This window comes from Muscardinus avellanarius (assembly GCF_963383645.1).
Source record: "Muscardinus avellanarius genome assembly, chromosome: 10".
Lineage (NCBI taxonomy): Eukaryota > Metazoa > Chordata > Mammalia > Rodentia > Gliridae > Muscardinus > Muscardinus avellanarius.
In genome coordinates, this window is record NC_137796.1 from 77,263,874 (window position 1) to 77,315,802 (window position 51,929).

Below are 51,929 nucleotides of genomic sequence, written 5' to 3' on the forward strand. Positions count from 1 at the left end.
TTTTTGCCAAGGCTATTTGAAGAAGCCTGCAGGAGCGGCAAGATGAGGGACCCCTCCACATCTCAGTGCCAGGAGGGGTCGCCTCATGGAAATCTTAGCTAAAGTTCATCAGCAGGGACCGTGGGGCTTGTGTGGACAAGTCCAATCCTCCCAGCTGCCCCTCAGGGCAAGAGCTGCGTCTGGTGTAAATGGAAACAGGAAATGGTGACCTGGGATGGTGTTGGGAGTCTAGGCGACCAGCGCTTAGTGGGGGAGGACAGGGGCAAAGTAACCTCGAAGACATTTGGCCACGTCCTGCAGGAGGAACTCGAGGCGTGGAGGGTGGGGGGAGGGAGGGGTCGTTCTAGGCCGAAAGAACACGGGTCAGGGCTCCAAGACTCGGGCGGATGAGGGTGTGGCCACCCGAGGGCGTGAAGCCCCCACCCCGGGCCGGCTTTGGTGAGCCAGCTTCCAGAGCGCAGCCTTCATCCCGCCACATCTCCATCGATGAGGCCCAGGTCCGGACTGAAAGACGTCTGGGGACCACCCGGACCCCACCTGGGCTGCGAGGCCACCCCCTGGAAGGACCCGGGGAGACTGGAGGAGCCGAAGGGCAGGACGTCCCGGGCGGGGGTCGGGAGAGAGAGTTGGTCAGTGACTTCTCTGCCCGGAGCCTTCACCCCAGGTTTATAGCGAGGGCTCAGAGGATGAGGAGGGCGGGGCCGGGCCGCACCCGTGCCGTCTACACCCGCGGGGCCTGCAGATTCGCTGAGTTGCGCGGTCACCTCGAGTGGGAGCCGGGCCCGCGGTGGACGCGCCGGGCACTCGCCTGGCGGGGGCCCCCGCTGCTCAGGCCGCGCTGCCTGCCTCAGTTTCCCCTCCTAGGAAGCAGGACACGGCCGGGCGCGTCTGGGGCCCACGCGAGGCGGGTCCTGCAGCCGGAGCCCGGGGTGGGCGGCTCGGCCACGCCCCCGGCCACGCCCCGGCCACGCCCACGAGGAAGTGTCCGCGGAGCCCGCGGGGCGCAGAGCCGGCGAGGCGCGTCGACTGCCCAGAGTCCGCGGCCCGGAGGTGAGGGGCGCTGGGGCCCGGGGTGGGGGGCGGCCCCGCGGGCGGGGGCGCGGGGTCCCTCCCGGCGGCCGACCTGGGGCCCCGGCCGCCCGCAGCCCCGGGCGGCGCCCCGGCCGCTTCCCCTCCATCCTCCCGCCTTTGGGCGCGGCCGGGAGCTGAGCTGGCGCCGCCGCCGTCCGGGTCGGGCCGGGGTCTGAGCCCGCGGGGGTCGCGGCGAGCCGACCGGCGCCCCCCCCCTCCGGCCTCGGCCCGGGACCGGCGCCCGCCCCGCGGCGGTGCAGCCCCGAGGCGAGCATCCGGGCTGGGGCCCACGGCCAGCTCTATCCTTCGCTGCCTGGCGAGCCGCCTGACCTCTGTGGGCCTCAACTTTCCTTATCCGGAAAATGGGAACTTTTCAGATTTTGAGGCTTAAATGCGAGAAAGTGTGACCCTTGGCCGTGCGCCAAGTGCCAGCAGGCCGCCCAGGTGGACCTGACCTTGGGATTTGGCGTGGGGAGCTCACGCGGTGCCACTGAGGCGCTGGGTGACTTGGAGGGGAGCAGTGCTGTTGTCTGAGCCTCTTTCCTCCTGTACAAAATGAAGAAGGGAAAAAAAACTATTCTCAGGCTGGCTTCAGGGCTGAAAGAGAAGGTGTGTGTGCAAGTCCTGGGCAAACTAAAGGCTCTCTCTGACCACGCCAGTGAAGTTAGTTTCTTACCCACGGCTTTGGACAGAGTCCATTGATGGGTTTTTTCCTAATTGCTAAATAGCATCCCACCGTGGGTTGTTTTTTCCCCTTGTTTTGGTTTTGTCTTTTGTGGTGCTGGGGAAGAAACCCAGGTCTTCCCACAGGCTAGACAAGTGCTCCCCTGAGCTACACTCCCAGCCCCCAACAAGCCAATATCACAATTCACTCTTTTTATCTTTGTAGTCTCACCCTGACACTGATGTAAAGAGGGTTTTAAATGGATATCTTGCTTTAAAAGAAAAAGTCGGTGGCTGTTTTCTTAGTACCAAAATGGATGTACGTGGCCAAGATTGTCAACAGTTTTTCAGTTCCTGTGAATGTTACTCTGCTCTGTTTGTTCTTGACACATTGAGAGTTATCACACTGCTCTTTAGAAAGACCCAACCAATTAACAAGGAATAAGAGGATTTCTCTACAGTCCTGCCAGCACTGAGTTTTATGTGTTTTGGGGTTTTGTTTTGATTATTTTAATTGGTGCTTTGGGGTGCCTTGTGATTGTTTTAATCTGTGTTTCTTGACTTTGCCTGTTTGTAAGACTTCAAGAGCTGAGGCCCGGAGGAGGGATTGGGGGTAGCAAGGGCTGCTCACCACCCAGGCTCCTACCCACAACAGGAAGTTGAGTAACCGCTTTGCACCCTTGCAAAATGGCTTGCTGGCAGTTCCCTCCAAGTGCCTGAGCTGGGCGGGGACTTCCTGGATTGCCTCTAGAGCCAAGGTCCTTGCTGCAGGCAACTCCTGCTTACTTTAGCCTCAAATACGGCCAAACCAATGGATTTCGGGAAGCCCACCAAAGCCAGGCAAGAAAGGACCTACAAGCCTGCACCCCATCTGGCCTCAGCCTTTTCTGGATAATAAAGATAATGGAAGAAACTTGGCTGAGGACACTCCACCAGGATGGAGAAACCAGAATTTAAATCCAGCACTTCAGGAAAGGAGCACTGAGACTAGACCTGGAAGAGTACCCCCCCACACACACACACACATAGTCTTACCTTGCAAGGGAAGCTGCATCCTTCCCTCCTGTATCCACGGAAAGGGCCCTCCAAGGTGGAAGTTTCTAAGCGTTTCCAACAATTAACACCATTAGGAGAAAAATTAGAACATATATTCCACCCTCTGCTTGGTGTGAACCCAGTGATGTTTTACCTCAGAACTGTACATCCAGTCCTGTTATATATATATTTATAACTGGATATATTTATAACTGTTATATATATATTTATAACTGTTTTTTTTATATATATATATTTATATTTATGCTGGAGATGGAACCCAGGCGTCTTCTACCTCTGGGCTATACTCCCAGACCTATTTCATATTTCATTTGGAAACAGGGTCTCACTAAGTTGCTGAGAGCCTCACTAAGTAGCTGAGGCTGGCTTCGAACCTGTGCGATCCTCCTGTCTCAGCCTCCCAAGTACTGGGTTTGCAAGTGCGCGCCACCACGCCCGGCTTTATTTCATATTTCATATTTCATATTTCATTTGGAAACAGGGTCTCGCTAAGTTGCTGAGAGTCCCACTAAATTACTGAGGCTGTCCTCTAACTTGAGATCCTCCTGTCTCAACCTCCAAAGTACCGGGATTACGGGTGTGTGCCACCATACCCAGCCTCAGAGCCTAGGCTGTAAATTCTTAAGGATCACGTATGTGCATGTGTAGCTGAAGTAATACAGCATAGTCCTTATCCCCGAAGACAGACATCAGGAAAAGGATCTGATCGATTCATTCAGCTACATTTAAGAATTATTTATAGTCGGGCATGGTGACGCACGCTTGTAATCTCCGTGCTCGGGAGGCAGACAGGAGGATCGCGCAGGTTCGAAGCCAGCCGCGTGCTCTGGCTTAGGAGACCCTGTTTCCAAATAAAAATGTAAAAAATAGGTCTGGGAGTGTAGCCCGGAGCTGGAAGGGCTTCCAGGAACCCCAGTACCACCAAAAAAAAAAAAAAAAAGAATTATTTATGGAGCTCCTACCATGTGCAGGCAGACACCCTAATCAGTGCTCAGGAAACATGTATGAACAGATGAAGACCACTGCCCTCCCAGAGCTTTTCTGTTCAGCTACAGAATATAATAAGAAAAAGGTTTTTTCACTGCGTACCTGTAAGTCCCAGTACTTCAGAGGCTGAGGAGGGAGGATCTAGCCCAGAAATTTGAGTGCTGCCTGTGCAACAGAGTGCCCAGTATAAGCACTGGTGTATTTTATTTTATTTTATTTTGTGCTATTTTGAAACAGGGTCTCTCTAGGTTGATGGGAGTCTCTCTATGTACTGAGGCTGTCCTCAAACTTGTGGTCCTCCTGTCTCAGCCTCCCAAGTACTGGATTACAGGCATGCCCCATTACGGTTGGCCTTTGTCTTTTAGGCAGTATTTTTGTTTGCTTGTTTTACAATGCTGGGGATGGATGGAACCCAAGACCTGTCTTTTTTTTTTTTTTTTTTTTTTTGTACTAGGATTGAACCCAGGGGCATTCTACCTCTGAGCTATAACCTATCCTTTTATTTTATTTTTAAAATTTTGAAATGGGTCTCGCTAAATTCCTGAGGGTGTCCCTAAATTGCTGAGGCTGGCCTTGAACCTGTAATCATACATTCTCAGCCTCCCACATACAGAGATTACAGGGGTGCGCCACCACACTTGGCTGAGACCACTTGTCTTTGCTGGTACAGGGCACTTGTGGGGTAAGTACTCCTGGAAGTAGGGCTTTCCAGCCTGGCTGGCAGGTGGACTGTGGAAGGGGTTTGACCCACGCTCCCCCGCCCTGCCTCACCCACTTGCAGGGTGCATGCAGTCCCAGTGTCCTTCACCTCCAGGGGCCCTTCTCTTACTCCTCAGTGGACAGAGAGGCTTGAGTCAGGCGGGTTCACAGGGCCACAGGTCAGGTGGATGGGAGGAGCTGAATTCCGCCCCCAGCACAGGGAAGTGGATAGTAGTCTCCCCTCCCCCATGCCTTTCCTCCACCGGGAACCAGGGAACCAGAGCAGAGGCCTGATGTCAGCACACTAGGCGAAGCTGCCCCAGCCATACTTTCCTCCTGAGCTCTGCAGCAGGGGGGTTGGCAAGCAGTGGGCAGGCACCGCACACACCCACTTTGGTAGGATGGAGGTTTTCCTGGGAATGATAAGGCCAAAATTCCTGAAGCACGAGGGGGGGTAGGCTGTGACGCTGCTTCCTGGGTCTGACCGTGGGCCAGCCCCATGGGCCCCAAGCAGAGAGGCCCAGAGCCCTAAGGACTCGCCCTTCTTGGGCCTCTGCTTCCTCATTTGGAAGATGAAGGGGTTGGGGAGTCACTGCCTGGGCCCTGCTGGTTTCAGTTGCTTTGCAGAAGTAACAAAAAGGGGGAAGTGAGTCTTCTCTCCCACCCCCTTCACCCCTCTCCCCTGCCCCTCTAAGGTGTTAGTTCTGTCTGAATTCATGCTAAAGTGTAATTGGCTGGTAGTGTGGTCAGAACCTTCCTCCTCGCTCAGCCCTGGGCCACCCTGGGAGCACTCAGGCCTGCTGACCTGGCTCAGGGCTCCGGTGTTGCCTTCAGGGCCTGTGCCTTACACAAATAGGACTGAGAGTCCATGACCATGCCTGTAATTCCAGGACTTGGGAGGCTGAGACAGTAGGATTGCAGGTTCACGACCAGCTTCGGCAACTCAGTAATTTAGTGAGATCCTGTTTCAAAATAAAAAATAAAATAGGGCTGGTGATATAGCTCAGAGGTAGAATAACCCTGAGTTCAAAGCCCAGTACCACAGAAGAAAAAAGAAGAAGCCACAGAAGGGGAGGGAGGCTGGGGAGGCAGCTGTGGTGGCAGCAGGGTGCGCGCTCTGTGTGAGGTGGAACGCGCATGCCAAGGGTGCTGCGGGCACAGTGTCCCTGCATGTGTGCAAACAGTGCTTGCATATGTGGGAAGCAGAGTGCATGTGTGACCTGAGCCGTGTGTGTATGCACACGTGTGTGCGCTCCCTTGTCCTCTTTCTCAGCCTGTGTTCACCACGAATCCACTTGAGGCTTTATTCTAGGCATGGGGGAAATGGGTACAGTCCCCCAACACACACACGCACACAAACTTACAACTTTTGCACTTGCATGTGTGTGTGTGTGTGTGTGTGTGTTATTCTACCCCAGGAACCTTCCAGAGTGCCCTGCTGTACATAGAAGCAGATGCCTTGCACCTGGGCGGGCAGGCGGTAAGCCGAGGCAGGGGCGCTTTGTGCCACGTATCTCAGACGAATGGCAGCAGTGAGGGCAAGAGCGGGGAACGTGGGCATCTGTGGGGAGCACATCTGCAGGCCCAGGAATTGCTAGTGCCGGCGCTGAGGTAGCAGGGTGCCCACAGGCCCCGGGATCAGCCTCTGGCCTGGTTTGGGATTGACTCTTAAATGGAAAAAGCCAGGCGAGGTAGTGCACACCTATTATTTTGGGAGACTGAGACAGGAGGATGGTGGGTTTGAGGCTAGCCTCCACAATTTAGCAAGACCCTCAACAACTTATACCCTATTTCAAAATAAAAACATAAAATGGTCTGGGGGTGTAGCTGAGAGGTAGAATGTCCCTGGGTTCTATCCATAGCACACAAAAAAAGTAAAATTGGATAAACCGAGGCTGGATGCCATCATATCTATTACTGAGCAAGAGTGGCCATTTCTTGAACACCCATGAAGTGCCAGGTGTGGCATATCATCTTACTTTATTTTTATTTACCCTCTCAACATCTAGGGGCGGAGGCAGGATTCTTTTTTTTTCTTTTTTTTTGCGGTACTGGGGATAGAACCCAGGGGCATTCTACCTCCAAGCTACACTTTCAGCCCGATTTTTTATTCTTTATTTTGAAACAGGGTCTCACTGAACTGCAAAGGGCCTCACTAAGTAGCCGAGCTGTCCAAGAACCGCGATCCTCCTGTCTCAGCCTCCCAAACACTGGGATTACAAGCGTGGCTGCCACGCCCGTCAGGAAGCATGTTCTGAGAAGCGAGTGATGCTGGCCAGCAGTGCCGCAGGGCTCCTTCACGCCCAGGCCCCCACTACTATGGGAGGCTGAGTCCAGGAGGCCGGCAGAGCATCATGCCTTTGGGGAAGTGACGTTCTCCTTGGGTCTTTCTGGGTGGATATGTCTTTGCAAAATAGGACAGGAGTGGGCTTTGGCCAGCAGAGCAAGGCTAGCCGGCAGGTGTGGATGGGACCGACCTGGAAGACATTCTGGCTAGAAGAGAGAGCCACGTGGGCAAAAGCGGGAGGTGGGGAAGAGCAATGGGGGGACCCATAACTGCAGGGCAGCAGGGAGATGGTGGCATGCCCCCACCCTTCAAGCCAGGAGGGCTCTGCTGGAGCTCCTTGGCAGGGAGGCTGGGGACAGCTGGCGGGAGCTGGCTGCCCTCTGCCAGGCTGTACTGACCTGGCCATGCAGGAGCTGATCTCAAGGGCTGTGCTTGCCCCCTCCCTCCTCCAGGCACCCCGCTGTCTCCAGTACCCCTTTCCTCTCCATGGCCAGACCACCCAGGAGCCTGCGCCTCCTCCCAGAGCAGGTGCAGGGCGTGTCTGCCTCTGCCCTGCCCTGCCACCCTCGCAGTGGGAGTAGACCAGAGCCCCAGGTGTGGAGGGCCAGCCTGCTGTGCTGGCTGGTTACAGGATGGCTACGTTTCGTCTTGACCCCTTCCTTGTCAGTGGAGGTGGGGAGCCAATCTATGAGGAAACTGAGGCCAGCTGACAAGTGACGGGCCTGCCTCTCGCAGGGTTAAGACCCTGCTCGGGGGCGCATCTTCATCTGCAGCCCATCTCCCTCCCCCACCCATCCCACCCTTTGCTCCCTGGGGCCACAGAGCCATCCTGTAATGCCTGCTGTCGTATGAGGAGAGAAACAGGCTCCAGGAGGGAAAGCCGCGTGCCAGGCCTATCCGGAGGCCAGGGTAGCCCTGCCGCCCTTCCCTGCAAACTGCTGCCCCTCTGAACCCAGGGGCCCTTCCTGGTGCGGAGCCCAGGGGGTCAGCTGAGGACTGCTCTTTGGGCCGTGGCAGGACCCACTTGGATTCTCTTCTCTTCTCTTGGGTGCAGGAGCTAAGTGGCCATGGCCTACCACAGCTTCCTGGTGGAGCCCATCAGTTGCCATGCCTGGAACAAGGACCGCACCCGTGAGTGCCTGCTGCCTGGACAGCCTCGCGTTGGTGGGGGGTAGGCCCCGGACTCCTGGAGCCCACAGCCTGGGTGCTCCTGGAGGAAGGAGCAAGCCGGGTGTCAGGCAGGCCGGCCGAAGGCGGGGCAGGTGGAGAGGCGGTGCAGACTGGCCCCTGCTCTGGGTTCTGCTGTAAGGGGGCTGGGGGCACTCAGGAAGTGCAGGTGGCAGGCTGCGGTGGTGGGTGGTAGAGGAAGCCATCAAGAATAACAGAAGCTGAGGGGAAGGCCATGGAGGCAGAGGGACTGTTTTAAAAAAGATGTCCAAAAGGACCTTTCGGAAGAGGTGACATTTGCAGAGACCCAAAGAGGGTGAGGGAAGCAGCCAGATGGAAGCCCAGGGAGGGGCAGGCATGGGCGCCTGGGAGCAGCCGGAGACCCTGGCTGGACCTGAGGGGGAAGAGGGGTGAGAGCAGAGCAGTGGCCGGGGAGCGGCCCCAGGTCATGACGCTGCTGTGGACCGTGGGGGCAGGTGCTGGGTGTGGTTGGGGCCCAGCAGGACCTGGGGCTTCAGAGGAGAGCCTGAAGGGTGTTCCTGGTGAGGGGTCATGGACACCGGTGCGGGGCAGATGTCCTCCTCCCCTTCCCTGAAGCCCTTTCATCTCCCCTGCAGAGATTGCCATCTGCCCCAACAACCACGAGGTGCACATCTATGAGAAGAGTGGGGCCAAGTGGACCAAGGTCCACGAGCTCAAGGAGCACAACGGGCAGGTGACAGGTGGGCCAGGCCTGCTGGGACCGTGGTCCTGGAAGGAGGCAGGGGAGCAGGGCGGGGCGGCTGGGGCCATCCCTTCATTCACTGTATTAGGTAGGAGAGTCCGGGTTGCTAACAACAGGACTATGATTGAAACTGGCTTAAATTATAAAGGAGCTGTGGGCTTCAGAAGAGCCTTGATCAGCAGCTCAGCATTACCAAGCAGTTTTTCTCTGTCTTGCCTTTGCCCTCAAGCTTGGGAGCGCTGCCACCCGCTCTAATACACTCCAGTAGAGACCCCGGTCCTCCAAACAGCATTGAATCTGGGCAAAAAGCATGCCTGCCAGGCAGAGGTGGCCTCCTTCCGAATTGTGGCTTTACTGCAGAGCTATACCCTCTTCATGGTCCCTCCATCCCACCCGCCACAGGCATCGACTGGGCCCCTGAGAGTAACCGCATCGTGACGTGTGGCACGGACCGCAACGCCTACGTGTGGACACTGAAGGGCCGCACGTGGAAGCCCACGCTCGTCATTCTGCGCATCAACCGCGCCGCCCGCTGCGTGCGCTGGGCACCCAACGAGAACAAGTTCGCTGTGGGCAGTGGCTCCCGAGTCATCTCCATCTGCTATTTTGAACAGGAGAATGACTGGTGCGTGCCTGGGGAGGGCCAGCGGGGCTGGGAGGGATGAGCCTGCAGACCTAGGGGCAGTACTGAAGTGTCCCAGAAAGCACGGGTTCACATGTCGGGACCCCTGCTCACGTTGTGGCCCCAGGAAGTCTGTCTCTCTGGGAGTCATCGATGAGGCAGGGGGATGCTGCAGAGTCCCCAGGGGGTCCCACCACTTCAACCTGATAAGGAGGACATAGACCATGCCAGGGCACTCCGGGGACCACGCTAATCCCTGCTCCCACTCGGGCACTGACTTCCTGTGGACTGGGTCTGTCATCCACCCCACTTACAGATGAGCAGAGTAAGACCCTGTGGCAGTCACTTGCCCTGGAGGCCTAGCCTATCAGACTGCAGGGGCCAGGAGGGAGTACGGCCTGAGTCTGGGACAGATGACTCTGGGAGGCTTAAAGGAGACAAGGTGCCGGGCATGGTGGCACATGCTTGTAATCCCAGTACTTGGGAGGCTGAGACAGGAGGATCGCAGGTTGGCAGTCAGCTGCAGCTACATAGTGAGGCCCTCCGCAACTTAGACCCTGTTTCAAAATAAAAAATAAAACAGGGCTGGGGGTGTAGCTTGAAATTAGAATTCCTCTGGGTTCAATCTCCAGTACCACAAAATCAATAAAGGAGGCAAGGCATAGAGCTCCCACCCCAGGGGGGCCCAGCACAGCTCCCTTCAGTCCCCAGGGGACAGCTCTGAGTGCCCCTCTGCCTGACCCCCTCGCCCCTCTGGCCACATGTCCAGGTGGGTGTGCAAGCACATCAAGAAGCCCATCCGCTCCACCGTCCTCAGCCTGGACTGGCACCCCAACAATGTGCTCCTGGCCGCCGGCTCCTGCGACTTCAAGTGCAGGTGAGGTGGGCAGCCACGAGGGGAGGCTGGTGGGGAGCACTCCTGGACCAGCTCCAGGGCTGTGTGTTCCCAGTGGGTGACCTCAGTGGGACAGCTGTGAGGGCTCGCTATGGGGGAGAATCACCGTGTCCTGTCTATACCCACCCCAAGTGTCAGCAGTCTTCTGAAGCCCTCCTCTTCCGCCTCCACCCTGATAACGCCCTGCCTTCTGTCTCAAGGGGAGTGAGTGGGTGTGCTTATTCATACTGAGGCAGGAATGACTGAGAAGCTGGAGCAGTCCTGGCTTCGTTATCTTAAGGTCTGGAATGTAAGAGTCTCCAGTCGCCATTGTTTCTCACTTGAGCACCTGGATCTCCCTGGGCCACTCAGCCCCAGTTCCTTGCAGCCCCAGGCAGACAGCTTCCCCCATGTCTGAGTCCCCAGTTGGGAAACAGCAGGCACCAGGAGCCACTTCTGAGGCCCTGGGCAGAGGGGCCTGGAGCTGCAGGTGGATCTAGAGGTTAATGTTAGGGGAGTAAAGTGGTGGGAGGGTGGGGCCAGCATGGTTGGATTAAGGCCCAAAGCAGGAGAGGAGGGGAGAGGCATCCCAGGGCTGGCCGTGGAGTGCCCAGCATGATGGGGACCAGCTGCTCTTGGGGCCATGCCAGTCGCAGATGGTCGGCTCTCAAGTTAGGTCTTCTGGGGCTCTGGGAATTCATGGGGTGCTCAGCGGGGGGACGCTTGGCCCCACCTTATTGCACAGAGGGGTCACTGAGACCGAGACCTGTTATACACGAGGACCAGGCCTTGCAGAGCAAGGTCTAGAACTTACGGGCTCCTAACTTGGTGCTCTGGTGGTGGGGGAAGCTGCTTTATTGGCCTGGTGTGGAAGACACACACACACACACACACACACCCCTCACTCTCCCTCCCTCTCCTCTCCTCTGCTCTCCTCTGTGCTTGTCCTGGCAGGATCTTCTCCGCCTACATCAAGGAGGTGGAGGAGCGGCCAGCCCCCACACCGTGGGGTTCCAAGATGCCCTTTGGTGAGCTGATGTTTGAGTCCAGCAGTAGCTGTGGCTGGGTGCATGGTGTCTGCTTCTCAGCTAGTGGGAGCCGTGTGGCCTGGGTCAGCCACGACAGCACCGTGTGCCTGGCTGATGCTGACAAGAAGATGGCGTGAGTACCCCGGCTGGGCTGGGCTAGGCTGGGGAGCAGCCAAGGCACAGCAGGAGAGGGCGGTGTGGCCAACCTCTTTCCCTTCCTCAGTGTTGCAACCCTGGCCTCAGAAACGCTGCCGCTGCTGGCGGTCACCTTCATCACTGAGAACAGTTTGGTGGCAGCGGTAAGCACTCTGGCTGGGGTGGCGGGGGCTAGTAGCAGCAACTCTCCACTCTTTACCCCTTCCTACCTCTCTCTCCCTTGCCCCACTTCTTCCTTTCCCTCCTTTCTTTCCTTACATCTTTTCATCCACATATCTACATTGGGCAGAATAGGTGGGGTTATGCTGCCGTTAACAAAACTAATTTGCCGTAGTTTAATACAGCAAACATTTATTTTTGCTTAAATTTTATATCCAGTGTAAGTGGGCCCTGATGGAGGCTTGGTCTCCAGTATGCTTCCCAGCTGCCTTAAGGATGAGAGGGAAGTATAGAATCATACCCTGGATCCTAACATTTCTACTTACATTTTACTACCCAATTCCAATGACAGAGCCACTCTTAACTCAAAGGGTGTATGTGTAGAGGTGGGGAGGGCAGGTTTACCAGGTGTCCAGAAAGGGCACTGCTCTCTTGGTCCCCTTTCACCCTTCTGCAAACATAATGTGGGGGTGCCAGAGGCAGATCAGGCCTACTTTCTTTTCTAGAGGAGCATCCAGCTACAGGGCCTCCCCCAGAGAATATTATCTCCCTGAAGAGTCCCAGACAAGCCTCAGCTAGATACTGGCCTTGCTGGGGGAGGGAGGGGACAGCCCTCACCCCATATCCATCCCCAGTTGATATACCTGGGATTGAGGCTGCATCCTCATCCCTGAGCTGGGGCATGGATCTCCTGGTAGCAGTAGCTCCATCAAAGCCACTAACTGGCCTTGGGGCCACTAGATGCCCCCCAGTGTGGCACCTCCCCTCTGGTCTCAGCTCCTAGTGCAGAGAATGGGAGTGCAGTCTGGCCTAGCAGGCATTCCAGTGGCACCCCTGCCCTTCTGCAGGGCCACGACTGCTTCCCGGTACTGTTTACCTACGACAGTGCTTCAGGGACTCTGAGCTTCGGCGGGCGGCTGGATGTGCCGAAGCAGAGCTCGCAGCGTGGCTTGACAGCCCGTGAGCGATTCCAGAACCTGGACAAGAAGGCGAGCTCCGAGGGCAGCGTGGGCACGGGCGCCGGGCTGGACTCGCTGCACAAGAACAGCGTCAGGTGAGGGCCGGCCTGCTGTGGGAAGGGCATCTGACAGCTGGCCCCGGTTGCATTTTTACACAGCTGGGTGGTGTCTCTGGAGTGGCCAGGCAGTGACCCTGTAGAATCCTTGTGGCCAGTCCTATCTCTAGAACCTGAGGGTCCTGCTACAGCTCCCTAAGAGCTAGGAAGGGAAAGACCTCTAAAACCCCAAAGCTGCCAATCCCAGGGGTCCACCCCACCGGCAGGGAGGAGTCAACTTTCTGACAGAGCCCCTCAGCTAGCTGGGGCCCGTGGCTGCCTTAGGCGGAACACTGTCACAACACGATGGAGGTTCTTTAGAACCAGCCCACGTCTTCCCAACCCCATTTCTTTTTCCCTGTCCCAGCTGCTGCTAGCACTTCGTGCATTCCCCAGACCTCGAGTGACTGGCTCCACTTGCTTGGACTACCCCAAACTCTTCTTCCCAGGCCATGTCCCCCTCCCAGCCTGCCTTGCTGGGCACATTCCATCTTTGTACGTCTTACAGGAGCTCCTGATGGGCAGACTGTGACCCTAAACTCCCTGTCCTCCTTACAGTCAGATCTCCGTGCTCAGTGGGGGCAAGGCCAAGTGCTCACAGTTCTGCACGACAGGCATGGATGGCGGCATGAGCATCTGGGATGTGAAGGTGAGGCTCGCTGCACCCCAGCTTCCTGCCAGCCCCCTGGGGTTGACCTTCCCCTCTGTTCTCTCTTGCCCTGAAGGACCCACCCTTCACTCCCACATGAGGGTGCTGCATGGGTACTGGGGTGGGAGCAGCTCCTTGACCTCGGGGCCTGCAAGCCCCTTGGCTGGGGTTCAAGCCCAGGTCTGCCATCCTCCAAAGACCAGGTTCTGGTCTCTGTGCTGGGGCTGAGATGGGTGTGAAGGCATGGGATGTCTGCAGAACAGCTAAGAACCAGTCCATCCCACCTTCTTGTAGAGCTTGGAGTCAGCCTTGAAGGATCTCAAGATCAAATGACCTGTGAGGAATGCTGTACCCATCCCAGCGGCTGGGAAAAGGGGCAGTGAGGGGCCGAGGGAGGCTTTGCTGAATGCTTCTAGGGTACCAGTATGGGCCCCATAGGAGCTGCTCCCTCAGAAGGGAGGGCGTGGGTGGGGAGCTTTTCTTACCTATTCAAGGAACATGTGCCTTTTCTTAAAGAAATGCTTTCATTTACTGTAAAAAAAATACCACCAAAGCACAATGCTGGTCATGAACTGCTTCAGAATGTTGAGATAATAAAACTATAGTTGTGGACATGTTTGCCTGTGTGTTTGGAGGGAGAAATTGGATTTTGTAAGGGCATAAACTGCTTGCCAGTAAAATTGATCTTTACACCAAAGAGGACCATTCCCAAACTTTGCCCCTACAGTCTAGCCAGAATCAAGCAACTTTCATGTCACTCACTCAGTAATCAGATTCATAGACAAAGGGGTTGCATATTCCAAGCTGGCTCTGGGCCTTAATGAAATTTGATTTCTCCATTATGAGATAGGCAGTTGATTTTTGATAAATGCTTTTTTTTTTTTTTTTGGCGGGTTTGGGGATGGAACCCAGGGGCATTTGACCTCTGAGCTACATCCCCTGCCCTATTTTTTATTCTTTATTTTGAAACATGGTCCCACTAAGTTGCAGAGGGCCTAAGTAGCTGAGGCTGTCCACGAACCATGATCCCCCAGTCTCAGCCTCCCGAAGGCTGGGACTACAAGGGTGTGCCACTACGCCCGGCTTAAATGATTTTTTTTTTTTTTTTTTTGGTGGTATTGGGGTTCCTGGAAACCCTTCTACCTCCAGGTTACACTCCCAGACCTATTTTATATATATATATTTTTAAATTTGAAAACAGGGTCTCTTAAGCCAGCCTCGCTGGCTTCGAACCTGCGCGATCCTCCTGTCTCCGGCCTCCCAAGCACAGGGATTACAAGTGTGCGCCACCAAAACTGGCTTTAAATGCTTATTTTTTAAGACCTCTCCCCAACCATCAGTCCAGCCCACACTGAAGGGCAGAGAGGCATTTACATACCTTTGGTGGCTTTGCTCAGATATGTAGATGTGGGACCCAGCAATATCCAATGTTCTTCCTTCTCTCCAGTCCTAAGCAGCATGCTTCTCCCCTACTATAAAAGTATCAAGAAGCACTCTTGTTTGATTTCAGGCCTCTGCAGGACTCTGCTGGCCATTCTCAGACATGCAGCCTCAGAGGGGCATGTGTTGGCTTAACAATGACAGGTTTGAGCTGGGTGTGGTGGCAAATGCTTGTAATCTCGGTATTTGGGAAACTGAGGCAGGAGGATCACAGATTCAAAGCCAGCCTCAGCAACCTAGTGAGACCCTGTTTCCAAATAAGAAAACCAGGCTGGGGGCTCAGCTTGGAGGTAGAATGCCCCTGGGTTCAAACCTCAGTACCACAAAAAAAGGAAAAATAGAGCTAGGGATGTAGATCAGAGGTAGAATGACCCTGGGCTCAATCCCCAGAACACACACACACACACACACACACACACACACACACACACACACACACGGAGGGGGGGGGAGTGTTGCATGGTGATGCATGCCTGTAATCCCAGTAATTTGGGAGGCTAAGACAAGAGAATCACAGATTTGAGGCCAGCTACAGCACTTAAACTCTGTTTTCAAGAAAAAAAAAAATTTAAAGGGCTGGGAGCATAACTCAGAGGTAGAGTGCCTTGGGTCCAATCCCCAGTACAAAAAAAAAAAAAAAAAAAAAAAAAAGAGCCCGACAACAGGGACACCTGCTGAAGTGGAAGCCACAAGACAAATGCTTCCACAGGAATTCTCGTCCACATGCACCCATGTATGCAGACACCGTGGAAGTCCTTGTCTCTGGCTTCCCACAAGGCATTCTGACCAGGGGAAACCTGTAACACACAGCCTCTCCAGGCTAGCCATGCACACAGACCTCCTCCAGATTCCTGGAGGGTTCCCACTTCATCACCACCACGCCTCCAGGGCCCACAATGGACCAGTACACCTTACCAGTCAGCTCATCCATCTTGCTGGAAGGCCTTGAATGTGGGCAGCTGCTACATGGCCTCAGGGAAGGGGGAGGAGCACTGGCAAGATCTCTGAGGTAATTCTTGTTCCTCAGGGGCCAGGGCTTGTGGGAAGCTAGGGCAAGCTGTGGATCTCCCCAGGGGCTCTCAACTGACCTCCAACATGGCCAGGCCCAGGGGCACATGGTAGAAGTGCTGGGAGTTAGAGGCTCAGTGCTATCTCTGTTAAATCATTCTGCCTGACCTCAGGCAGATCACAAGCCACTTGGCACCCATCACATCAAAAGACCCACCAGCTCTTGGGACCATGCAGAGGATGCAATTGTTCTTAAACAGATGGGGCAGGGGCAGGACAGGTAGGGTGTGGGGTTACCCTTCACCAAATCTACAGGCAGCTCACTTGCCAGCGCTTAAGCCCCAGTTTCCCCACTGCCAGATCCCACACACAATGACAAGGGTAAAGAAGGGGTAACTTTGCGTGAGTGGTAGCCATCAGCTTTTGGGAGGCTTCTTCCACATCATGCTGTCACCACCAGGGGGCAGCAGAGGGAGGCTTGGTTCTGCTTCAGCCTACGGTGGTGAGAGCTCTCTCTCTGCTGACCTGGGGTCCAGTCCCTGCACCCTGCTTGCACAGCCTCAGGGTGTGTTTTCTGTGTGCCCTGAACAATGTCGGTGCACCTGCCTGAGAGTAATGCCATGTGTAAAATGGCTCTGGCAGAGGAGCTTAAAGACAAATTGCAAAACAAGATTACGATAATGTCAAGTTTAATCTGCCAAATATACAAGTTGAATTTGTGGAGCATGTTTTGCCTGGGTGCTGCACAATAAACAGAGGTTTCTTGAAATGATCAATGGGAAGGGCTAAAAATGGCCACTAACCCTGGCCAGGTGGGCAGGGATGAGGCAGGGAAGAGTAGAGAGGAGGCATCAGTTGGAGGGGACTGGCCAGGGACAAGCCATGACCCTCAGGGATCCAGGGTCACAGCCTCCCAGGTGACAGCCTCTCTCTGAGTGAGCACCCAAGCAACCCAGACTGAGGCTGGTTGTCCCAAACTTGTCAGCAGCTGCCCCCGGGCATGACCAACCACCCACTTTACGTGCAATCTACCAGACAAACAGAAGCTCTTCTTACCCTTCCCCCCAGGTACCCTCCTCCCCCAACCAGGGTTCTGAATCCTAAAAACAGCAAAAACATTCAAATGGTTACATATGAAATGCTGTCCTGCATCTTTCTGTCTCAAAGATAGCAGCTGCCCCCTCCCCCAGCCCCCCCACATCACCCCAAACGATTTCTGTGCCAAGATGAAGAGGAGGTCCCAGGCTGTGGGGACTCCTGGCCGTGAGGGGCTGCTGCAGCGGCGCCAGGGCACAGGGTAGGCGAGACACAGCAGAGGTCCTGGCAGCATAGCCCAGTTCCCTGGCATCTCTTCCCACAGGCCGAGCTTACTTATTCAGGGAGAGCGACTGCATTCGTTTTCCTGACAAAGTCGCATCATCTTTTGCTAAAAGGTTGAGAGGGAAAGAAAGGAATCAGAACAAAATAATACCACCCCACCCACCCCACCCCCCAGAATCACAGAACGTTAGGTCTGAGAGGCCTCAGAAAAAGCATTTAGTCCAACTGGCTCAGCCAGGGCCCAGGCTGACACCCCCTACGAGAGGATTTCTGCTAAGACAAGACCAGGTGCCCAGACATTCCATGTTTGCAGCCAGCACTTTATCAAAAGCTGCTCCTTCTACCAAGACCCACGAACAGGCAGCCAGTGGCCAACTGGAGACTTCTCCCCACATCCCCCGCAAAACCCTCTAATTCCAACCTCTCTCATGGTTCTGAAGTCTAAAATCTCAAATCAGCAACATTTACACAGTTACACATGAAGTCCTTTCCTTTTGGGGTTTGTGAAGCAAGTGGAGTCAGCAGTCAGGACAACTGGATCTCCAAAGTGGGTGACAACATCCCTGGACAACTGATCACCCACTTAGGCCTCAGCTTCCTTTTTTTATTTACTTGTCTATTTTGAGGTACTAGGGATAGAACCCAGAAGCATTCTATCTCCAAACTATACCCCCAGGCCTTTATATTTTGAAACAGGGTTTCCCTAAATTGCTGAGGCTGGCCTTGAAACCTGTGATCCTTGTGTCTCAGACTCCCAAGGACTGAGGTTCCTAGGGTATGCTACCACACCTGGCCTCTCATCCCCCACCCTACCCCCTGGAAATGAAAGGTTACAAGTAAAATACTCCTATGAACCAGACTGACCCCCACAGCAACCTGTGCCTATAGGAGCCCTGACCACCTCTGGCCACCTGGAAGGAGAGCACATGAGGAGGAACACCTGAATCTGTTGCGTGACTACCCCCCCCCCAAGCCCCTCAGATGGGCAGTGGTGACTACAGGCAACTCTTTTGGCTTCACAAAGCACCAGAGACTTTAGTGGGACCTTCTAACTCAAAGGCCTGTCCCACCGCTCTGAGGCCTCCTGCTCTTGGGGGCAGTGACAGCTCTATCCTGGGCAGTGCTCTACAGAGTCCATCCCACATTTGACTCAATGCAGCTGGGCCCTCCAGCACCTTAGGGGATGGGCAGGTGCATCCCTCTCCATCTGCTCACGTTGAGTGCACCTCCTCTGAATGACCTGATCAAGTGGCCATCCCTCCTCACCCCCTCCCCACCTCACTGACAAGGGCACAAGTGCAAGGTTTGATGGCTTGCCCAGAACCAGGGTCCGCAGCCAGCCTGGCACCAACAGTCCATGACTTACCTTTTCTCTCCTCTTCTTTCTTCCTTGCTGCCTCTTCTCGCTGTTTCCGGATGATCGCCAGCCGAGCAAGGTCAGCCTTGGCCTGCTCTGTCTTCCCAGCTAAATGCATTTTCATGTAGCGCTCCTTTGCTTTCTGCTTCTCAATTTCTTCTCTGTTTGAATAAAATAGTGTTACAAGGGACATGTTCCCTGCTACCGATAGCTAAGACATAGGAGCCAGAATAAAGGCTGTGTATTCAGTGTTAGGGCCCGGGTAGAAGAGGGCACTCCAGCTGAGGGAGGGGCCCTGGCTCCACTGCCCTGTCTTCGACACTTAGCAAACAAGCAAACAGAAGGAACGGGCTCAGATGGCAAACACCTGTGAGAAAGTCTTGACATAAGAGGGGACAAAGTCTGGCTGCAGAGACACAGGAGAATGCCCGACAGCGTCATGACTAGAGTCTGGTGGCCAGTGAGAACAAGGAACCCATACCAAGTCAACTGTGTGTTGTAAAAATGAAAGATACTGAAAACCATGTTCTAGAAGGAACAGAGAAATAAGCAGACCAAGGAGCACAAGGTAGGGAGTAGGGGCCACAGGAAGAGAGACACATCCAATCTCAGGCCACCATGACAACACCCCAAAGCTCTGCAGGGCCCCTCGGTGAAGGCCAAGTGCCAGGCAGCGTGCTGGCCTTTACGGTTCTCACCTCTGCAACCCTACAGGCAGGGCGGCAAGGGCAGAATGCCCTGTGTACTGGTGAGACCACGGCCCACCAAGGTTGTGGTGGTTCAGCAGTGAAGTGACAGAACCTGGCAGCTTCTGTGTTTCTAAGGAGTCAATCACAAGAAGAAAGCTACCAGAGGGGTAGGGAGACAGGGAGAGTCCTCTGCAGCCTCCAATCACACCCAAGCTTATGAGCCTTCCTGCAGTTTCCAGACATGCTTCTCAGCCATCCTGGATCTGCACAGGAGTGAGATTCTAGCAGCAAGAAGCCAGGGCTACTTTCTCCAGCAGTTTTCAACCTCTTTAAAGGCCCCCAAAGTCATCTGGTGGCCCCCAAAAGTCAGGACACTCAGGCGGGGAACACAGATCAATGGCAGAGCACCTGCTTAGCATACATGACATCCTGGCTTTGCCCCCCCCCCCTTGCACCAGAGGAAAAAGAGAAAAAAGAGGAAAGGAGGGACAGCCAGCCAGTTAAGTCAGGACACTTCTCATCAAGGATTGACCATATGCCAGGAACCTCAGTACTTATTCACCCAACTCTTTTTTTTTTTTTTTTTTTTTGCAGCACTGAGGATGAAACCAAGGGGCATTTTACCTCCAAGCTACACCCCCAGCCTGACTTTTTATTCTTTATTTTGAAACAGGGTCTCATTGTGTTGCAAAGGGCCTAAGTAGTAGATGAGGCTGTCCTCAAACTGTGATCCTCCTGTCTCAGCCTCCCAAATGCTGGGATTACAAGCATGAGCCACCATGCCCAGCTCACACAATCTCTGGGCTACACTCCCAGACCTATTTTATATTTTTTATTTGGAAACAGGGTCTTTTAAGCCAGCGGAGGCTGGCTTCAAACCTGTGCAATCCTCCTGTCTCTGCCTCCCAAGCGCAGGGAATACAAGCATGCGCCACCACACCCGGCCACTCGACTCTTAAGGAAGGTATTAGCAGCTCCATTTCCATATGGGATCCAGGTCAGGGCAGCTGCTGAGCTGAGTAGTACCTCTCTGCACGGGGCTGAGCTGACATCTAGGAAGCAGCTCCCAATCTCAAAGGCTACAGCAACATAGATGGATGAAGGCTAGGAATGATGAGATGAAGCCAGAGAAGGAAATTCTCTCCAGGGCAGAGTACTCCGGAGGAAGAAACTGAAGGGTAGCCTGGTACCCCTGGGCTGTTACTTCAAGTGCCATGTACAGGTCTGAATCTGGTATTGTTTTCCCTGGTACTATGTATTTTTAGTGAAAAAGTGCTTATTATTCATTAATTTATTGATACTGGGAATTGAACCCAGGTAGATGCTACCTCCAAGATATACCCCCAGCCCTATTCTTTATTTTGAAACAGTCTTCTTAGGTTGATGAGAGTCTCACTACTTGCTGAGGCTGTCCTTGAACCTGCAATCCTTCTGTCTCAACCTCCCAAGTACTGTGATTACAGGAGTGTGCCACCATTCCCGGCTTTATTATTTTATTTTTTGAGAATTTGGGGTGGGGTTCCAGGCGTGGTGACACACATTTGTAATCCCAGCATTTGAGAGGTTGAAATAGGAGAATCGCAGTTTGCGGCTAGCCTCAGCTACTTAGTGAAGCCTTTGCAACTCAGTGAGACCTGTTACAAAATAAAGAAAAGAAGAAAAAAAAAAAGAAATAGGGCTGGGGGTGTAGCTCAAAAGTAGAATGCCCCTGGGTACCATCCCCAATACCACAAAAAAAGAAAAAACACACACACAAAAAAAGAATTGGGGGGTGGGGAGATATGGGATGAAACAGTATAAAGAAAATAAAGCACCTCTCTGCCCTACTATGGGCATCTTAGCAACCCTCAGGCCATCCCCTGACCTTGTGTGCTCAGGTCACAAGACCTGCCCAGGAGACATTACACAAGACCTGCCCAGGAGACATTACCGTTCTCTCCTCGAAAGCTCTTTTGGCCCATCCAGATCCAGTTGTGTGACCTTTTTGGTTGTCTGTGCTACCCGGTTGGGGTTCTCAATGTCGATGAGCCCTTCCACACCTTTGCGTTTTTGCTAGGACAAGACAAGAAGCTGGCTGTTGAAGAAGTTTAGATCCTGCAGAGCCCCTGAAAGCCAACTCCCACCATCTCTCCAGAGCCCCTCTTGATGGGGACAAATTCTTGCTCCACCTCCAGCCTATGGGATACTTGGCCCAAGTCTCAGAGTGAAGAAAGCATTCCAGAGTACCTTCACCAGACTGGTAGGGGCAAGGAAAATGAGTGTGCGCAACAAGAGCCCACACCATGCCAAGCCCCCCTGCAAAGGGGAACTATTATCCCAGTTTCAGAGGCAAAAGAATGGCAGATCAAGGTTCAATAACTTGTTCAAGGTCAACCAGGTGTAAACAGTAGATGAAAAGATAGCCTTGGCCCAACTCACAAGCTCCCAACATGGAACACTACTCCTTGCTTCAAGCTCAGCCTACAGAAGCTGTTTTCCATGGAATTCCATGTCTGCTTCTTTTTTCTTGCAAGATTGAACCCAGGGGTGAGATACACCCCAGCCCTAATTTTTATTTTATTTTATTTTTTTGGCAGTACTGAGGATGAAACCCAGGGGCATTCTACCTTCGGGCCACACCCCCAACCCTATTTTTTATTCTTTATTTTGAAACAGGGTCTCACTGAGTTACAAAGGGCCTCACTAAGTAGCTGAGGCTGGCTGTGAACCACAACCCTCCTGTCTCAGCCTCCCAAGTACTGGGATTACAAGTGTGCATCACCACATACGGCCCATGCCTAATTTTTCCTGCAACAAGCACATGCTGGAAATCATGTGTATTCTGGTCATGTGTATTTTCATAGCTAATTCCAATCCCTACCAATTTTGGCTGATGAATGGGAAATACAATTTGAAAATAAATGTGATCACTGGATCAGAGACTATAGATTTTAGAAGCCTGCCCAAAATCCCAAAGCCTGAACCTCCCATCTCCCTGGAGAAGTTCAGGAAGAAATGAGAACACAAGTTTGCCAGCAGGTTTGATCACAGTTTCAAGTTCTGCCAATCCTACCTTTTCTCACACTATATACATATGTGAATGTGCCACAATGAAACCTACAATTATATATAATCAATATACACCAATTAAAAAAAAACATGGCCGGTCATGGTGGTGCATGCTTGTAATCCCCGCGCTTGGGAGGCAGAGACAGGAGGATCGCGCAGGTTCAAAGCCTGCCACTCTGGCTTAAGAGACCCTGTTTCCAAATTTAAAAAGTATAAAATAGGTCTGGGAGTGTAGTCTGGAGGTAGAAGGGTTTCCAGGAACCCCAGTACCACCAAAAAAAAAAAAAAAAAAATTCTACCTTCTCTCACCAAGTGAGCAAGGAGACAGGTTCTAAATCCTAACTAATCTGGACCATTCCAGAACTCCACATGCCTACCCAATCCATCTTTCTATTTACACCTCCACTCAGATGCCAGGCAGTGCAAATAATAGGTCTAAGTCAGAAATTGAGATTTACCCCTCATCCAACCTGCTCCTTCTCTTAATTCTACACACAGCCTTGATTTCTCATTCCCTCAACACCCCCGAATATGGACTGAATCTGTCCACTCTTCTCCACTCCTGCTGCCACCACCCTAGCAAAAGACACAATTTCTTGTCTGAACAATGCTGCCATCTCTCTGCTTCCACCCTTAACATCATACAATTCATTCTCTACAGAAAAGCCAAAATCATCTATTAAAAGTAAATCTAAGCCGGGCGTGGTGGCGCATGCTTGTAATCCCAGCATTCAGGATCCAATGTAGAGTGCCACTGGGTTCAATTCCCAGTACCAAAAAATAAAAGCAAACCTAGTCACCTCTCTCCCACCTCAAGGCCTCTACCAGCTGGTCACTCCATACTGAAATGAAACTTGACTCTCTTGATTAGCTACATAGACGTCGTCCTTGCCAACCTCTCTTCTCCATCCACTCCTTCCTCTAAGTCACAGTGCCACAGGCTCCTTTCTGTTCCTTGAACTTACCAAGCATATTCCTACCCCAGGGCTTTTGCCCTTGTTAATCTTGTTGCCTCATTTGTTCTGCACACCAATTTTCATATCTCAGGTCCTACATCACCACAATACTATTCTAAGTACTTTGCATTATAGTCTGTTTTATTCACAATACTTAATACTACTTGAATTTATACTATTCACTTATTACTTTTTATCATCTATATTTCCCCTTTAGAATGTAAACCCTTATGAGAAAGGAATTTGTGTGCATCTACAGTCGGAGCTGGTAATGAATGGCACTCAATAAATGTCTGCTGAATGAATGAGTTCAGGTCTCAACCCCTGTCAGACTCAGTACCTGGTAGTCATCATCTTCATCATCACTCTCATCTGAATCTAGAGATTTCTTCTCCTTTTTCGGGTCACCTGCAGCCCCATCTCCACCTTCTTCTTGTTCCTCTTCTTCCTATTTCAGAAAGGGACAACCTGCACAATCAAATATGCAAAACAAATCCCCAAGACCATAACCCCACCACCATCCTCAAACTGTGAACCTTGGCATGAAGCCTCTGGAAGGCCAGGACCAAGGATGACAAGAGTCCTATTGTGCATCTCTGGCCCCCAAGTTGAGGGACTGGGCCAGAGTCGGCACCTTGGCCTGGAAGCCAGTCTCACAGTCCAGCAAGCCCCCTGCATAGTCGCAAAAGGCCCTGCTCCCCTTTGTAGCCACTGTGGGCAGCCTAGTAGAATGAATCGCCCATGGTCAAAAGGAGCCAGCAGTGTGGCTGAAAACCATGGTCCAGCTCAGCTGCCTCACCTATAGCATGCAGTTGCCAAATCCTAGTGGCTTTCCTGGGTAGGTTCCTTGGTTTTATCCTATCTGCACACTGCCCCACTGTACCAGCTTCCCAAGACTACAGCCTGGCAGGCAGCCTGCTTCTATGTTTCTTGCTTTCCCACCAAAAATTACTCTGATAAAATCTTCCAGGCCCTCCCAGAACCCCTGCTAGAAGTGGCCTCTTCCTTCTTGGAGTTCCTGATGCCTGACTGTGTTTGCTCCCTTGGGTCTTTAATGCAGACATGAATCTACAGTGTGGCAGGGAACCTAGACACCAGCAATGGGCTGAACAAAGTACTGAAGGACCACAGGAGTGGAACCTACTATGTCGGCTTGGACTGGAGAGCAGATGGGCAGCCCCAGCAAGAGCCACAGAGGAGGTAATGCTGAACAAAGCCAGGAGCCAGGTATGGGAAGATCTGGCAAGCAGTCCTACATGGCTATCATAGACTAGTGGGTACCGCTGTGAACTAAAGCTGCAGATAGAGGCTGCTGGAGGGAGAGCCCCCAGAAGGAGAACAAAGACCCACTAAGGCAACTGTTACAAATGAACAAAGTCACAGGATGGCCCCCTCTAACTGTGGTTCGTTGTTCCAGGACTCTGACTACTCTCCCCACCAACACACTGGCTTCTCCTTGAGAATGGTAGTCCTTACCTGGCCTCTCTGGGAGCCAAAGAGGCAAGGCAGCACCCCAAAGCCACTGGGTGGCTGGACAGGAAAGTACTCACCCTGGCCTTTTGCTTTTCAGCCTGGAGCTGGGCGTCGATTTCCTCAGGGCTTGTATACTGCCTTGCCCGGCCTTTGTGGCCTCCCTTTCTCCCTGCACAAAGATCAGCAGTTTAGGAAAGAGAGAGCAGCTGCCTTAATTACCCTGATGCCCAAAGGCTTGGGACACTATCATCAGAGGCTGCAGACCTGACCATAACTAAGCACCACCCAAACCCTACCCCATGTGTTCAAGAGGACACAAAGCAACTCAGGACCACAGGATGCACTGAACTGTGTGCTGGATCCAAGTTGCCACTAAAAAAGACTTGTGGAGAGGAAATAAGGGACAGTGCACAGAACAGAGTGACTGGCTAAATCTCCTGATTCCCCCAAATCTAAACACAGTGGACTCAGATGCAAGCAAAACAAAATAAACAAACATGTAACATCAATGCCCCTACTGCCACAAGACTTTAACACACAATGCTGTTACAGCCATGGGCTCATTTGACTCAGAACAAACTAATGGCACAAAGGGCATTGTTGGTCTTTTATAGACAGAGTCTTAAGATCACAGCAAAATAGTGAAAAGTAAGAATTTTGGAATCTAACCCCTGAGTTCAAGTCTCAGCTCTACCACTTCCCAGATGACTCTGGCCAGGTACTTAACCTCTCAGAGTCTGAGTTTTCTCATCTGTGTCCCTACCTTATAGGGCTGTCATAAAGATAGAGTAACATATGGAAAGCTTTTGAAATGGTACTTGGCACAACATAAGCACTACAAAAATATTTGAGATTGTTACTTTTTTAATTATAGTACTTGGTGGGAAAGCAAAGACAGAAACACCACTGGCCACATTAGTGATTTACTGCAAATGTCAGGAGAAAAATGATAAAATACTTCATGTTCATCTTAGCGGTATGATGGAAAGAAAATACTTAAGGGGACAAAACCCAAACTATGTCAGCAAAAACTATGCTTGAAATTAAAATGGCACACAAAGTTAAAGTTCAGAAGAAGCCTGACTAGAGTCTGAGTTAAAAATGTGAACAGCAATGAAAGTTCATCTGAGAGTATGATTCTATATTCAAGCCTCTTGAACCAGAACACTGGCCTGACCCCTGCTAAAGCCATCTGCCAGTTTTATAGCAGGATGGTATCCTTTTTGCTGGTATCAGAGCATGCAGGGGCGGGGGGGGGGGGGGTGGAGGGCTCCATCCCAGAGGACCTTCTAGAAGCTGAGGCCCATCCAGAAGGACCCTCATTGAGAGCAGAGAATCTGTAACTAGACAGCCAGAGTTGCTCCAGACTCCAGAGACAGTAGAAAAGATACTGGCCTCCTCTGATTTCCTAGACAGCAGCTGCAGAGCCATAATTGGGCTGCTACAGTCCACACCACCCATTTTTAATGACTACCTGGGTTCCCAGGAGTATCTAAGTCTATACTTATGAAAGGCCTATTGTTGAGAGAACAAGCCTGCCATTAAAAAAAAAAAAAATCAACACCCTTTCTAGTCCTCTTAATATTCATTAGTGAGAAAGGTGGTTACTACAGCTCTCATCCCCTATACTTGGTCAGTACTGACTAACCTTAGCTTGGTCTACTGTTAGCTTTTATCAGACTCGAAAACTTTAAAATGTTTTACAAAATAATAAATTAAAGGGTTGGTGCTTTGCTTTCGGAGAATTTTATACCTTTAACACCTTCACATTTTCTTGTGCTTTTTGAGCAAATTAACCCAAACAAGAAAACCTTATTTGCCTGCAAAGGTTTGTTTTTCATATGCTAAAAAAAAAAGTGACTTAGTCATGAATTCATATTAAAATTTTTTTCTAATTGTAACTTCCAACCTTGGAGCCAAAATTCTGGAGCTGAAAAGGCTCATACAGCAACCTCCCCCCTTGCCTTTTACAGATGAAGAGACTAGGGAACACAAGAGATGTGGCTCGCCCAGCCTCAGAATAAATATGCAAAGAGCTACAATTAAAGAGATTCAGCTTTGTGCCGCCTGGATGTAGACTCAGGAAGTAACTGAGGTTTGAAAAAGCTCCAGGCAGATGTTCCTGTAGGCTCAATGTATTAACCAGCACAACATGTGAGATACCAATATTAACTGAACAGCTGTTCCGTGCCCAGAGCTAGCCAGACACTTTGAGTGCTCCCACATGTTATGATTCCTATCCCCAACTCTCCAAGGTAAGACTATTACCCCAGTATTCCAAATGAAGACAAAAAGATAGAAGAGGTTTTAAGTAACTTGTTCGTGGCCACAGAGGCAGGCAGTGATAGAGCTGGAATTCAAAGGAGGCAGGTATGGAGTCTAAAAGAAGCCTAGAAGACGGGCTACAATGTACTGGGGAGCCATATAAACCTTGTTCAAGAGATGGCAAAACCCAACAAACAGTAACTGATGCTTACTGGGCACCATACGATTGCCTGGCACTGTGTTGAGCACTCTACATGGATTTAAGTCTCATCGGTACTATGAGGTAGACACAATCATTGTTCCCATTTGCAAATGGCAGATCTGAGACACAGGTTATGCGACAGGCTCAAAGGTGCACACTGTGCGGCTACCGAACAGGTCCTCCAGGCTGCAGCGCATCACGCTAAGTTTTATTAGGCCGGCCCGGCTGAGCTGGAGTCCGAGAGGGCCCACATTTTACGCGCGAGCCCGGCAGGCCCGGCTCACACGCGGGACGCGGTGACTCAGTCCCTGGCCAGCCGGAATGAGGGATGAAACTCCAGGACCCCCAAGCCTGGAGAAGCGCGCCCAGGCCTGCTTTCCGCGCCGGCCAGGACCCTGAGCTTCTGGGTCGCCTCAGAACCCCGAAGAAGTCGCTCTACATTCCAGACCGCCACAGACCTCAGTTTTCCCATCGGGACAACTGAGCGTCGAGGCCCAGGCCTGGCTCTCAACCGGCGCGGAAGGCCTCCGTCTGCGCCGAGCTCCGAGGCGCCGGGGGCCGAGGGAGGAGCGGGAGCCCGCCCCAGGCCGCCCCGCCAGGCCCGCGGGCCACGCGCGCCCGCCCCTCACCTTTAGGCATCGCGGCTCCGGCGACTGCGGCGGCGGCGCCTCGAACTGACACCGGAACCGGAACTGCCTTGAGCTCGACTTCTTCCGCCCGGCCCAGCCCTCCTCGCGCGCCGCCGCCGCCGCCGCCGCCGCCGCAGTCGCTGCGAGAACCGGGACCTCCCCGAGGCCGGCGTCCGAAGGCGGACTGTCCTACGAGTCGCCTGACTTCAGGCCCGCCCGCGCGCTGCCAGGCAACCGCGTCTACAGTTTCCCCGTCTGAGGAGATGCGTATCTCTGGCGGCCACTTCCCGGGAAGTGAGGCCAAAGGGTCACAGTGGCGCCGGAATTCCACACAGGCAGCGCTGCGGACACCTAAGATGACGCAATACGCGCGCGGCGCGGGGCGGGGCTCCGCAGGGCCTCTTCGTGAAAGGACCCCCGAGGGACGGAAGCCGTCAACAGAGGAGCGGCGGCCTCGGCTCTGCGTCTTCCGGTGAGTGTTTATCCTCTTTTTTCGAGTATTAGACCTTGGTAACTGCTCGGGCCGGCGCCGAAGGCCTGAGAACCATCTGAGCATCTGCACGGATAGGCCAGAGCTGGCGCCTTTTTGGTTTTGCCGAGGGCATGGTAGATTTGAGGTCTTTTTTGCTTCGTGGCTTCTTTTCATACCGTTTTCTCTGCTGAGGTTGTTTTCTGTCCAGATACTGCTGTCCTTATTTCTTTCCCCCCCTCTGCTAGCCCTAGTTCAGATGCCTTCCTCTTTGTGAGCTATACCTACGATCCTTCCCCACCCCCTTCGCCTCTTTCCCCCAGCTCCCCTGCCTCTGCATCGCCCAACACCTCTTTCCTCTTCATTTGTTACTTCCTTCGAGAGCCCTCGTGTGAATCCTAAGTCAGACCAGGGCCCTCGAATTGACCTGCTCGAGAGGAAGGTGACTCTCTTGTCACAGGCAGTACGCCCATCCATCTTTAGCCTCAGCGCCGAGGGGACCAGTGCAAAACCCACAAATTTTGGAGCCAGAAACACTTAGAGTCAGGCTCTGCCAATTCCCAGCTGTGCGATTTACTCCACTTCTTAGGGTTTGGTTCTTCATCTATAGAGCTGTTATGGAGAATTTATGAAGAGAAACTGGGGGAGGGGCTTTGTAAATGTCGGTCACCTTACTGTAGGAGGGACTGAATGAATTTGGGAGAGATGAATCTGCTATACTTAAACGTGGGGGGTAACCTGAAGTGTCTTTGTCATCTAGGGAATGCTGCACTGAAAATGCTTTGTTGTTTAGATTTGGACTGGCAAATAGGCTTTACCTGACTTTATAGAATATGTTCTCTGGATCTAAAAGAGACTGGCAATTGGGTAATCTACTCCTCACTTTACAGATGAGGCTGAGGACCAAAGACGGAAAGTGATCTCTCCAAAGTCACAGGATAGTTGGTTGAGCTGGGCAAAAGGCCAAGCCTGAAACTGCAGAGACCAGAGATCTTCTGTTTCACTCTTGAGAGTTCCTAAGGTACTGTGGTTTTACAGCCACATCCTCCTTTGTGTGTGTAGAACTGGGCATTGAACTCAGAGGCACTTTACCTCCAAGCTACACCCCAGCCTTTTTTTTTTTTTTTTTTTTTTTTAAAAACAGGGTCTCTTAAGCCAGCAATGCTGGCTTCAAACCTGCACCATCCTTCTGTCTCCGCCTCTCAAGCACAGGGCATGCACCACCACGCCCGGCTCACCCCAGCCCTTTTTTGATACAGGGTCTCTCTAGGTCTTCCTTGAACCTTCAGTCCTCCTGTTTCAGCCTCTCAAGTATTGGGATTACAATCATACATAGCCTCGCCCAGCCACCCCTTCCCTTTTAAACATTCATGCCCTTGGCTCCGTCAACTGTAGTCTTTCTCACAGTCTACTGTAATTGCCTTACAACTGTTTCTCTTTACTAAAATATCACCCTGTTCGGGAGCAGAGGCTGTGTTTTAAATCCTTTTCTGTGTTCCCAACATATAGTATAGAAACAGAATTTTATCGATGTTAATAATAAGACCAAAATTCCATTGAGCACACACTTTATCCCAGGCATGATACATGGTGACATTAATTATAATTCTTCACAATGGCTCTATAAGGTAGGTTCTATTATCCCCATTTTACTGATGAGGAAACCAAGATTCAAGGAGTTTAAGTAGCTTTTGAAATATCACAATAGGAAGCTGGACATGGTAGTACAGCCATGTATGTAATCCCAGTACTTGGGAGGCTGAGACAGGAGGATCGCTGTGAAAATAAAAGCTGGGCCTGGTGGTGCATGCCTGTAATCCCAGTACTTGGGAGGCTGAGACAGAAGGATCACAGGTTCACAGTCAGTCTTAGCAACTTAGTGAGGCCTTTAACAACTAAATGAAACTTTATTTCAAGATAAAAAATAACATAGGGCTGGGGGTATAGTTGAGAGGTAAAACACCCTTGGGTTCAGTCCCCAAAACAAATAAACAAATCACAATGGGTAAATAGCAGAATCAGAATTTGAATCCAGGCACTTTGGATTCAAAGTTCTTTCCTATACACTCAAGTTTATGATGCTTTAAGGAAGTGAATATGGACTCAAATAGTGGCTGGCTGGCAAAGGCCTTTGGTAATCTGAGACTCAGAAACCAATTCATTTAATTTTTTCCCCCCAGGTCTTCGCACATTATCTTGTAGGGAAATGCCTAAAGTCAAAAGAAGCCGGAAAGCTCCCCCAGATGGCTGGGAATTGATTGAGCCAACACTGGATGAATTGGATCAAAAGATGAGGGAAGGTGAGTAGAGTTCTCCTCTCTTGGGCTGCTGGAGGGTAATGGGCTTAGGTCTTCCAGGTCTAGGCAAGTTCAATGTAAGGAGCTAGCACTGGTATACTTTGTTTTGCATTAACTCAGAGTACTGCAAGTACTGGAGAGTAAAATAACATTGAAGAAAAGGTCTTCAAAAAAGTGTTTTTGTTTTTTCTGCAGTACTTGGAATCAATCCCAGGAGTACTCTACTATATCCCCAACCCTTTTTATTTTTTATTTTGAGATAGTCTTGCTAAGATGTTCAAGGTGACCTTGAATCTGCAATCCTCCTGCCTCAGACTCCCAAGCAGCTGGGATTACAAGCCTTTGGTAATCTGAGACTCAGAAACCAATTCATTTAATTTTTTACCACTGCTCCAAAAAAAGTTCTTTTGACCAACTTGAATACAAAACCTATAGGGAGATCTGGGCATGGTGATGCATGTTTGTAATATCAGTACCTGGGAGGTTGAGATGAAGATTGCAGGTTTGCGGCCAGCTTCAGCAATTTATTAAGACCTCCTGCAACTTAGACCCTGTTTCAATATAGGTCAAATAGTTTATCCATAATTATTTACTATGTTGTGTAGATTTGTATTTAATTTGTGTGTGTGTGTGGTACTAGGGTAGAACCCAGAGGCTTTCTACCTCCGGGCTATACTCCCAGACCTGTTTTATATTATTAGAAACAGGGTCTCACTAAGTTGCTGAAAGCCTTACTAAGTAGCTGAGGCTGGCTTCGAACCTGTGCAATCCTCCTGTCTCAGCCTCCCAAGCGCGGGGATTACAAGCGTGCACCACCACGCCCGGCTCTAGATGTGTATTTAAAATCATAAAAAATATAGGTACTTGGAAGTACTCTGGTTTTTTTGGTTTTTGTTTTTTGCGGTACTGGGGGTGGAACCTAGGGGCATTCTACCGCTGAGCTACAGCCCCAGCCCTTTTTTAATTTAATTTAATTTTTTATTCTTTAATTTGTAGTATTGGAGGTTGAATTCAGGGATATTCTACCTCCAAGCTAACCCCCAGTCTTAATTATTTATTTTGGTGGTACTAGGGATAGAACCCAGGAGCATTCTACCTATAAGCTACAGCCCCAGCCCTACTTTTTTATTCTTTTTATTTTGAAACAGGGTCTTACTGAGTTGCAAAGAGCCTCACTAAGTAGCTGAGGCTGTCCGCAAACCATTTTCAAACAAGGTCTTACTAAGTTTCTGAGATCCTTTCTAAGTTGCTGGGGCTGATCTTAAACCTGCGATTCTCCTATCTTAGCCTCCCCAATACTAGGATTACAGATGTGTACTACCATGTCTGGCCTGAGTGATTTTTTTTTAAATCTGTATTTTCTCATTTATCTAATTAAAAAGGCATTTTGCTTATTTATTTTGGTACTGGGGATTGAGCCCAGAGACATTCTACTTCCAAGTTATACCCCCAGCTCGATATTATTTATTTGGAACCAGGCTCACTAAATTGTGGAGGACGTAAGTTGCCAAGTCTGGCTTTGAACCTGCAATCCTCCTGTGTCAGACTCCTAAGTACTAGCATTACAAGAAGCTGGCTTTCAAGTGCAATTCTCCTTTGTCAGCCTCCCAAGTATCAGATTACAAGCATACTACCGTGCCTGGCTTAAAAAGGCATTTTAAATATAAAACAAAAGCTGGACATGGTGGCACACGCCTATTATCCCAGTACTCTGGAGGCTGAAGCAGGAGGATCACAGTTCAAGGCCAGTCTGGGAAACTTAGCAAGACCCTGTCTCTACGCTGGGGATGTAGCTCAGGGGTAGACACCCTGGGTCCAGTCTTCATGTCACCCCCCAAAAAATAAAATTTTAGTTCAAATCATTTACCTTCTTTTTCTTAAATATCTACTTCATTGAGATATAAGTCACATCCAGTAAAATTTGTCCTTCTAAAGCATCCAATTAAGAGGGTTTTGTTTTTTGTGGTGAGGGTGGAACCCAGGGGCTTTTTTTTTTTTTTTTTACCTCCAGGCTATACTCCCAGACCTATTTTATACTTAACTTGGAAACAGGGTCTCACTAAGTTGCTGAGAGCCTCACTAAGTAGCTGAGGCTGCCTTGGAACCTCTGTGATCCTCCTGTCTCAGCCTCCTAAGTGCTGGGATTACAAGAGTACTCCACCATGCCTGGCTCTTTTTTTTTTTTTTTTTTTTTTTTTTTTTTTTTTTTTTAATGTGGTACTGGAAATGGAACCAGGGGCATTCTACCTTCAAGCTATATTTTTATTTTTTATTTTGAAACAGTCTTAAGTTGCGGAGGGCCTCGCTGAGTAGTGGAGGCTGGCCAGGATCCTCCTGTCTCAGTCTCCTAAGTACTAGGATTACAAGCATGTACCACCATGCCTGACTTTCTTAATACATTCATAGAACTCTGCAGCCATCACCACAATCAGTTTTCAGGACATTTCAGGATTCATTCACATTGTAGCTTCTATTAGTATTTAATTTCTTCTATTGCTAGTGTGGTCTAGCCAAGGTTGTTGCTACTTTTTTGGCTTCTATAAACATGCACCTACAAGTTTGCATGTGTTCTCAGTTCTCTTTGGTATATATACTTAGGAGTGGAATTCCTGGGTCATTTGGTAACTCTGCATTTAAATTCTTAAGGAATAGCCAAATTATTTCCCACAGTGGCCACGCCATTTAACATTGCCACCAGCAGTGTATGAGGATTCCAGTTTCTCTATATTCTCTCCAACACCTGTTGTCATCCATTTTTATAGCTGTCTTAGTAGGTGTAAGGTGGTATTTAGCCATTATATCTGTAGTTACTGGGGGAAAAAAACAAGACATTCCATCCTGGAGACCATTTTCCCAAACACACTTTTTTCTTCCCAGCTGAAACAGAACCTCACGAGGGAAAGAGGAAAGTGGAATCTCTATGGCCCATATTCAGGATCCACCACCAGAAAACCCGTTACATCTTTGACCTCTTTTACAAGCGGAAGGCCATAAGCAGAGGTAATTGGCTAAATTCTTTCTTGGTCCTTTGAATTTGAGTAGCTTTCAGAATTATTGTTTGTGTGTGGCACTGGGGTTTGAGACCAGGGGCATTCTACCTCCCAACTATACCACCAAGCCCTATTTTATTTTTATTTGGAAATAAGGTCTCACTAGGTTGATGCAATTGCTGAGGTTGTCCTCGAACCTGCAACCCTTGTCTCAGCCTCCCAAATGCTGGGATTCCAAGTGTGCGCCACCACACCCATTTTTCACAGTTGTTCGTGATTCTTATCCTTAGAGCCTCAGCAAGCATCATGAGTTTTCTTACCACGAAAACTGGGGAAATCTTTCATTTTAATCAAGGGTGGAGACAGGGTTGTTACACCATGGTCTGATGTTTTTTCCCATCTTTTTGACAGAACTTTATGAATATTGTATTAAAGAAGGCTATGCAGACAAAAATTTGATTGCAAAGTGGAAAAAGCAGGGGTATGAGAACTTATGCTGTCTGCGATGCATTCAGACTCGGGATACCAATTTTGGAACGAACTGCATTTGCCGGGTTCCAAAAAGCAAGCTGGAAGTGGTAATGGCTGATTGAGTTTGATGTTATTTTCAGTTCAAAACTCTACCCTAGTCTACTCTAAGTGGGGTTTGGCTGGAATGCAGTTTTGTCCCTGGGGTCCTGCTGGCCAGCCTTCCTAGGAGTGAGTCCTATTCAGGGATCTATGCTAGGTCAGGTTCAGCAGTAATCTGGTTATGTCTCAGCTCTACCTTTGGAAAGTAACTGAGCCCCTTTCCTTACTTGGGCAGGACCTACCCATGAGGTGGCAGAAGGCTGACCAGGGAGGGGCAGCCGGTCAGCAGGGGATCCCGTCCCTTTCCCTGGTCTTTATTGTCATCACTCAGTTTCTGTCAGAACTTTCTGTTGCAAAGCTAAGCCAAGTACCACAGGAGTGGTGGTGTGTGATGGCTGAGCACAGGCAGCTTGAGCCCATGTGAAACGGACTGCAGAAGGCAGGGAGGCCTAAGTTAGGGGCATGTTCCCTGGGTTGTGTCATGCTGCCCCCAGCAAATGGCCGGCCCATCTCCCAGCTTGGCCTTTTCCCCTTGACGTCCCACATGTGCCTCACTTCATATCCCTTGGCACCTTTTATGCTGAGCTTCAGCCAGTGCTGAGGGCATTAACTCAGAAGGCAGCTCCATCTTCCTACACCAGCTGGAAGCGTGAGCATGGCCATGTTCTGAGCAGTGGAGAGTGAGAGCCCCTCCAGAGGGAAGGCTCTGGGTGTTAGTGCTCTGATGAGGCAGGAGGGGTGGAGAGCGGCCCAAGCCCACTCCTGGGAGACCACTGGGGTGTTGCCTCAGCCTACTAGAAGCTGCCCTAGACTTAGCTGTGTTTCACTAGAGGGTCTTATTTGCTTAGACCAAGGTCTTGTTCATCTAAAAAAGAATTTGGATAAAGAAACTACTGTTCCAGGGCCTATGGGGCAAGCTTTTGCTGACCCTAGGAACTCCAGTGCACGCCCTTCTGCTCCCATGTTCCTATCATCAGTTGTCCCAGCAGAGGGGCACTGAGACCCCTACTGAGCCCTCTGGGCCATAACACACCTCAGTGAACTAATAGAGTAACTAAACTCATCCATACAGATTTTTTTCTTTTTGGCAAATGTGTATGTTGATTTTTGTCTGTGTGTGTGTGTGTGTGGTGCTGAATATCGAGCCCAGGGACATTTTACCTCTGAGCTATGTTCCCAGCCCTATTTTGTTTCTTTATAAACAGGGTCTCACTAACTTATGGAGGCTGGCCACAAACCTGTGATCCTCTTATTTCAGCCTTATAAGTACTAGAATTACAAGCATGCACCACCATGCCTGGCTGCTGTGTGTGTTGAATTTGCATAAATTAATGCACACAGAGATGAACTTCAGTGTTGATAGCAGGTGTTTACATTTTCATGAAGGAACTGAAAGCCCCCTGTTGAACCATCAAGGAAGGGTTTCTGAGGGATGTCCTGCAGGGAATGTCCTGTTGGCACCTTCTCCAAAAGAGTGTTGTTGTGTATGGGTGCGCAGGGCTGTGATGTCTCAGTGCCACATCTCTGCTGTTCTCTTTTGCAGGGCCGCATCATCGAATGCACACATTGTGGCTGTCGGGGCTGCTCTGGCTGAGGCCCTCAGACTCTGACCCTCCATCCTGGACTTTAGACTGTGCAGGTTCCTGCCTGTTATGCCACCCCCTTTCTGGGAGTAGCTCTTCTCAGAACAGTGCCTCAGGCCTGAGTTGGGCATGTCTTCTCTACAGGTGAAGCCTTCGATGTTCATCAGCTGTGATTTGTAGAAATAAAATCTTGAAACCTCTTAGGCCCTGTGTCCATTCTTTCAGAGCAGCAGGTAGGGAGGCCTGGCTCTACCTCACAGGTACTGTGTGACCCTGAACAAGTGTACTTTATTCATCAGCAATGGGTTAACAACCTCTCAGGCTTGGGAGACACTAAGGTATGCAAAGGTTGCCCCCAACTGCTCTTGGATCTGCTGTGATCTTTGGCACCCAGGCTGAGTGTCCTCATGCAAGTGCCTACAAAATGATGCAGCTCCTCTTCCGTTAAGGCAACATCAGTACACTCGTTTGTCTGTAATATGGAAGGGACTCCTGGAGCTCCCACCAGGCACTGTGATGGCAGAGCTCTTTGTTCCAGCTGTGTGCTCCATCACCTGTCCTCATGGCCTCCATCCACACCAGCGTTTGGGTCTCCCTTGGGTTTGGTCCGGAACTTCTCCCAGGGGTGGGGGGTTTCCTCTGCTGGCATCACTTTCAGCCACTGTTTATAATAAGCTCGGAAGCCATCGATCTTCTCCAAGTAGGTGTTCTTCCCTCTGTACTGCAATTGGAAAAGCATGGGGTTCAGAGGTGTCCTTTGATGATCAGAATCACTGCCTATCATACATGGCTAATCCCAAAGCAAAGCAGCTGGCTCAGGCCTTAGGGAAGCTGACCCTGCTGTTCCCTCTTCCTGGAGGCTACAGGATTATGCAGAAAAGCTGTCAATGTTTAATATGGGAGTTGCTATCATTAAGAAAGAAGATTCTAGGCAAAGTTGTAGTACCATGAGGTAAGCTAGACTCACCCACAACTACCAAATATCTTCCTAAATGTGTGCTGTGGTGCTGCCCAACCTGTGGGTGTCACCCCAGCCACCTAAGCTAGAATCAGTGGGTCCCACCAACTTTGCCCCTGCAGGCTGCTAAGCACTTCTCTCAGCACAGCTACCATGCTTTCTGTGCCAACGGCTCAAAGTTTACTTGCTCCAAAACGGGGGCAATGGCCATTCTCCACCAGAAATGGGATAGCATTTGCCCTATCCCCAACCCAGTTTATCCTGCCTCAGTATAGAGACCTGCTGCCTCCCCCTCAACTTTCTTCCTGAGAATTCCCAAGGTGTTGCGCAGCACCACAGGCACCTTCTGACCCGTCACTTTGTGCATCTCCATGTAGGGGTGGTAAAAAAAGGAGAAATGGGACATACCAGATAGGTACTGAAAGAACCTAGGGGCTACATAGAAAAAATAGACAAAATATGATGAGAAATAAAGACTGTTGCCATGTACAATACAAAGTTTGATTCAACCACATTTAGCAATTCCAAACTTGAATGTACCTTATAGCCTGAAAGTATACAAAAAGCAAAACCTGACAGAATCACAAATAGAAATATAAACAAGTCTACCATCATAGAACCTATGATTTGAATATAATAAACTTTAGGCCTGGGGCAGTCTTGTGACTACTGAGTTGAAGCTGAAAAGACCACAAGTGGTGTGCCCTGTACCAGAGTGAAGAGAATATCCACTCACAGGAAATATTTGAAACATGCAGCTGACAAAAGATTAGTACACAAAATATATAAAGAATTCTGAGGAATCCATGGGAAGAGTCCAAACATGGCAGCTCTGCCCTCTGCCTTTCAAACTGCCATCCTGTCCCTCTCATTCCTACTCAGCCTTTAAAACAGCACTCAAGTGCCACACCCTCAAGTCATCCCTGAACCTCTGCCACGGGGCTTGGTGTGACCTTGCCCATTTCCTGTCTCCCTTCCTACCTGGGTTGAGGCCACTGTCACCCTCAATCCTCTGAAGATGCTCAGCACAGGGTATAACCCAACAGACCTTAAAGATAAATTCCAGAGTCTAATATCCTTGCAGCAGCAGCAAGCAAGGGGGCATTATCCAATGAGTCCCACCACTGCCACTGCCCACCCACTGAAAAGACAGTAGCCCATTAAGCACGTCCAATGTGCAGGCACTTAGGACCCAAGTGACCAATGCAGTCTCCACCTCTAGAAGCCTCAGCAAAGGCAAGAGATATACATGTGGACACAGACCACAAACTGGGACATAAGGAACAGGACAACATGTTACAGGGCATGATGGGGAGGCAGCAGCAGGGAATCTGAGAAACAGCTATTTAAGCAGTATCCTAGAGGAGGAGAGTGAAGCAGGTGGGTCTATGTGAGGCAGAGGAAATACAGACATCCTGAGCCAGCAAGGAGGCCATGGGACCAGTGGTCAACCAATGAGGGCTGGCTGGCCTGAGAGGAAATGAGCCACTGGACAAGGACTCACTGGCTTTGGCCTATGGGCTTTGAGGTTCCTCCTAAGCAAGGCTGATGGACAATTTTAAGCAAGGGAATGCCAATTCTAAAAGGCCAGAACCAGGAATGGCCATGGCTAAAAACACAGGAGCATTTCAGAGCTTGGTGCACATACACGATCAAAGGTGGGTGGGTACTCGGCTGCAAACTCCAACTGGCGGATGACCACTTCATTCACTGGGACCCTGTTCTGCCGCATGTCCTTCAGGATGTCGATGAGATAGGCGTAGTCTAGCTTCTTCAGAGCCACATTGATGAGGGCACTGTAGATGTGCGTGTTGGGTGTCATTTGGGATTCCTGGAACATGGGAATCACATAATTAGAAAAATGGCATTTGTTGGGAGAAAATAGCCTGCTGGGGTAGTCTCATGACAGCTTAGGATATTACCCTGCCAGTCAGGCCTGCTCTAAAGACCAGCCACCAGGAATAAAAAGGAGGAGCCTCATAGCAACAAAGGGCTGTCTTCTCCCTTCCAAAGGAAGGCAAGTTTGCCCCACACCTTCAGCCCTGAAGAACTCTGAAGACCATGATGATCTGAAATAACAAACTTGGGCAAAAAATAAGGCAGAAGGCACGGCCTCCTTCCTCCTGGCTGAGTCTGCTGGTAACAACACGGTCACTGGAAGATTGTGGTCAGCCCAAGAAAGCAACCAGCATTGCCTGAGTGACCTATGTGGAGGACATAAACAATATGGCTCCCAGGAAGCGCCCTCTGCTGTGGTCAGATCAAATCCACTCAGCAAAGTCTCAGTGGGGGCTGGTAGAATGTGTCAGAACTGTTTAAGGGCTGTGAAAACTGCCCTTGTCCCCAGGACTTCCTATCCATCTCTGCTCTAGACATATGTCCCATCCCTCTGGGGTACTGAGGCTCACCCACCCCTCCGCTGCACCCCACACCGTCTTTTTCAAGATGGGAACACCCTTTGCTCACCTTGCCAGTGACTCAGTCTACTTGCTCCAAAATGGGGACTATGGCCATTCTTCACCAGAAGTGAGAGAACACTTGCCCTATCCCTCAGTGCAGAGACCTGCCCCCCAACTTTCTTCCTGAGAACTCCAAAGTGCTCCCCAGCATCACAGGCATCCTGCCTGGGCCTAGATCCACTCACCTTCATGTCTGCAAGCAACTGCAGACCATCCTTAGGCCTACGGCACCCAATAGCCAGGTTGCAGAATGTCTGCAGATTGGGAATGATTCCCCTTTTTGCCAGGACTGGCAACAGCGCCTGTGAAGACAGACATGTCAGCGCAATCTGTAACCCCCCTGCCCTGGCGAGACATTCTGGGGAAGCCTTTGGTTGGATGCCTGAGACTCCAAGGGCACAGCTTTGCTCAGAGGACTCCCTCTGCCGACTGCATCATGACGCTGGCCACAACTCAGCTCTAGGAGTCTGAGTCCCATCCAGCCCTCCTCACAGGACCAGCATGTGTGCCCTCAAGAAGCCGGACTACGCTTATCTCATTGACATCCTAAAGGACATACGGCCGAACAGAGTTCCAGTGAATGAAGTGGTCATCTGCCAGTTGGAGTTTGCAGCTGATTACCCGCCCACCTCTGTGTATGGTCACCAAGCTCTAAAATGCTCCTCGTGTCCTCAGCCATGGCCATTCCTAGTTCTGGCTTTTTTGAATTAGCATGGCCCCTGCCAGCCTGCCTGCCTCCATTAATGCCCTTCATATTCCTGGCCCTCCTACCAGCTGCCCCAGGTGCTCATGTCCAGAGCAGGAGGCAAGACTGACCACTGCGTGAGAAGTGCTGGTTCAATGAGCCTTGGGCAGGGTGAAGGACGAGGGTACCCTTCAGGCTGGCTGGGTTAGGCGGGGAAGTCCACTGGTAAAGCGCTCTGACATGTTTAGCTTGTCCACAGGAAGGTATGCTCTGTACTGTGGGTCCGAAGGTAGAGGCCATATCTCTCACCTTGGACCCTCACAAGTGCCCACAACAGTGCTTCTAGCAAAAACGCATCATGTAAAAACTTGTCATGTGAATGGACAAAACTCTGTGAAGACCCCAACATCCCCAAGCTGAAGTGGAAAGCCTGCGCATACCAGTGATACTTCCTGGCGTGATGGGTAGAGGTGAATGGACACGCAGCTCTGAGAAGGGCATCTAGCAGAGTATATGCAGTGTCAGGGAGGCGGAGTGAAGGCGAGGACGCCCAGGGGAGCCGTCAGAGGCTGCCTCCTTGGGTGACACCTCAAGCCTGGCTGAGTGACGCCAGAGCCGTTCCCAGAGCACCAGCCTACTTTTCACCCTCCTGGTCTCCCTTCCCCACCAATCTGCAGTTCCACGCCGATGGCAGGGGCACATCTGGCTGGTTTGTGGCTCAGTTCCCAGCTTCAACCAGGGCTAGGCCTGGCACAGGGCTCCAGATGTGCCTGCTGATGGGTGAAGCATGTTCCACAGTCAGAGGGGAGGAGAGTCCCCAGCAAAGAGCCTCTTACCTTCGCCCCCTCCAAGTCTCCCAGCTTGCTCTTCTTCCTTATCAGTGTGTTGAAGAATGTCACGTCGGCCTCCACCTGGTGTTTGTCCAGGATAGTTAGCAGCGAAAATTCCGCAGGGCTCCCAGGCTCCACCACCTCAGCCAGCAGTGTGAGGGTTTTGATGTCAGGCTGGTGCCCATGCTCCGCCATCTTGCCCAGGAAGCCCTCCAGGCCCCCCATCAAGGTCAGTCTGTCAGCAGGGGTGGTCACTGTGCCAAAGGAGACCACAGCCGGGGAGATGGCGCCAAGAGTCAGGAGGTTGACCTCCATCTCCAGGGGAGATGACTTCGGGGTCACTGGGATGAGGGCCACTCTGTGGTTAGGCTCTGCCGTGGTCTCTACCTCAGGCTGGGCCTTGATGGCCATCCTAGCTTCCAAAGGCTCTGGACGCCCCTCAAGTGCCTGAGGTTCCAGAAAGAGCTGCCTCTCCAGGGCCTCCACATGCAGTCTGGTCAACACACCGTCACCTGCCTGGGTCTGGCCTCTTCTCCCTGCCCGTCGCCTGCCTCCTGGGAGCAGGACTGTCTCCTCCCTTGGGCTCAGGAACAGCCTGGAAGCCACTTCTGGGTCCCCTAGGCCACAGTCTCGAGCTGCCCCCAAGAGCAGGTTGTAGCCGTGCCGACTTGGCTTGAGCCCCAGACTCAGCATCTGCCTCCACACCTGCTGGGGGAGAGGCAAACTTAGCGCTCTAGTCTCATAAGCACCTTCAGCACAGGTGGATGCTGGCAGCTGGCAGTCAGCAGTTAGACAAGCAAACTCAAAAGTCGTGAGAAGGTTAGGTGTATGGCTTGGTGGTAGAGCACTTGTCTGTCTAGCATGCATGATGTCCTGGATCCCTTCCCCAGCACCACCACACACACAAAAACGCAAGACACAGTGCCATGCATCTTTAGTTCCAGCATATGGGAGGCTGAGGCAGGAAGATCACTTGAAACCAGGAATTCAAGATTAGATTGACAACATAATGAGACGCCATCTTAAGGGAAAAGAAATAAGAGAAAAAAAAAAAAAAAAAAACAAGGCAGGAGAAGAATCTGGAAAGTATTTAGCCTAACAAGAGGCTCCGACAAGTAAAAACTCCCAGGAGGCTTCATGGGGGCCAACAACTCCTCTCTCTTCTTAAATTTGACCTGAAGTTTCCATAGTCTCATCCCTCCGCCTCTCCCCAGGGACCTTACCCAGGTTCTCTGCCCACCTTCTCTCTGTTCTTCCCTAAGGAAAGGATGGCCAGAGAGGCTAACTTCTAGAAGAGTCTAGGCTGACCTTTATAGCTGGGATTCAGCAGTACCTCCCAAGACTCCAGTGCTGAAGCACTCAGACACTCAGACCTCCTTGATATCCCAGTGCAGGGCAAGCCAAAGCCAAATTCGGAGCCAGCGTCAGGTGCAGGGGTCAGGCAGGCTGCGGCTGAAGCCCTGCACCCCTCACTAGCTGGGAGCCTCATTTCATCGTGAGATGAGATCATTCTCATCTCTGTAACATGGCATCTAGTACATTCAAGTGTGTAATCAACCAACATGGCTCTGATCATTTCTGGGACCTCTGACACTCACCAAGACCATGCTGCTTCTAAAACAGCACAAGTTCACTCTGCTTTGTGGGTTCACCTGGTGTCTACATCCAACATGAGGTCAGGGCCTGCATCTGACACCCTGCCCTTCAGAGAAGAGGGTGGTGGATGGTAGGGAGAGGAGTACAGATCAGGCCCCAGCTGGGAGATCCTGCAAAAAGACCACTGTCCACCAGGCAGGGTTTTGAGAAAGTAAGAATCTTGGCAACCATACCCGCCAAGGAATGGTTGACAATGGAGGTTTAGGACACACATACACTAGAACAGATCTAGGTCAAGGAGTGGGAGGAACTGTATCTTGGCTACTTTTCACTATGAGAAGGCTTATAAGCTGGCTGGCCAGCTTGTCACTGCTTCCAAGGACTCTGCATATGGGCTGTGAAGATCTGCAGGGGGCTCAGACTATGAAAGTGCCCAGCTGGCTTGCTAAAATGCAGATTTGGACACAGGAGGTCCAGATGAAGCTGTTGCTGCTGATCTGTGGAGCACACTTTAGGATGGAGGACTTGGGATGACTGAGAAGCCATGGAAACAACTGTGACACCAACATCAACACCAACTCCCCACAGGATGAGGATTATGTCTGGGCTTTTAGCTGGGATTCCAGAGGCAGGTAAAACTTTGAGATAAAGTATACATTCCTGAGTTGCACCTGCAGAGATGCTGATAGAAGTGGGCTGAACACACCCCAGTAAGCATGCTGCAGGTGATGAGCAACCACAAGTTTAGAGGGTCTGGGTTGGCCATCCAGCAGAACAGCAGAGCCAGGGGCTGGCTGTAGCCTCACTGGAGGGGCAGCCTCAGTACCTCCACCAGCCTCCTCTCCCTGCCACCTATAAAACAGAGATGCAGTGCAACCTGCAACGGCTGCTGAGAAGGTCGAAAGATGGCAAATATGAAAATACCCAGCACTGGGCAGTAGAAAGTGCTCAAAGAAATGTACAGAGCAACACTGTTTGTACCCCTGCCACAGGTGCACAGGGCAGGAAGGCAGGGTGGGAGGGACAGACCTGCAGGGCGTGTCGGAAGCCCATCTTCTTGTCCTGGATGCAGCCCATGAGCAGGAAACTGAAGGTCTCCTCTGTGACCACATGCCCCTTGTGAACAATTTCCTGGGGGAAGAAACAAAGCAATCCCTGTGGCCTGGCCTAGGTGCAGGCCAGATGGTGTCTGTGTCACTCAGGCCAGGACTACATCTGTGTTTCTCAATGAGGCAGGGGCCCAAATATGGAACTGGGGCTGGCTTGGAATCAGCTCCTGCGAAGCCCCAACTGCTCCTCTCACTGCCTCCAAGCCTCTCTTCCCAGCAAGTCTGGGCAGTATCTCTGCAAGTCTCCCCTACTCCGTTCCCCAGCAGCCATGTTTGCGAAGATCTGGAATCAAGAGAGCTGGTTTCAAGTCCCGGGTCCATCACTGGCTGGTCAGCTACGAGTGTGAGGACAAAACACTCAGCTCCCTGGCCTCAGTTTGCTCAATCTGATGAAGGGCAGACCATCTAGGATCTTTAGAACTCCATGACCATGTGGCCCACGGTAAGTCCAGTTCCCACTGGCCACTTGGGTATAGAGAAGTTGGCCACCATCTCCTTGAGACCTCCTTCCACTCAGCACCCTATGGACTCCTCCCAAGCCCCCACCCCCAGTCCCTCCAGTTATCACCTCTGTTCCTCCCTTCTTCCCTGCCTCACAGCCCACTGTCTGTCAGCCTGAGGCTTCTGAGGACAGGGTCTTGGGTCCATCTGTGAACCCCAGCACCTGGCACAGAGTTGTGTCATCATTCCTGAACCTTCTGTGTGAAGGAAGACAGAGAGATTATGCTTCACACCTGCCACAGGGGACTGGCCCGCCTGGGCGGGGTGGGCAGGAGGGCGCCCCCACCTTGAGCACATCGAGGCTCATCCTGAGGTCCGCACACCTGGCAGCCACCTTCAGCAGGGCATGGTAGGACTTCAGGTTGAGCTGGAAGTTGCTGGCCTGGAGCTGCTGTCGGAGCTTCAGGGCACTCTGCAGGGCAGAGTCCTTCCAGGGGGACTCAGCACAGACATTAAACAGGGCTGTGTATGTGGCATCTGAAGGATCCAGTTCTCGCTTTTTCATCTGTTGAGATGAGAGAAACTTAGCAGCAGCTCCAGTTGGCTGGACACAGATAAGAAGCCGCTCCAGAAGGCCTAGAGAGGTTTTATTTATTTTATTGCATTCCACCCGCCCAGGGGCTAAGGCTGGGCCCAGGGACACCTCAGAGTCCGCATCTAAACCTGACCCCACCAGAGGGTCTCGACACAGAGCTCACATCCCAGAGGTACCAACAAGAAACCGTTCTCCCTGAGCACTTGTCTGGCTGCTCTGGGCCTGAGATGCTTGCAGCAGGGGTTTCCCAATATCCCTTACTTCAGGCCCAACCAGATCACCCTGACTGTCAAAGGGCAATAGGGTGGATCTGCCCCAGGAAAGGGACCACAGTGCTCACTGAGGGGTCATGGGCGAAGGAGCTTTCCTTGGGAAACTGAGGATGAATCATGATCCTGAAAAGTTACTGCAGAGGTCAGCAGGAGGGTACAGGGTACCATTCTCGGGTGGTCTCTGACAACAGCAACAGCCAACAACATGCACATTCTTGGGGCTGCCTGACCTCTGAGCCACACACTCTGGGAGTGGAGCTGACACTGGGTTTGTCAAGCCTCCAACTGGTGCTTGAGTCTGAGAACCTCCTAGTAAAGCCAGGCACTCACTACTGACTGGAAAAGGGTCATCTAACTAGAGGGCAGGCGACAAGGCACTGAGGGTCTGTAAAGAGCCTTGGTAGAGTTGGGTTGTTTTTGTTTTTGTGGTACTGGGATGGAACGCAGGGGCTTTTCTACCTCTGGGCTAAACTCCCAGGCTTATTTTATATTTTATTTGGAAATAAGGTCTAAGTTGTTGAGAGCCTCACTAAGTGGTGGAGACTGGCTTTGGACTTGCACAACCCTCATGTCTCCATCTCCCAAGTACTGGGATTACAAGCGTGTGCCGCCACACCTGGCTGAGCTGGGTATTTTGAGACTCAAATACCAGCTCCAAACTCTCAAAAAGGACGACCTTTGACAAGTCCCTTCATCTCTCTGGGCCTCAGTTTCCTCATCTAAAAAGTGCAGATGAGCTGAGTATCCTGGCACAGGAGTAGTAATCCCAACTACTCTAGAAGCTGAGATAGGAGGATCGAAAGCTTGAGGCCAGCCTGGGCAACTCAGTGAGCCTCTATCTCAAAACAAAATAAAAAGGGATAAGTTGGGCATGATGGTGAACTCTTGTAATCCCAGTACTTGGGAGGCTGAGACAGGAGGATCGCAGGGTTTGTGGCTAGCATCAGCAACTTGTAAGGCCGAGGCCTCTACAATTCAATGAGACTTCATTTCAAAATAAAAAATAAAATAGGGCTGGGGGTATAGCTCAGAGGTAGAATGCTACAGGGTTCAATCCCCAGCACCAGAAAAAAAAAAAAAAAGGCTAAGGATGTAGCTCAGGAGCATAGTGCTTACCTAGCACAAATGAGGCTCTGGGTTCTATCCCAAGTGCCATTAAAATATAATAGCCAGGCGTGGTGGCACACGCTTGTAATCCCCGCACTTGGGAGGCAGAGACAGGAGGATCGCACGGGTTTGAAGCCAGCTGTGCTAGCTTAAGAGACTATGTTTTCAAATAAAAATATAAAATAGTTCTGGGAGTGTAGCCTGGAGGTAGAAGAGCTTCCAGGAACCCCAGTACCACAAATAAATAAATAAATAAATAAATAAATAAATAAATAAATAATAACTCAATCAGAAAAAGAAAAAAGAAAAAAAAAGCCAACAAGGTGATAGAGAATGACAAGGCTAACTACAGTGGCTGGCGCTTCTGTGGAGGTAATACGCAGAGTGGTCACTTAAAGATCCTCCAAACACGAGGGATGCTTGCTACCCGACTGGTGACCAGGATAACAATTCCTGCTCGCTCTACCTGCCTGGCATCTGAACGCTTTTCTGCTGGCTATTTGGTCAGGGAAGCCTTCTGTCCGATTCCACCACAGTTTCTTAGGTTGGGTAGTTACTTACTTACAGTACTGGAGAGTGAACCCAGGGGTACTTTTACTACTGAGCTACATCCCAGCTATTTTATTCAGTCAGTGTCTTGCTAAGCTTATGAGGTCTTTGAAGGCCATGTTATTTTAGTATTTATAGATACAATGTCTTCCCCTTCCTTCCAGCTATAGGTCCAGGCCTGGAGAGATGTTTCCCAATGATAAAAGGATTCCAGTTTCCAGGACCCCCTGTGGGAGTAAAGCCTCTCTCCTTCTTGTTGATAGTCCTCCCAGGCAAGGCGCTTTCTTTACTCATGAAGAAAATAGCTTCCTGGCTGAAAGTGACAATGACAACCCACCCAACAGTGGAAGTAGAGTACATACATGTGTGCATGTGTGGGGACCAAAAGGAATGTGAACCAACCAAGCATGACAGCAGGACAGGAAGGGGCCGTGTGGGTCCGCTGTACCCAGGCAGGCGCTGAAGGACTTTCTATATCATCTCAATTAACCTCTCACAATCACCTGCATTGTACAAATGATGAATCTGACTCCAGGGAGCTTAAGCCTTCTGCCCAGGGTAAGATGAGCAAGTGGCATACCTGGGATCTGCACCCAGCTCTTTTTGGTCCCAAAGCCCATATTCTTGGGCATCTCAGCCCTGCCACCACACCCCACACTCACGTCATTGTAGAGCCTGAAGGCCTTCTTCAGGTAGCCGGCCCGCCCGCAGCCCCCAATCAGCACCGTGTAGTTGCACTCAAGTGGCTGTAGTCGCTCCTCCTTCAGCATCTGCCTCTCAAACAGATCCAGGGCCTCGGCCAGCTAGCAGGGAGACAACTCAGGTTGGCCTCCGAGACTCTCAGCAGAAGCAGGGAGGCTGAGAGGCTCTCTTGAGATGGTACAGGGCCGCATCCCTGGGGTGAGCATACTTCTTCTGAATACAAACCTTCTTGGCATGCAGCTGCCTGGCTTGGCCCTATCTTGATTCCCTACACCATTCTCCTCCCCCAAATCCTCAGTCCACTCCTTCATCTCTTAATTATTTTCATCTGTTCATTCAACTATAATTATTGAGTCCTAGTATAAACCAGGCAAGGCCTATGCATTGGGAGGTAGCTGTGAACAAGAGGGAGTGCCTCTATGGAGCTCATGTTCTTATCTGTAAAAAGATAAGACACCAGAGCCAGGTGTAGTGATGCACACTTGTAATCTCAGCATTTGGGAGGCTAAGACAGGATGATACGGGTTCACGAACAGCCTCAGCTACTTAGTGAGGCACTTTGCAACTCAGTGAGACCCTGTTTCAAAAAAAGAATAAAATATAGGAGTGGGGGTGTAACTCAGAGGTAGAATGCCCCTGGGTTCCATCCTCAGTACCACACACACACACAAAAAAAGATAAAACACCAAATGGGGTAATTAAAAATTAAAAAGCTGGGCATTGTGGTGCACACCTGTAATCCCAGTACGTAGGAGGTTGAGACAAGAGGATCACAGGTTCGAAGAAAGTCTCAACAATTTAGTGAAGCACTCTGCAGTTTAGTGAAACCCTGTTTCAAAATAAAGAAAATAGGGCTGGGGATATATAGCTCAGAGGCAGGCAGAGTGCACCTGGGGTCAATCCCCAATACCACAAAAATTAAATAAAAAATAATTTTTAAAAAGCTGGGTATGGTGGCACACGCTTGTAAGGGAGGCTGAGACAGAAGGATGGCAGGTTCGTGGACACCCTCAGCTACCTAGTGAGGCCCTCTGCAACTTAGTGAGACCTTGTTTCAAAGTAAAGAATAAAAAATCAAGCTGAATGTGTAGGTTGGAGAAAAAATGCTCCTGAGTTCAAACCCTAGCACCGAGAGAGAGAGAGAGAGAGAGAGAGAGAGAGAGAGAGAGAGAGGGAGAAGAAGAAGGAGGAGGAGGAGGAGGAGGAGGAGGCGGCGGCGGCAGCGGTGGCGGCATGGCCTGTGGAAACTTAACCTGAGCAAATGGAATGACAGGACTGTTATGTAGTGACAATAAAAAGTATGGGGAAAACAGGACTGAGAACGAACAGTTCCGGCTTGGATGTGTATAGGTGTCTGTGGATAAGCATGAGGGAATGCCAGGGTGAGATATGAACATGGACACTACGGCAACCAGGACAGGCAGTGCCATGAGGTTGGCAGGTCACCAGAGTGAGTGAAGACAGAGAAGAAAGAGGCCCGGGGACCAAGCACTGAGCATCCCAACATTTAATGACTGGAAGACTAGGTGGCTCCATGCAAGTACTGAGTCACCAGGGAAGCAGAAGCCCAAGGTTCGCTCACCTTTCCTTCCTTGATCAGGCGTTTGCACTGAAAGAAGTACCAATATGGGGTATTTCTCCGGCCCTGCCATGATTTTGGCTCCGTTTCCTCTTCCTCATCTTCTTCAACACTCTGTTCCCTGAGTCGCAGGTTATACAACTGGGCTGTTGATTTGTGGAACATTTTCCGGGAGGAGTATTTGTCGGAGAGAGTCCCAAAGTTCTCTTCCTCTTCCTCCTCCTGAGTGGCCGTGGGGCTGGACTGGCTGAGGTCAGAGTGGAGGCTGCTCATGTTCTTCTGGGATCTCCAACCCAGAGGCAGCTGAGAGGAAGAGCTGCCAAAAGCTCTTGACACAGGCTGAGTTGGCCACATAGCCCTCAGCAGGGCAAGCTCCTCCCCGCCTCCTGCCCACCGGGCTCCAAGAAGGTCAAGGTGCTGGAGGACAGACAATCTCATGGGGCAAGGGCCAGAGAAGAGCCGAGAAAGTCTCATGAGGTCCATCTCTGCCCTTCCCACCAGGGGCTGGAACACGTCAGAAAACACAAAAAAAGCCAACTTAGGTTTACAGCCACATAGGCAAAAAGAAGTTAAGAGAAGTAGTTCTTTTTTTTTTTTTTTTTTTGGGCGGGTCTGGGGATGGAACCCAGAGGCATTTGACCTCCGAGCTACACTCCCTATCCTATTTTTTATTATTTATTTTGAAACAGGGTCTCACTAAGTTGCAGAGGGCCTCACTAAGTAGCTAAGGCTGTCCACAAATCATGATCCTTCGGTCTCAGCCTCCCAAATGCTGGGATTACAAGCGTGTGACACCACGCCCAGCAAGAGAAGTAGTTCTAAGTGTGGGCCCTGATGTTAGAAAGCTTCACTCTGATTCCAGTACTGCCAAACAATCATCCATGGGCCTTTGAGCACTAACTCTGGTCTTGGTCTCAAAATTGAGATTAAGCCAGGTATGGTGGCATACGCTTGTAATCCCAGTACTTGGGAGGCTAAAACAGAAGAATTACAGGTTCGCAGCCAGCTTCAGCTACTTAGTGAGGCCCTGTTTCAAAAATAAAGAATAAAGCCAGGTGTGGTGGAGCACACTTGTAATCCCAGCATTTGAGGAGCTGTGACAGAAGGATCGCGGTTTGTAGACAGCCTCAGCTACTTAGTGAGGCCCTTTGCAACTCAGTGAGACCTTGTTTCAAAATAAAAAAATTGGGCTGGGGATGTAGCTCAAAGGTAGAAGAATGTCCCTGGGTTCCATCGTCAATATTGCAAACAAACAAACAAAATAAAAAATAGAGCTAGAGGTGTAGCTTGGAGGTAGAATGTCCCTGGGTTCAATCTCTAGTACTGAAAAAAACAAACAAAAACCAAACAAATTGAGATTAACAATAAGCAATAAGGTCATTCACACTGTACTATAGCAGTAGGTTTGGTCTCCTATACACAGCACAGCACTGTACACATTTGTTAGCCATGAACTATGGATATTATGAAATCAGCATGGAGGCTAATGTCAGAGCCAAGTTAATAATCCTGGCAAAAGCTATGTGATAGAAATATTACTTGACCATCCTGTGCCTCAAGAGTTTTAACTGCAAAATAATTTTTTTAAATTTTTTCCTTTTTTGGTACTTGCGATTGAACCCAGAGGCATTCTACCTCCAAGTTATACCCCCGGCCGAATTTTATTTATTTGGAAATGTTCTCATCAAGTTGTGAAGGGCCTTGCTAAGTTCCTGAGGCTGGCTTCAAACCTGCATTCCTCCTGTCTCAGCCTCCCAAATACAGGCATTACAAGAGTGTGCCATCACACCCGGCTACAAAATGAAATTAAATAAGACCTTTTTAGCACAGTGAATGGTGTTTAAGAGGTATTCAAAAGTTGTGGCTAGCCAGGCATGGTGGCTCACATTTATAATCCCAGTGCTTGGGAGGCTGAGACAGGAGGATTGCACAGGTTTGAAGCCAGCCTCAGCTACGTAGTAAGGTTCTCAGCAACTCAGTGAGACCCTATTTCCAAACAAAATATAAAATAGGTCTGGGAGTATAGCCTGGAGGTAGAAAAGCCCCTGGGTTCCATCCCTAGTACCACACACAAAAAAAGTTGTGGCTATTATCATTTATTATTAGGAAAACTTCTTGGCATTCTAGGGCTGTGCATAAGAAAACTAACTCAGGTATTTCTTTTCTGCAAAATTTATGGACAAATGGGCAAAAGATATGCTGTCCAAGACAGTAACTATTGGCCACTGAGCACTTTAAATGTGTCCAATCTGAATGAAAATGTGCTCTGAGTATAAAATATACACCCCATTTCAAAGTCTTTGTACAAAAAAAAAAATGTAGACCGGTGTGGTGGCACACACTGTAACCCCAGTACTTGGGAAGCTGAGACAGAAAGATCAGAGGTTTGTGGCCAGTCTCAGAAATTTAGTGAGGTCCTCTGAAAGTTAGTGAGACCCTGTTTCAAAATAAAAAATAAATAAATAAAGCTGGCCATAGTGGCACACACTTGTAATTCCATACTTGGAAGGCAGACATAGGAAATTTGTAGGCTCATGGCCAGCCTCAGCTACTTAGTGAGGCACTCTACCACTTAGATCTTGTTTCAAAATAAAGAATAAAAATAATAATAATTAAATAGGGCTGGGAGTGTAGCTCAGAGGTAGAATGCCCCTAGGTTCAATCCTCAATAACACACAGACACACACACCCAAAACAGGGCTGGTATGTTAAATCAAAGGTAGAATGCCCCTGGGTTCAATCCCCAGTAACACAAGAAAATAAACCAAAATGTAAAATACAAATTAGTCAACTTTTTTTTTTTTTAAGATGCCAAAGATTGAACCCAGGGGCATATTACCTCTGAGCTACATCCCCAGCCTGATTTTATTCTTTATTTTGAAACAGGGTCTCACTTAGTTGCAGAGGGCCTCACTAAGTAGCTGAGGCTGGCCACCAACCTGGACCCTCCAGTCTCAGCCTCCCAAGTACTGGAATTACAAGCATGGGCCACCATGCCCGGCTCAACTTTTTAAAATCCTGAAATAATATTTCAGGTATGCTGGGCTAAGCAAAACATATTATTAACATTAATTTTACTATTTTTAAATTTAACATGGCTACTTGAAAATTTTAAAATATTTATGTGCTTGCATTATATTATGTCTCTATTGGACAGTACTAGGCAAGAGATTCCAGCCTACACACTTTAAACCTTTTTAAAAGATCAGAAAAGCAAGCAAACACATGAAAAATATTTTAAGATCTGGTTATATTAGAAGGCATCACTAGAAAGACCTTAGAGGTGATGGTAGATTGAACAGATCAGTGACAAATCCAGCGAAGGAAGAAACTTGTTGGGGTCCTGCATCAGTGCTATGACTCTCCTGGTATATATGTGATTCTTCCTTTTTTTTTTTTTTTTTTTTTTTTTTTTTGGTGGTACTGGGGGTGGAACCCAGGGGCTTTTTATTTGGAAACAGGGTCTTACTAAGTTGCTGAGAGCCTCACTATGTAGCTGAGCCTGGCTTTGAACCTGTGAGATTCTCTTGTCTCAGCCTCCCAAGCGCTGGGATC

General features: G+C 50.5%; 4 protein-coding genes across 4 annotated transcripts; 2 read left to right on the forward strand and 2 right to left on the reverse strand.

The window, feature by feature from the left end:
* Window positions 1-1,004: 1,004 nt before the first annotated feature.
* Window positions 1,005-13,590, forward strand: ARPC1B (actin related protein 2/3 complex subunit 1B). Its single transcript, XM_080703343.1, has 10 exons — window positions 1,005-1,050; window positions 7,818-7,894; window positions 8,548-8,652; window positions 9,057-9,279; window positions 10,046-10,153; window positions 11,105-11,311; window positions 11,402-11,477; window positions 12,342-12,547; window positions 13,106-13,196; window positions 13,491-13,590. The coding sequence occupies exons 2-10, from the start codon at window positions 7,831-7,833 to the stop codon at window positions 13,527-13,529; spliced, it is 1,119 nt and encodes a 372-aa protein (XP_080559469.1). The 5' UTR covers window positions 1,005-1,050; window positions 7,818-7,830; the 3' UTR covers window positions 13,530-13,590.
* Window positions 13,591-17,011: 3,421 nt separating this feature from the next.
* On the reverse strand, window positions 17,012-27,151 carry PDAP1 (PDGFA associated protein 1; the record flags this gene model as incomplete). The annotated part of the gene is made up of 6 exons (XM_080703836.1): window positions 17,012-17,070; window positions 18,331-18,482; window positions 20,941-21,062; window positions 23,355-23,462; window positions 24,565-24,656; window positions 27,124-27,151. The coding sequence occupies 6 exons, from the start codon at window positions 27,149-27,151 to the stop codon at window positions 17,012-17,014; spliced, it is 561 nt and encodes a 186-aa protein (XP_080559962.1).
* An 877-nt stretch (window positions 27,152-28,028) lies between these two features.
* Window positions 28,029-35,503, forward strand: BUD31 (BUD31 homolog; the record flags this gene model as incomplete). The annotated part of the gene is made up of 6 exons (XM_080704083.1): window positions 28,029-28,055; window positions 28,943-29,073; window positions 30,233-30,352; window positions 33,227-33,349; window positions 33,751-33,917; window positions 35,453-35,503. The coding sequence occupies exons 3-6, from the start codon at window positions 30,259-30,261 to the stop codon at window positions 35,501-35,503; spliced, it is 435 nt and encodes a 144-aa protein (XP_080560209.1). The 5' UTR covers window positions 28,029-28,055; window positions 28,943-29,073; window positions 30,233-30,258.
* A 539-nt stretch (window positions 35,504-36,042) lies between these two features.
* Window positions 36,043-48,857, reverse strand: PTCD1 (pentatricopeptide repeat domain 1; the record flags this gene model as incomplete). Its single annotated transcript, XM_080703837.1, has 8 exons — window positions 36,043-36,213; window positions 38,099-38,281; window positions 39,095-39,211; window positions 40,431-41,129; window positions 43,050-43,151; window positions 43,917-44,135; window positions 46,756-46,896; window positions 48,378-48,857. 8 exons carry the CDS (start codon window positions 48,855-48,857, stop codon window positions 36,043-36,045), a joined length of 2,112 nt encoding a protein of 703 aa, XP_080559963.1.
* Between the last annotated feature and the right edge of the window lie 3,072 nt (window positions 48,858-51,929).

Coding starts and splice junctions, on each gene's coding strand:
- ARPC1B (XM_080703343.1), top strand. CDS start 7,831: ATGGCCTACCACAGCTTCCTGGTGGAGCCCATCAGTTGCCATGCCTGG. Junction 8,653..9,056: donor GCACAACGGGCAGGTGACAG/GTGGGCCAGGCC, acceptor CACCCGCCACAG/GCATCGACTGGGCCCCTGAG. Junction 13,197..13,490: donor TGAGCATCTGGGATGTGAAG/GTGAGGCTCGCT, acceptor ACCTTCTTGTAG/AGCTTGGAGTCAGCCTTGAA.